The sequence below is a fragment of the Taudactylus pleione genome, unplaced genomic scaffold (assembly GCF_031769625.1).
Source record: "Taudactylus pleione unplaced genomic scaffold, aTauple2 ptg000129l, whole genome shotgun sequence".
Lineage (NCBI taxonomy): Eukaryota > Metazoa > Chordata > Amphibia > Anura > Myobatrachidae > Taudactylus > Taudactylus pleione.
Window position 1 is genome coordinate 8,676,217 of NW_028284531.1, and position 60,948 is coordinate 8,737,164.

Here is a 60,948-nt window from a genome sequence, read left to right on the forward strand (position 1 = left end):
CGTTAGTTTAAAATACCTATTTGAAATTCTGCTTGTATAAATGACTGTTCGTGTAATGTCAGAAGATTGTCATAAAACACAATAAAAGTTTTCCTGACTAGGAAACATCAGTCAGCACTTTGACAGCAGGACCACTATCGTGTGATATGGAAACAGCCTTCTACATTCACTTCTAGTATCCACTGATTGAGCTTACCATTGTTTTACAAGGTTGAAGTGAAAGATCCGGGACACGCCTTCAATTAGAGGCAACCAGTGAAATTTGCTGGGTTTTTTTTAATGTGAGGGGAACCCAAGAGCCCCTCGATATGAATTGTGAGCGTAATTATCCTATGGGCACAGCTATACTGAATTAGTACAAGTTACAACATAGACAGTAAATATCTCTCTTCGGGTAGGTTTGGATGCCAGTAAATTGTACTTTACACTTCAAATAATAATTCATTTAATTCTCCAATATTGGAGTAGAGGACAGTTTGTTAAAAGTATTGGAAAGTACAAAAGTGTTGTACAATTTACTGCCACTGCGCCTCAAGCATATCCTTTTCTCCCCCATTCTTAAAATACCTACCCTTGATCCTAACACTCTCTCCAACTAGGCCCATCTCTCTCCTCTCTTTTGCCTCCAAACTCCTTGAACGTATGGTTTACAAGATAGTTAGCCTTTTGCAGGAGTTTCTGCATAATTTTATGAAAAAACAAATTGATAAAAAAAATGATTACCTAACCATCTTAGGGGCCTATTTATCAACGAGTTTTATAATAGTGATAAAACTCGTTAAGTATAATAAAGGTGCTCCAGGCCAATCAGCTACAAACTGTCATTTTTCAAAAAGATGAGTTCTGAGAGGATTGGCTGGAGCACCATTTGTTGTGATAAAACTTGTTGACAAATGAGGCCCACAATCGGCAATACTGCAAAGTGTGTAGTTCAGCACTTCACGTGAAATGTTGTTAGCTGTAAAGGTGCATACACACAATGATATCGTTTATCGTTCACTTTGAGTTAAAACGATGAACGATTATCGTTCATGCGCGTTCACATTTGTAGTTCAGTCAGACTGACCAACTGAACGATTTTCATTAAGGGAATATGCAAAAATCGTTTGTAGTTCAAAAGAATCGTTCATTACACTTTAAAAAAATCTGACAGAAAATAGTTCATAAAATCGTTCAAAAAATCGTTGTGTGTATGCAGCTTTAGACACTACAGCCTCCATTTATCAACGAAGGCAAATACCAGCAGAATTTTTCGCTTAGTATCACTGCGATACAAACGAAAAACCCACTGGTATTTACCAATACTTACTACTCCGGCGAGGTCCAGCGAAGTCCTCCTCCTCTGCGTAGTCCTCCACTGGGCTGCGGGCAACCTAACGCCGCCAGCGCTGGTGTAATGTGCATGCACGACAGTCCATCTGTGCATGACACTGGGACCCAGCAGTGCCTGGAAGGCTTCGCTGTAGCCAGAAGGGCAGCGCCAGGTCCCCATTGTTGTCAATGGGGACCGCATGGCTCTTGCCATCTAAAGATGGTGAGAACGATGCTGTGACAAACAGTGGTAATCTTAGATTACAGCTGTTTGTTAAATCCAGAAACAAGCGAGCGCTAAAGGGGTTATGCTTTGTTGATAAATGGGGGCCTAGATTGGGCATGGGCAACTGTGCGTACCACTTTGATAAAGATGGCTGGACTTGTTGGTGAAGGCTCACCTAACAAACAGTATAAATTTTTTTTTAAAAAGTTGTAATTATCTATACACTCATGTGGGTAGTAAGCATTGCATTATGGCATAATCTCGTAGCAGTTAATGCCTGAGTGTTGCAAGTACAAACCAGTAATAACAGGTGCAATAAGTTATGATACAATTAATAGTTCTACATCAGTGATAAGTCTTCCTATGAGAGCTTCTAAACCCACTGCAAAAAGAATCTAAAAATAAATTCTACAGTGATGCTATGCAGCAGCTGAACAAAAAACAAACACACATATACAGTATATATATATATATATATATATATACACACACACACCCCCCAAGGGCGTCAGGAATCAGGATATAGAGAATGCACAACACATACACCAGAGTTTTTCTAGTACCGGCCCTCTATCCCGAAAACTCCCCTACTGCGCATGCGGGAAGCTCATCATCCCGGCGCCTCCTTACACAGGAATCCTTCCGCCACCGCGCTCTGTTTCCCCGTAACTTCTAGAATTGTGCCGGTGACTGGTTGCTGAGTAAATGCTGCGCCAGCCCGGCGTCACCTTTGGAAACAACGTATTAAATAAAGTATAAAGACACCAAATGTTTTCCCCTCACACACCAATTCCTCATGCGCGACGTGTGCGGTGGTGAGGCAGTCCCTACACAGTGATAGTGCACATCCGCGCACAACGCGGGGGACTTTACTTCGGGGATTTTCGGCGCCGATGAGACGGCATTTGAAGTAAACCGGCTCGGTTCAGTCACAGGTTCCCCAGCTGGGAGCTGAGCAGCCGGGACCTGGGCGGGCGGCACAGCCACGGCGGGCACGGTAGGCACAGTGGGAGCATTTCTGTCAGGTTACCGAATCTTTTCCAGGTCAGTGTTGGGTGTCGGGCCCTACCGGATGTGGAAGTTGATCTCTTCTGTGGTAAAAAATAATTCAACTTCCCCCGGAACCCAGATCTCATCCGAGCGATTTCCTGTTTATTGCGTTAAAGTCGGCAGGTTTCCGGGGACACGGGGCTGTGCTGGGCTCTGGGGAGCGTGTGGCGGGAAGGGCTGAGCCTTGTGATCGGTGGCGAGAATGGCGGCCTCCCCGCTCTCCCCCCGGTGCACACCCGCTCATCGGGCGGGAAACTCCCCGTCACCCAGCACAGCGGCTCCCTCCTCCTCAGCACGACATAGAAATAAAACCGGTTATTGCCCGGTAGCTGGGGGCTTGTTGGTCTCCTCTACATGTGTACATGCCTGGGGCTTTTCCCCCTACCGGCCCGGGGCACCCCAGCACCGGCTGCCGGTGCCCAACACTGTCACTGATAACGACTATTATGGTACAGAGTACGTCATCAATATAAATAAATATATATATATATATATATATATATATATGCGCCGTGTCTGTAATCCTGTCATAATTGCACATGTTGCTTGTACATAATGTATGTGTGTGTGTGTGTGTATATATATATATATATCTATAGCGCGCACATATATTCTGCATCGCTTTACAGAGCATATTCTTTCACATCAATCCCTGCCCCAGTGGAGTTTCCAATCTATATAATCTTGTCTGCGCATTAGTAATCTGTGTACATGCAGGTACTCAATCTTTTGGGGGAGATAGTTTTAATGCATTGAAATATTTGTCCAGACAAAACTCATAGGTTGACATTTTCTGGCAATTGTGGGGTGTGTAGTGTGTGATAGGGATGGGCTGTATGTGTGTGTATTATATAGGGATGGCCTGTTGTATTTCTGACTCAATTGAGGTCACAGCCCTAAAGAATGACTTTTCTGAAAATGTAAAGTAGTACACATAATTTATTTATTTATTTATTACCAGTTATTTATATAGCGCACACATTTTCCGCAGCGCTTTACAGAGAATGTTTGGCCATTCACATCAGTCCCTGCCCCAGTGGAGCTTACACTCTATATTCCCTATCACACACACACACATACACACTAGGGGTAATTTTGTTAGGAGCCAATTAACCTACTAGTATATTTTTGGAGTAATGCTAATCATTTGGCAGATCAGATAAAAGCTCTGAACCACAGAGCATTTATCCGATCCCCGTACACACTGCGCTATTTCTAACTTAAGGTGGGTACACACCTAGCAGATATATCTGCAGATCGAGTGATCTGCAGATATACTGTATCTGTAGATGATGGACATTCGTATACACTGAACGACCATCACCTTCCAGGCAGCCGTGGGGTGGGTGCGCCCCCTCCCTGCGTCACTTGCAATTGGACAGATATGTCTGCAGTTATATCTGTCCATCGGCTGTGCAGCATAGCCGTCGCGATATGTCTGTGAACTATGTCGTTCACAGACATATCGCTTGTACACACTGGCCGACGGGCACCAGATATATTGGCCGATCAATTGATTAGTCAATATATCTGTCAGTATGTACCCAGCTTTAAGCCAGCCATACACGGTGTGATAGGCACTGTGCGAAGGGGGATCCGACATATCGGGTGGTCCCCACACATGGTGCAATCAGGTGGCAGACCGCCCGATATGCCGGCTCCTCCCACATAGCGCTGCATGGGATCGCACATCGCATCCCCTGATTAACTGATCCTGCAGTAAGATTAGAGGGTGCGATGTACGACCCCCACGGGTGCGCAATCAGTCTGACATCAGGCCCATACACGGTGCGATATAGCAGCCAAATCGTACCAATCGGGGGCCATTAGTGTGTACGTTCTTATATAAGATGCGTTTCCAGGAGCGTTTTAAGCTGTTTATCTGTTAATGCTCCTACATACACACAATTATGGGGCCAATCATATCAGCCAATAGGTGTGTGCCCAGCTTTAGTGCTGCCTTTTGCTTATGCTTATATGTAATTTTACCTAATGCTTATTCTAGCTTGACTTATTAATTTCTAGGTGGTCACTAATTCTATACTATACATGTTTAAAACAAGTCTTGTGTTTAGGCCCATATTCAATTCTATGTAATGTTTGGCTGCATGCATTTTGGTACAGGGCTTGATTCAGCAATAGATGCAATGCCGATGTTTATACATTTGAGCGATTATAGTAGTCTGCACATGTGTCTGAGTTTCATTACCGATGTCGCTCTCAGTGAAGATTTATTCGTGAAGTAATTGACATGCAGGAACAGTTTGTGGCCATGGGGAGGTGGCGACTCAAAAGCAGGCATGTCGTGACTGTTTTTGGGGTGTTCCTCTGTCTGCGACTACGATCCCATGAGCAGTCAAATTTGCTCCAACGTTTCAGTTCCCACGGCCATTCTGCGCTACCATAGAGTTACTCAGGAGGACAATTATCGACTGATCTGCAAACAGTCCTGCGTGTTTGTACACTGGGCCTGATTCAGAGCCGCTTGTAAGCGGCCGCTCGTTTGCTCCGAGCGATGTTCGCACATCTGCGCATGCGTATGGGTCGTAATGCGCATGCACCAACCAGTCAGTGCGGTCGGAAATCGAGCGCTCGCAAAATAGCGAGTGCCTGCTAATTTGAGTGACAGGATGAGGCGTTTGTGGGTGGTAACAGGGGAAGGTGCTTGAAAACGGGGATTGGTGATCTGAATGCAGGCGTGCCAAACGGTCAAAACGGGCGTTTTAAGGGTGTGCATAATTAACAAAGCAACGTCATCGGCCACGTCACTTGGTTGTCTCTTAGCCTGAACTGTTCACATGATTGCGGTAGGAAAATCCAACCACAAGCAATGCGAGCAGTTCAGACGCCTTTCGATATACTCGATTAATCTAATAAATAGCGGAGATGACGTAAGATGCGAGCGGCCAGGGAGCGTCTTTACAAAATAGCGAGCGCATGTTTCATTTGCTCGCTCAGACATAGAGGCATCAACAGACCGCAAAGAGCGAGCGCTCAATTTAAATAGCCGGCCCCTTTTTCTGAACGAGCGAGCGCAAATAGCGTCCGGCTCTGAATCAGGCCCACAGTTGCTTGGATTTGTGAAGCCGCCAGTGGGCGTCTCAATGTAAATCCTTGGCGCTACATTTGCATATTTTCGTACAGCTGCTATGTGCAAATTTGCAGTGGCATTAGCGTACATCTCTCAATTAGGCCTGGAATACGGTGCCCCAACATCACCAGTTTCCTGTGCACCTCACTGGAAAATTGGCTATCACCTGCAATTAAGTACCTTAGTGTCTTCAGTGATCTTGCTGAGCGACATAATTTGTTGGTCCCAGGGACCCGCCAGAATGGGGTCCTACCTGAACATTTCTGGGTCCCATCATAATTTATGCTTTGGAGCCCCCCATATGCCCCTCAGACCTCCCCACATGCCACCACACTTCCTCACATACCCCTAGAATGCCCAACTGATACCCCCAATAGCATCAGTTTTGTCTGACTGAAGTAGAGGTCAGACTGCAGCACCCATTGACAATAATAGGACCTGCAGTCTGCTGCGGTAATTAGCCTTCTGCAGGAGATTTCTGTGAAATCTTCTGCCTTAGACTGTTACAAAGCAGTGATATATAAAATTATGCAGAAACTACAGTTTCTGCATAATTATTTGAAAAACTGCGAACCAATAAATACATTTTAAAAATATACCAAAAAGATATTCTCTGCTTCTAGCTGTGCACTTTCTATACTTTTATTCTGTTTGAGCTGCATGGTAACGGCTGCACTCATGCTGCAGGCTCCTCGTCTTCTTGATATGTGGGAGGCGGAGTTGGGGACAGGAGTAGGAGGTGGGAAGCCAGGGACAGGTGTAGGAGGCCGGAAGCCAGGGACAGGTGTAGGAGACGGGAAGCCAGGGACAGGTGTAGGAGGTAGAAAGCAGGGTACAGGAGTAGGAGATGGGGTGCAGGGTACAGGAGTAGGAGATGGGGTGCAGGGTACAGAAGTAGGAGATTGGAAGCAAGGTACAGGTGTAGGAGGTGAGAGCCAGTGACAGGAGAATTTGGGGGGGTCAGATTATAGGCGCAGGGGAGTTAGGGACAGGAGGAGTAGGCAGGGACAGGAGAGGGGGCTGGGTGCCGGGGAGCCACGTACAGGAGGAGGTGGAAGGAAGCTGGGGACAGGAGGAGTAGGCAGGGACACGAGAAGGGTCTGGGTGTCAGGTATTAGATGTGGAGGAGAGCTGGGGACAGGAGATGAGGCTGGGTGCCACGTGGTATTAGAGGTGGAGTGGTAGGCAGGGACAGAAGAAAGGGTTGATTCTATTTCCCCTTCATCCTAAGGACGTGACGTGGAGTGAGGGCGGAAGTGTGGTTCTATGCCCTCACAGAGCTGATATGTTGTCTCAGCTGGAGTATCTAGCCACCGATGGTAGAGATTTGTACCCTCGCGGGTTCTCTTCGGGCTCAGTGGCTTGCTTTGCTCGCCACATGTTACTATTCCCCCTTTATGCCCGTGAGGATAGTGACTGATGTCAGGGTTCGTTCTGTGAAGGGCATCTAGACACTACCCAGGAAAAAGGGGCTGGCTGCCACCGGTTATTAGAGGGGGAGAGGAACTACTGACAGAACGAGGTGGAGGGGTAGGCAGGGACAGGAGAGGGGGCTGGGTGCCCGGGAGCCATGTACTGGAGGAGGTGGAAGGAAGCTGGGGACAGGAGGAGTAGGCAGGGACAGGAGAAGGGTCTGGGTGTCAGGTATTAGATGTGGAGGAGAGCTGGGGACAGGAGATGAGGCTGGGTGCCACGTGGTATTAGAGGTGGAGGGGTAGGCAGGGACAGGAGAAGGGGCTGGGTGCCACCGGGTATTAGAGGGGGAGAGGAGTAGGCAGGAGAAAGGGCTGGGTGCCACTGGGTATTAGAGGGGGAGAGGATCCACTGACAGGACGAAGTGAAGGGGAGCTGGATACAAGAGGTGTAAGCAGGGACAGCAGAAGGGCTGGGTTCTACCGGGTATTAGAGTTGGAGGGGAGGTGGTGATTAGATGCAGAAAGCCGGGGACTGCTGGGGCCAGGTGCGCTGTGGTACTCTAACCCCCCTCTTTGCACCACACCAACCCCCACCCGCAGTGCTACCCGCTTTACACTTACCTGTCCCAGGGAGTGCAGCCACACGCGCAGTCTCTTGCCTGGTACGCGTGTGGCTAATTCTTCTGTCAACACGTGCCAGGAGCTATCTTCATGCCGGGGGCCAAGACGATCTGTATACAGGATGTCGGGAGCTGTCTTCATGCCGGGGGCCGGGCCGCACTCTGCACGCCTGGGCAGTCCACTCACGCAGAGTGAGCAGCTGCATCAAGCAAGAGGCGGGCTCTGTGGGCTGCAGCTGGGCCAGGGGAGACATTAATCATGTAACCAGGAGCCAGGGGATAGGCCGGCAGCGGAGTGCGTCCCCGGGGATTCACCCATTCTGCAAAAGTGAGTCCCCGGTCCTCATTTGTGGGTAAAATACATGCTATAGTGCGTATTTGCATTCACTGGTCTTGGGTATTCATGTAAAATTGGCTCTTCATAAATTTACATCTATATATGAGGTTAATTTTTTTTTATGATGTCAATAGAGCAGTGGTTTCCAAACTGCCGTGGCACACTGGGGTGCCTCGGGACACTTGCAGGGGTGCCTCAGGATGGTGGTCTAGAACCAAATCAAATTATTATAGGATGACATGTAAACACAATTTACTTCATCCTACTAGTTTACAAATTTTTTTCTGAATTTCTCAACAGCAAACTTTTGGCTTAGGGGTACCGTGAAAACAATTCTGATACTCTAGGGCGCCGTGATTCAAAAATGTTTGGGAAATACTGCAATAGAGTAATTTCCTAATATTAAAGTTACTGTTTCCAGAGTAGCACTATGGAGCATATTCAATTTGGGGCGAAAAGTCCCGTACTTTTCGCATGCCAGACTTTACGCCGACATTGCTGGTTTTCCATGTGGAAAAGTATCCCCGCTTATCCCCATATTCAATTACAAATTGGCAAAAATTGGACCGGGCGAATTCGGACCTGGCGAAAAGTGCTGTCAGATTTGGGGAAATCAGCCTGGCACCCCCCAAAAGATGTTCTGACATTGGGGATCACTATAGATACCTCTGAATAGGCCTGCTGAAGGTATTTGGGGTCCTTAAATGATCTCAATAGCTGCTATTTAGCGTCTTTGCATAAGTGATGAAGAATAGCATTTAGCAGGTTTTTTGGGGTGAAACTAAGTTGTCCCAGCAAATTAGGGGTACATGAAAATGGGTACTGGCATATTTTAAAGTTGCTAAAGTGAACTTTCAAAAATTTAAAAAATCCACTTTCCGCAACCACCTGCAAACATAAAAATACCTGGGGCATACTTGGGGGCCCCCTGGAGCCTATTTCGCTAGTTTTTAAGTTTGGACTTTTTCGCCCCCAAAATGAAAGTACTTTTTTGGGGTGATCTAAAGTATTTAACTTTTTTTGACACAGTTTAAGTTTGAGGGACTGTCCCAAGGGTGCAGGAGGGTTTTCCGAGGTTTGCACTCCAAAACCCCAATTCTGCACTTTTTTTCGACACCTATTCATAGGCGAAACATTTTCGCAGGTTCCAATGCATTGAGTTTCCACACTGGCGAAAAGTCTCCAGAATTGAATACGGAGGAAACTTTTTGCATGGCGAAATGACGTGACTCGCAATACTTTATCACAGAAAACGGCTTTTCGCACCTAATTGAATACGGCCCTATGTATCTATGTTAGTCCCAAAAAAGTCCTTGGAAAAAAAGATTTATGCTAATTGTGCTTGAGCTTTGCTGCATTTTTATGACAAGAAGGGCTAGTCTGAATATTTTGCTTTATATTTTATAATTTGAAGTGTTTTCTACTCTTCAAATATGCCTAACGCTGCACTACATCTAAAGTAAAATATTTTACTAAGGTGTCCTTCCCTCTAGCATGGAGTCTTGAGGCCCGCTTTCTGCATCACTTTCCTCTGTTCCCCTTTGTAGCCTTAGGCAAAACCCATGGGGTTGTGTCGCTTAGCAAGAGAATTAGTTGTAAGCTGCAGCTGCTCACATCTTTCCTGCACCGATTACAATTTTATTAGTTGATTTGCTTTGCTAGTGAAGTATAAAGTTGGGGTTGTGTAGCTTTTTAATGCATCCCCATTTTTCCTGTGGAAATATAAAGAACAATGAGCGATTATCGGTAATCTGCAAATGCATCTGAGTCGCAATGCACATGCTTCAAGATACATTACCGTAGTTGCTCGAAACAACTTTTTACTCTCAGTCTGATTAACAGACAGGAACCGATTGGAGGAGGTATCTCGGTGTGGCAGCAAAGCACACAGACGTGTCGCAACCATTGTATGGGCGTCACACTCTGCGACTGCGAGCCCATACACAAGGGATATGGCTCTAGCGTCTCAATTCCTATGGCCATTCTGCGGGACCATAGACTCACTCAGGACTGCAATCAAATGATTTGCGACCGATACAGATGCTGCAACATTTTATGCAGATCCTAGGATTTGCAAAGTCGCAGGTGGGTGTCTCAATACATCCCCTGGCGGCTGTAACATCTGCAAATTTTCGCCTAGCAGCTATGTATAAACAGCCGGTAAGTTGCGTCTTATAAATGCCTAAAATTAAAAGGGCGATACTTGTAATAGCAAAACACAAGGTGATTCTATTGTATTAGTAAAATATCAGAATCATGGAATATTTGTGCAATTCCATATTTATTCAAATACAATACTTGCATATTTATTTTAAAGTTATTAATATTTAATAGGTCACCCTTTGGTTTGATTATTACAGGGATCGCAAAATACGCGATATAGCGTGTTTTTATGCACTACAGGCTGATGTGCGTCCTGCAGGACGCGCTGTGTGCAGTGCCGCAGCAGCCAATCATCGCCGGCGGTGTCTCCTCATCTGTTCCCCCGGCACTCACCCAATCTCAAGGCAGCTCCGAAAGGCCAGACACTGGGACTGCCAGGCTCCGCCCACTCCCGGGAGAGGCAGCAGCAGCGCCTCCAGCCAATCGCCCGCTACCTGTTTTCCCAGCCAATCCGCAGACTGCAGTGTCTCCCCCTCCTCTCAGCCCATCAGCGCAGCACTCTGATCTGCTTAGGGCTCTTTCCTCCAGGTCAGTGACAGTCTCCAGCAGTGCCTCTGCATCCTCTACAGGGCGCACTGATCCTGGGAGCCACCGCCAGCAGCATGTACCTATGCCGCAAAGACTGGCCTGACTCACGCAGTGTAGCCACCCTCCTCCTTTGCAAAGGTAAGTGCTGCTCTCTGTCACTGCCTCATGATGTGTGCTCTGTGTATGGGCAGTGCACTACCGTGACACCCCATGCCTGCCTACACGCCCCTGCCTTGCAACTGTGCCCGGAGAGATGGTTAGACTTATGGATGTGACCCTGTATGGTAGGGAAGGGTAGAAGTGTGTCTCCCCTGCAGTAGTGTGTGTGTCCCCTGTGCCTGCAGTGTCTTAGAGCGTACCCCAAGTACTGCCTATCCCTAAGTACCTGCTTTCCCCAGCTAATATCTATCCTTACCCCCTCCCCCCCAGTACTGTCCCAGCTGCTATCTACCCTTACCCCTAATCTAACCCATCCTTGCCTCCCAGTCCTGCCCAGCTGCTATCAACCCTTGACCCCTCCCTACCCCCAGTACTGCCTGCCCCTAACTCTATCCCTGCCCCACAGTACTGTCCTAGCTGCTATTTACCTCCTCCCTACCTCCACAGCACTGTCCCAAGTAGTGCCTGCCCCTAACCCCCTCCTTGCTCCAATGCTGCCCCAGCTGATATCTACCCTTACCCCCAGCACTGTCTTCCCCTAGCACTATCCTTGCCCTCCAGCACTTTCCCAACTGCTGTCTGCACTTACCTCCTCTATTCCCCCAGCACTGCCTGCCCTTATCCACCACTTCTCCCTGCCTTTATCTCCATCTCTACCCCAACTACTGCTTACCCTTAACCCCCTCTACCCCAACTGCTACCTCCCCCCAGCATTGTACCATAATATGGGATGGGACCCAGAAAAAGTGGAATAGGACCCCCATGTTTTTTAAAGTGAGGGGTCACTGGGACCCACAATTTTTTTCACTCAGCGCGATCACTGTTATTAGCTGTGACCCCCAGTCCTTGTTCTAAATGAAAAACTCTTTAGTTTGAAACAAGGATGGGTGGACAATTCGTAACCTGGAGAATCTGCATCAAGGCAAAGGATCTAATACCACCTGCATAGGCTTCTGTTTTATGCTTCCTTTTTTTTTTTTCTTAAAATTTCTGGTATGAGTCCAACCAAATTACACTGGGTGTACAGTATTTGACACATTTTAATCTAACATGTATGTAAAGTAAATAAAAATTGCACTTACCTTGCATCCTGAGTGAGAAAAGGAGATGCAGGAGGAGCTGTGGGTCACGGAATGGGATTGAAATACCGGTGGCTCAAGAACCATCGGTTCAAATCCCGACAGTGACAGGCCAACAGGTGGTAAGTATGCTAAACCCAACCCTCCCTTAGGGGTGCCTAACCCTAACCTCCACCCCCCATGGGTGCCTAAACCTAATCCCCTCTCCGCACCCTAAACCTAACCCTCCCGGGGGGTGCCTAAACCTAACCCCCCCAACTTCCCTAGCTAACCCTATATTCCCCCAGGGGTCCCTAAGCCTAACCCCCCACACCCCCCATTCCCAGGCTAAGTGTATACCTACCCGGCAGAGAGGACAATCGGTCCGGCGTCAGGATTAACATAGGTGTCGGTATTTTGACGCCTATGTTAAATCCCTTGCCAGGATTACGTTGTCGGGATTGAGATGGACGCCGGTCTCATAACTACATCCTGTGGGTCACAGCTAGCAGTTTGCTGCACTGAAGAGTTTCACCTCAGTAGCAGGGAGATTGCAGTCCCAGGCTTTGGTTTCTAACCTCTGGAGCCCATTTTTGATCAGGAAGAGGAGAATCCTGTCCCTGGAATACGTGTTGGAAAGAGAGTACTGGAAATAGGGAATGGCTCTTGAACCAGAGACTGAATTGGAATCCACCAGAATGAGAGCCTGGAACTGATAGCAAACTCAGCCTCAGCAACTGAAGCCAGGAACTTAAGATTGGCACTAGGAACTTAGGCCCTGATTCAGAGCCGGACGCTCTCACCAGAGCGCTCGGTCTGAATCAGGGCCCTCCTCCATTAATATGGAGCGTCCTCCTGGACGCTCGTATAGCTGTGGGTCACCACCCACAGCATATACGAGCGTGCAACAAGATGGTCTTGACCATCGCGACCATCGGACTTGCGAGGGAAACCCTGTGGTCGGGTTTCTCAACCGCAAGGCAAGGAGTGATTTTGGCTCTATCAGAGCCAAAATCACTCCCACTGACATCACTAGTGATGTCAGTGGGGCCGGCTTCAGACGGTAGGCGTTCCCATGGGGACGCCTCCGTCTGGCAGGCACGCCCACCAAAGGGGGCGTGCTGTCAGTCACCATCGACAGCACGCCCCCTTTGGTGAGACACTCCGAGCGAAGGAAAGTCCTTCGCTCCCCGAGTCTCGCGCATGCGCACGATGGAGCTCCCAACGTCATGCGCAGTGGGCACCATCGACCCACTTGCGAGCGTACTGCCGCTCGCGAGTGGGTCTGAATGACCCCCTTAGGGCCTTGTCCAGATTTGGGAATAGAGTAAGAAAGAGCAAGTAACCAAAACCATGTTGCAATGCTGGTGGAGCAGATTTAGAATTTGCAGGGAGATTTAGGCCCTCATTCAGAGCCGTACGCTCTGAGCAGAGCGCATGCTCTGAATGAGGGCCGCCCTCCATAAAAATGGAGCGTCCTCCTGGACGCTCGTATAGCTGTGGGTCACCACCCACAGCCTATACGAGCGTGCAGTTTGATGGCCGCGATGGTTGTGAGCATCGCGACCATCGAAACTGCGAGCCGGAGCCTGCGGTTGAGGTTTTCAACCGCAAGCCCCGGAGTGATTTTGGCTCTATCAGAGCCAAAATCACTCCCACTGACATCACTAGTGATGTCAGTGGGCCGGCTTCTGACGGGAGGCGTTCCCATGGGAACGCCCCCGTCAGGGAGGCACGCCCACCAAAGGGGGCGTGCTGTCAATCAACATCGACAGCACGCCCCCTTTGATCAGACACAACGAACGAAGGACTTTCCTTCGCTAGTCGCGTCTGGCGCATGCGCACGACGGAGCACCCTCCGTCGTGCGCATGCTCAGTGCAGAACATCGACCCACTTGCGAGCGGACAGCCGCTCGCGAGTGGGTCTGAATCAGGGCCTTAGATTTTTGAGAGGTGTGTTCAAACTGAAATCTAAATTGCAGTGTAAAAATAAAGCTGTCCAGCATTTGTGGGCTACATGCAAAAGCAGCCAGCATTTACCCCACATGCAAATAAAAAATGTATTTGCACCCCTTGCATTGCAACATGGTTTGTCCAGGTACACAGTAAAGGCCCCAATACACTAGCCGACGGATTGCCGGATCCTGCGATGGGATCGAAAAAGGGCGGTCGGAAATGCCGACCATCGGCCATCGATGTTCAGCGATCCGTCAGGATCGGTGAAATATACATTTCATAAATTTCACCGATTTGCAAATCACGATCATAGTTTGAATTTTAGCTGTAACTTGAAACGTAAGGCAGATAAATGAATTTGTTTTGGATTCTGGAGGAAAAGTTACCTTAGGGGTCCAAATTTCGTGGCGATTCCTTCATAAACACCCATGATATTTCAAATAAACTGGATAAATAATCCGTGATTAGTAAATAGTTTAATAAATTGAAAGATCAATATTTCGGAACTAATGGTCAGACAGTCGAGATATTTGGCAGTTTTTTCTTTGGGGTCCATAGGGATCCACAGGAATACCATGGGGATATTATGGTTGGAAGACCAGGCAGCAAACAGTTAAAACTTCTGCTCCCAGAATGCCCTGGGTCCTTCCCCATATATACCCCGCCCCTAGCCATAGGACTTAGTTGTTCGTTTGGTGCGGCAGGATCAAGATGCACCTTTGTAACATGAGGACTGCTTCGAGCAGTCCTAAGCTATTTTATGTTTTTCTAAGTTGGCAGTACCAAGCGTATGAATTAAGATGCACGTACTGCGGCTTCATCTACCTCCGCCGGACCGCAACATCAGTGTGCTGGTGATTTTGTCGCGACCTCGACTGCACCAGATGTTCAGATATGTCCGGTAAGGCGATTCCTCGCTTACAAGGAAGCGTGTGGCGCAGTCCTTGCTTTTGATGTCAGACACACCAGAAGCTGCTGCTGTCAGGACCCAGGATTGACCGTGTCCTCACTACACCAGCCGGGGCCTTATCATCTGATGCTGGGGATCGGCAGCAGGCGCTATCTGCTGCCACGAGGCCAGCACTGGTTAACGCAGCTTAGGGGGAGGTTGGCGCCCCCCCCGGCAGCTCCGACCCAGACGCAGTCCCTACGATGGGTTTTGCGCCTCTGGGTTGCTCCGCCTACCTTCCACATGTCTGAGATGCTCAAGGTCCATGCTCCGTGCGCCCTGTACCTGGTTAAGGTATATGGTGCTCTATGTCCTACCATTCCTTTGCGTTTCTGTTGTTGATTTAGAGCCGATTGTAATTATATTACATGTGCCTTGTATGTGACTGTTTGCTAGCTGCTGATTGACACTGTCTTTTATTTCTAAATCTGTCAATTGTAACTATCACTGTTTTCTCTCCATTCTCTTGGGGTTGAGGTTTCTTTGTGAAGGCTGTCACATAACATTGCAATTATTGCTTTTACTTTTGAACATGTCATAAGATAAAGGGAAACGGGAGGGGGGGGGGTAGCAGCCTGTGCTGTATGTATGGGGTGTGGTGATGTACAGTATGTTTGTATGTATGTATATATACGTGTGTGTGTGTGTGTGTATATATATATAGACTCTCCTCGCGTCCATTTCTTCATTCTAAGTTACCCTCTTACTCCTGTGACACAGTCAGATTAGGGGTTCCCTCTCCTGGGTAGAAGGACTCCTTTCTTACACACACCCACAGCAGGAGGGAAGCAGCACACCAGTCTGGATGCAAGTACAAGCTGGTCGGCGCCAGTCTTTATTGTACAATGTCAGAAACAACATAAAGAAAACATAAACATAAATCCTAGCCCTGTCGGGGCACTAACTTCACAGGTAGTTCCCTCACTACCAGAACCTGGCAGGGCCTAATGCCCTCACCAGCAACCAAGGCACAGCACAACACTTACAGTTAGGTTTTCAAGTGTCTCTGAGCAAACTCCCTGTCTGCTCTCCCAGGTGAGACAATCAGCCCTCAACACACTAGGCTTATATTGGCCACTCAGGTGGAAAACCCTAACAAGCCTGTTACCAGGCTGAGAGAACCAAAACCTGGAGTGGCCGTGGGTGGAGCCCTCCCTCTCCTCTCACCCACAACCCCCAGGTCCCAAACCGGCTTTTCAAAAAGCCGAAACTCAAGCCTGCTACACTGCAGACTTTCTCCTGGGGATTTTAAACACAAAAGACAGGAATCTGGGTTAAATGTCCCTGCCACAGACCACTTTACCGGTGATCCTATCACATATCCCCCCCCTTTGTTTCGACCTATGGGGCGGAACAACTGAAGCCCCCACACAATGAACGCGTGACAACGCGTCTGCTTTAAACAACAGGCCCCCTGGCCTGTGTTCCACCGAAAATGTAAAAGTTTGTAACGCCCACTTTATGGCCAACGCCTCCTTCTCCACTGTGGCACCGGGTAGGCATCGAATTTTGAAACACTGTTCAACTTTCGGAAGTCATTGCAGAAACGCACACTCCCGTCGGGCTTTGGAATCAACACAATGGGACTTGACCATTTACTATGTGATACTTCAATAACCCCTAACTCTAGCATATTTTTAATTTCTTTCGACACCGATGCTCTTGGTGCTTCTGGTAACCTATAGGGCTTTAGATTAACTTTAACCCCTGGGTCAGTGATGATATCATGTTTAACGACCGAGGTTTTCCCAGGTACGTCAGAGAACAGCACCCTATTTCTAACCAGAAACTCCTTGACCTCTCATTGTTGAATTGCCGACAGGGTTTTTGCTACTGTCACTTCGGGAACTAAGGGCCCTGGACTTACTGGAGGGGCTCGGACGGCCGACAGTACCGTTCTATCTTTCCAGGGCTTTAACAGATTTATATGGTATATCTGTTCCGGCTTTCTTTTCCCCGGCTGGTAAACTTTGTAATTGACCTGTCCCACTCTTTCTAAGATTTCAAAGGGCACTTGCCATTTAGCCAAAAGTTTATTTTCCACAGTGGGAACCAACACTAACACTCTGTCCCCAGGAGCAAAGCTGCGTAACCGAGCATTGCGGTTGTATACCCTCTGCTGTGCTTGTTGAGCCTGTTTCAGGTGCTCTCTCACTATTGGCACCTCTACAATAGGCAATGGAACTAGTGGACCCTTAAAACGTGGTCTGGGAGCATGATACTGACACTCAGGGCAGGATGAATCCTGACACATTGCCATGTGGGGATAGGACAAAGGACTATCAGGGTCTACGGGTTTACCATCAACTACCTTTTCATTCTTCCTGGCTTTTACCAAAGTAGGGTCTTTCAACTGCTCCACGGCAAAGACCTCTCTTCTGACCTCTAAATCAGGCAGACGATCAACTGGCCCAACAACACGTCCCACCTCAATGGGAGGCACATCAGTTGGCGGGCCACCGTCACACTCCGCATTCTCTAGTTCACCAATCATAGTAGAAAAAGGGAAAAACTCTGACTCAGAAGAAACTCCCTCCTCCACTATATCGACAACCTTCTCAAGTGGACCGGGGTTGTTCACTTCTGGAACAAAACGGCTTTCCCACAATTTCCAGAAGTGAGCAAAGTCTCTCCCCAATATTGCATCGTACATCAGACCAGGCACCAAACCCACAGAAACTATAGCAGAGCCACATGGTGTCTCGATGTTCACCTCGGCAGTAACATAATATCGATTATCCCCATGTATGCAGGTCACATCAACAGTTTTCCCCTTATGCCTCAAGGGGGTTCACCAGCTCAGCTTTTCTAAGTGTCACCAAGCTACCAGAGTCTAACAGTGCCTCTACTCGGTTGCCATCTACAGTGAGTACACACATGTGCTTAGTCTCAGCCTGCCGGTCAGCCGTACAGGCTGTCTGTGCAAAGAAAGACCCCTGCGGTAGACATGAGCAGTATCACATTGCATAGGTTCAGTTGTAAGTGAACAATTAGCGGAAATATGGCCGAAGTCACCACACCGGAAACACTGAATCATATTAATGTCTAGTCGTTTACGGGGCAAGAACCTTCCTGGCCTGGCAGGCCTGTCTCCAGGTTCTACACCCTCAGTCTTAGGTACATCCCACCGCCCAGCACCCTTCTCCCCTGGAACAGTCTTACCAGTGTCTGTGGGAGTTCGCCGGGGCGCCATCGGGGATCGGTGGGGCATACTCCTCAGCTCCTCAGCCGCCACGTACCTCTCCACTAGCTCGACCAACTGGTCCGCGGACTTAGGGTCTGCATGGCTCACCCACTTGCTCAGAGTCGCGGGTAATGATCGCAGGTACCGGTCCATCACGACTCTTTCCACGATCTGTGGTCCCGTCAGCGTCTCGGGCTGTAGCCATTTTGAGGACAGATGGACGAGGTCATGCATCTGTGAACGTGGAGGCTTGTCCATATGGAACTCCCAGCGGTGGACCCGTTGGGCACGAACAAAGGTGGTGACTCCCAAGCGAGTTAGGATCTCCTGTTTTTCAGCCAGGCATAAGTCGAAATATGCTTTTTGTGGCTCCCCAGACAAAAAAGGTGCCACCAGACTTGCCCACTGCTCCTTGGGCCAACTCTCCCTTTCGGCCGTTCTTTCAAATGCGGCGAGATAGGCCTCCACATCATCGCCCGAAGTCATCTTTTGGAGGAAGTGACTGGCTCATACGGAGTGAGTGGTGGTGGGAGGACCAGTAGTAACATCTCTGGGAAGGGCGACCAGGTGCTGTACCACCTCTCTTATGGCCTGGCTGTTTTCCGCTAAGGCCTGGCGGGTTTCCTCGATGGCGACCTGTTGTTGCCTCTGGGCTGTCTCCAAGGCCAACAGTTGCACACTGGTGGATTCCTGCTGAGCCCTGGTAGATTCCTGCTGAGCTGCTGTAGCTTCCTGCTGAGCCCTGGTAGATTCCTGCTGAAGTTGGTTCGTCTCCTGCTGAAGTTTGTTCGTGTCCTGCTGAGCTCCTGTAGCTTGGAGCAAGGCCTTAATAATTTCCTCCATTTTGTTCTGGGGTGTAGGTTGGAAGCTGAACCTTGCCTCTCTGAGCATTGGCTGACGCCTCCTCTATGGGACTCCAAGGACACAGCGTTATTTCCACACTCACAAATTGGGTGTCTGTCCCTTTAATTTTTAAACGGAAAGTTTTCCTCTTGCTGCAACTTCAGTGTGTGTGGGTGCCCGCATTCTCCACCATATTGTGACACAGTCAGATTAGGGGTTCCCTCTCCTGGGTAGAAGGACTCCTTTCTTACACACACCCACAGCAGCAGGGAAGCAGCACACCAGTCTGGATGCAAGTACAAGCTGGTCGGCGCCAGTCTTTATTGTACAATGTCAGAAACAACATAAAGAAAACATAAATCCTAGCCCTGTCGGGGCACTAACTTCACAGGTAGTTCCCTCACTACCAGAACCTGGCAGGGCCTAATGCCCTCACCAGCAACCAAGGCACAGCACAACACTTACAGTTAGGTTTTCAAGTGTCTCTGAGCAAACTCCCTGTCTGCTCTCCCAGGTGAAACAATCAGCCCTCAACACACTAGGCTTATATTGGCCACTCTCAGGTGGAAAACCCTAACAAGCCTGTTACCAGGCTGAGAGAACCAAAACCTGGAGTGGCCGTGGGTGGAGCCCTCCCTCTCCTCTCACCCACAACCCCCAGGTCCCAAACCGGCTTTTCAAAAAGCCGAAACTCAAGCCTGCTACACTGCAGACTTTCTCCTGGGGATTTTAAACACATAGGACAGGAATCTGGGATAAATGTCCCTGTCACAGACCACTTTACCAGTGATCCTATCACACTCCTTATATACTCTCCTTTGTGTCTGATCACCTGCGTGTGTGTGTGTGTGTGTCTGTCTGTCTGTCTCTCTCTCTCGCTGGACATTTTTCCAACACAACCATGTTTTCCAAAGCCTCATTTTGGTCCTCTACTGTCGACTTCTCTCTCATAATCACCCCTTGAAGATACGCATGAATTGGCCTTGAAGATAGATGTGGGGGAGACCTTGTATCCTGAGGAGTAGTCATAAACTAAAGAAGTTCTGTCTCTGGGCCTGATTCATTATGGATTGCTATTGTGATTACATATGGCCGATTGTTGCATACAGCGTATGCATCGCAGTGTGTGCGTGCGAAGGCTGCACTGCGATCGCAGAGACCAGGCAGACCATTTGCAGAGTGATTGACAGGATGTGAGCATTTGGGAATGGTGACGGTGGAGTGGTGGGAGAAACGCAGACGTGCCAGTACGTTTGAATGCCGTTGCATGAACGTGCATAAGTTAACCACTGCGACGGCATACGCAGCTTGTGCACTTACTGTGTGTGATGAGATTAGCAAGGTCTGACATGTTGTAATTGTGCGTGAGGGGCCGATGTTACTCGATGTATACGCAGGATTGCAAAGTGTTACGGATGTCCGAAAGCAGTAGTGGGCGTCTCTATTCTGGGTTTGGGCATCTCTCATAGCTTTAAGATTGCAGTCATTACCATATATTCGCAGCAGACCTGCGTGCGTAATCGCAGCTGCGATCTGCAATTCCTGTAAACTCTATTACCAATGTTATTTTGTTCCCACTCTCCTTGATCCATCTTTCATACTTCTTCCAACTTATGTGGATGCCTGACACCTTTAACCACTTCCGTAAAGTTTGGAGTCCATGGACTGCGCACTGTGAGGCAGAATTACTATTGTTTGTTTGTCTAATTTTATATAAGAATATCCCTTCACCTTGGGTACAGCCCCCACTGCTCCCTTCTTTGTTAGGCACATATTTACCTTCTTATCTCTATGCCTCCAGCTTTAGCAATCTTATAGTCTCTATATGTACAAATGGACGCTCAGTTTGTTGCTTGTCCCCATTTTGCTTCTGTTTACTAATCTTGCTGCACATTTAGGGCTCGATCCAATTAGCTGCGAATTGCAAGTAGCGAGTTTGTTTCTTTAAACTCGCACACATCGCCGGAAAGCGGCTCCCAAGAATTCTCCAATCCCAATTAAAAATGCCTATTCGCACTACTCGCAGCGGAGGGGTGCGAATTGACTGCCAAATGAGATTTGGGAGAAGTGCATGAAAATGTGGGGAGACCATCCTGGAACCCCCAAAATGGATAATTTCGTTAGCAGGACTGTATAGACGGCTGTTTGTGGCCATTAGGAAGTTACTGTAGGTCTTGAAATGCTATTTATTATGTCATGCGAAGCTTCGCTAACGGAAGAAATAAGTGGATTTAATTAATGATTGACATATATATATAAAACAATATAAACCACTATTATATATATATATATATATATATATATATTTAATTTTTCATGGAAAATAGATATACAGACTTGTATTGGTCATATTAATTATTTTAATACACCATCTCTAATTCTTTGATCAAATTCTTCTTTTAATATTTCACAGACTTTAAAGAAATATGCATAATATTTTAAATATACTAATAAAAGTTACATTTTAATACTAACTGTGCATCTAAAAAGACAACTCTTTCTTTATCTGTGTGGACTTTGCTATGTGGTCCAGGGGGGCCCATCTTCCTTGTCAAGGTTACATGTGTTATATACATTTTCACCATTGGGTGGTACATAGGGATCCTTACAAACTTTTACTATGGGGCCTTCAAACACCTAGTTATGCCCCTTCCCAGTGAGACCACATCCTTTTTTTTTTTTTTTTTTTTCAACGCGCGCTCTCCCAGGTTGAAGTATTTAGGGGACACCAATGTGCTCTTTCTGTACACAGGACACCAATATGTGTAGTAACGGCTCTGCTTTGATGCGCACAGAAGTGTCCTTCTCTGTGTTCAGCACCCCTGCCATAAAAATGGTCAATTGGAAAATGCCTTTCCTTTTCTTTGTTTGTGACCTACACCAATGAAGTGCCAGCTTTACCTAACAGAAACCAACCAAATATCTGACTATGGCACATTTTTTAATCCCCTACAGGATCAGCTTAATACAGAGAATGATGTACACTTGTATGTTGTGCTAATATTAATGAAATTTGTAAGAGCATAGACTAAAGTTGGCCACACATCTAAAGATTATCTGTCCAACTTGTTGATTGGTTGGAATGAAAATCTGGTAACGTATGGGAGTAAAGGATGATCAGCAATTTGCTACTAAATGCCAGAAAACAGATGAAAATGGTCGTTCAGACAAGTTTGTTAAATGTTTGATCTAAACAATTTGTTCAAACAACAGTTTTTGTCCATTTTCCGGAGTTTGGGAGCAAATTGCTGATTGTCAGTTACTCCCATTCCTTACCAGATTTTCATTCCAACCAATCAACAAGTTGGCTGGTTGGATGTAAGTTGGTCTAGTGTGTGGCCAGCTTAAGAAGTCGGAGGAGTCAGGAATAGTGATGGGAGAAGTCTGTGCCAGGAGCCAGATGCTGAGCTGGGCCTGTGTGTTCTTTAAATGCCAGGACCTGTTTTTAGTCCCAGTCCAGCCCTGTTGGTGGATATGAAGTTACTTACATAGAAAATATGTTTTCTTGGCTATTTCCACAGCCTGGAGGGAGCTAAGCTGGGTACACATTGGGAGATATATATCGGTCATTCAATCTGTCAGCCTACCGCCCATACACTTGCTACAGGAACCACCGGTGACTGACAGCTCAGCTGGTCGGGCAAATTCAAATGCCTCCCCAGTTGTGATGTCAGGTAACACACATCGAGTGGCTGATCGGTAAGTATAGCTTGTGTTCAAGTTAGTCTCTCTAACGCACATTGGGCCTGATTCAGCTTTGGGAATAGAGTGAGATATAGCAAGTAGCTGTGCAGCTTGGTAAAACCATGCTGCACTGCAGGTGGGGGAGATTAAAAATATGCAGATAGAAATTAGATTTGGGAGGAGTGTGCCCAAACTGCAATATAAATTGCAGTGTAAAAATAAAGCTGTCAATTTACGTGCAAAAGCAGTCAGTATTTACCCTACATGCAAAAAAACTATGTATTTGCACCCCTTGCATTGCAACATGATTTGTCCAGGTTTACAGTTACTTGCTCTAGCTCTCTATTCCCAAAGCTGAATCAGGCCCTGTGTTTGTGTATAAAAGATTCAACACAAATCTATAAATATTTTGGGTTTTTTTAGGGATAAAAAATGGGAAATGTTTTTAATTTGGCCCATGTACAAACTACTGCACTGTAGGCTTTAGCAGCAGGTTATTTTTGAATAATCCATGGATGCATTCTGGAAGAGATGTCCTCTATTGCATTTTACATAAGGTATATCTGGAAAGGTTTATAATGTCATTAAAAGAATTAATACAAGACAGTGTATGACGCATTTGAGAAACTACTGTATTTTTATTTGTTTAGATGTCCTTAGTAGATTTGGGGAAAAAGCTTCTGGAGGCTGCTCGAGCTGGTCAAGATGATGAAGTCCGCATATTAATGGCAAATGGGGCACCTTTTACAACAGACTGGGTAAGTGTTATTATTGTGTGTATGTGTATTTATGACGTTATAATTGCAATATTAAAATCCCTTCATGCATACACAAACAAATCTAAACATAATTGTTTGACTTTTCAATTTCATACTGGACATTACTGGGTCACTATTACTAATTGTTCTTTAAAAAGGGCAATAATCTAGTTTATCTTCATCTACAAGATTTATTTCAGGCAAATTCTGAGTGCTTTAACAAACATATAGAGGCTAATTCAGAGTGATGCACAAGTCAGTTTTGTGGACAGATCTCGTGATCTTTACCAACTGTGCATGCCTCCGAGTTGGGCGCACTCAGTTGCATCTCTCTTGACCCTGAATATCAGTTTGTCAATACATTATAAGTAATTTTATAAATTGTTTTATGTTTGCAGCTTGGGACATCTCCACTCCATCTAGCAGCTCAGTATGGTCATTATTCCACCACTGAAGTATTACTTCGGGCAGGAGTGAGTAGAGATGCACGGACAAAAGTTGACAGAACTCCCTTGCACATGGCAGCCTCAGAGGGACATGCAAATATTGTAGAGGTTTTACTCAAGGTGAGTAGCTTGTGTGTTGTAACAAACTTTTCTGTTTTGTTTTCTGTGATTTTTATTTTAACATTTTAATTTGCAGGGGGTTGGGGATGCTTTATGGACACTAATCTAACCTCTATTTAAAATATATGTGTGTGTATATGTTATATATGTGTTCACTCTAGGATTTGTTTGGGCAGGGTGCTGAGCTCATCACTGAGGAGAGCACATTTTAATTTTGATGGGCATAATGTTGGATGCGAGGCATTGCTAAAGCTGATGTATACAGTCATCAAAATTAATATAATCAATGTTACATTATATGTACTGTAATATAACGATGCCAATTCATATTATGCTACACAGTAGCGTCCCCAATTCATATTATGAAGCACAGTAGTGCCCCCAATACATATTATCCAACAGAGTTAGGCCCCTGATTAAGATAATACCACATAGTAGTGCCTTCAGTTCATATTATGCCACACAGTAGAGCACCCAACTCATAATTTACAATATAAAATGGTCTAAGATGCATTGAAAAGTTCCCTTTTACCATACCTGATCAATTTTTTTTTTTTTTTCTTTTTAATTGAAGTGAGTTTGTCATGTCAGGAGCATAAAAAAAATATGCTTAGACCAGGTAATGTGTCAGTGCTGAGTAATAAGATAGGACATCTGATAAAGACATGGGTAAATGCACGTTCTATGTTACATTATTAAGAATATCGGGTTTCTCTGTTTGGATGTTATTACTGTGCTCGAACAGATGATACATCAGCTTACTATGTGCTACAGTACTCAACAGCTAATTTGCCATCTCTCTTCCACCTTGGTGGGATCTGGGCGGCTTGTCTCCTTTGCATGCCCCGTGGGTGGGGCTAAATGGTTTATACACAAACCAGTCATTCAGAGTCCCAGAATAGAACAGAAAACTGCTATGAAGAAGGGATGCGGAAGGACAGAGAAGCCTTAAAATGACTGAGCAGCATGTGAATACAAACACAGTCTCACTACAAAGAATTATTTATGTATAGTTAAATGACAATCGCATATAGAATTTTCATACTTATGCTCAGATATAAAGAAAAAAAATGTGAGAATAGTGGGCTGTTGTTTTTTTGTATTTATTTATAGCACATTGAAATTACAAGCAAAAGTATCAATGCACATGTTGCGATGTTTGATGCTATATTTTTTCTTATTGACTATGTAATACTGCTGCCATGTAGTGGTGTAATATACAGTACTTTTAATAGAGTACCATATAAAATGCATGATCTTTTCTATGCTTTTTGTTTTCTGTGGTAACATAGATTTGTTTCCATGTAGCATGGTGCTGACATCAATGCCAAAGACATGTTGAAGATGACTGCTCTCCACTGGGCGACTGAGCACAATCATCAAGAAGTAGTTGAACTTTTAATAAAATATGGAGCAGATGTACATACTCAAAGCAAGTTCTGTAAAACTGCATTTGATATTTCGGTAGACAACGGAAATGAGGATCTTGCAGAAACACTCCAGGTACCTTTAATTCATCAGCGCTACCACCTGTGTGTTGTAATGGTGCCTGTGAATTGCATCATCATCGCTTATTGCAAGGCAGAACAGATTTTACAATTTCCCCTTTTATTTCTTTTTCTTTTTGTCTTAGCTTGCAATGCAAAACCAAATTAATACAAATCCTGAAAGCCCAGACACTGTAACGATACATACAGCTACTCCACAATTCTTCATTGGACCTGGAGGTGTAGTAAACCTGACAGGTAAGACGGGGAAAAGATGGTTTGAACTACAAAATAAAAATGGAGGTTATAAAATGAGATTAAAATGGCGACAATGCACAATGCGGGTCACGCTTTATTTAAATACATTTGTGTTCTGAATTTGAACATAATGTATACAGTCAGAGTGGAGTGATTTTACAATATTTTATTTTATTTTTCATACATAGCCTAGTACACAATATTGTTGTCCTCTAGCTTATTGAATGACATTTAAGTGTGATGACTCTTTTCTCCAATGGATAGGTGTTTTATTTGAGATGAATTTGAAACCAAGACAGCTTGAGTTAACCCGGAATTTCTGTGACAAAAATGTGTTTTCTAGATGACAATGGGATATCTTCTACAGTGCAGTTTGGCAATTCGTCAACCTCTGTTTTAGCTACACTGGCAGCATTAGCTGAAGCCTCTGCTCCATTGTCCAATTCGTCTGAAACACCAGGTTTGTATGTCTTTTTCTGATTCCAAGGTGACCATTTTAAAACATGCAGTCATTTTATGAACAATTTGGTACAAGGTTAAACACAATTCTTCATACACATACTATAGTGTGCTTTTTTTAGTAATTAAGGACACACACTGTTCTTAGTGCTTAGTTTAACATCAAACCAACACTGTGTATCTGTTCAATATAATGTATGATGGATTTTATTTAATAGGCCTAGTATACACTAGCAGTTGCTCTGGTGACTGAGTAGGAGGTGACCAGAAGGTGATATGGCAATGTACGTGTCTATTCATCTCCTTTTTCTTCAACTTCTTTCCTATGGGACTGTCTAAAAAGATGTGTAATCTGGGACTGTTGACAAATACAGAGGAGTGTTGACAAATACAGATCAGTTGAGTCAATAACGACAATTACACAACTATTATTGCTAGTGAATAAATATATTGGAGTCAATCCTATATATTGGAGTCAATCCTATTGCAAAGGGTCAATCCTATTGCAAAGGGTGGAAGTTGACGTTGCAACGGCATTAAAACGCTGGCAACAGCACGGCACCTTTCACCCTTCGAAGCCTTCTCTGAACCCGAATTTGCTGAATTTTGCTCGGAGCCCTATGGGGCTGTGAGCAAAATTCAGCGTATTCAGACTGTCGTAAAGTGCGGCCATTGTCGCAATGACTCGCACAGGCTAGATCATTGCGGCTAATAGGATTGACCCCATTGTTCGGATCGTATAGTATGTATGCTCTATAGCAATAACAGTTGTGTAACTATGTAATTATTGACTTAACTCCTCTACAGCACAACCGATGGGAATATGCAATAAACAATGCCATGCTACTAAATACAGCATTGAACAATATATCGCGCGGTTGTACACAGGATCTTATAGTGTGTACGGCATGAGTGATATATTGTAATGTTGTCGTTGGTTACGCACATCCTATAGAGTGTATCCAGCTCTAGCATAACAGCAATAGTATAAAAACAGTGTGTTTTCTGTTCAGGGTAATTTAAAAGCAAGTGTTAACTGTCTTCAGGTTTTAGTGAATTTTTTTTTTTTTCTTGCTTCTTTATGTTGTAATTCCCTATAGTACTGCTGACTTTTTTTTTTTTACTAGTAAGGCCAAAGATAATGAGAACCTATTGCTTAAACCCATCTGGTCCAATTAAATAGAAAGCCTACATACTGTCATTAGTGTATACAACCATCAGCCATAACATTATAACCACCTGCCTAATATTGTGTAGATCCCCCCCCCCCCCTGCTGTCAAAACTGTTCTGTCCCATCGAGGCATGTGCTCAGCAAGTCCTCTGGAGGTGCCCTGTGGTATCTGGCACCAAGACATTAGCAGCATATCCCTTAAGTACTGAAGGTTATAAGGTGGGGCCTCTGTGGCTTGGACATCCCACAAATGCTCGACTGGATTGAGATCTGAAGAATTTTAAGGCCAAGCCAACATCTTGAACTCTTTGTCATGGTCCTTAAACCATTCCTGAACAATTTTTGCAGTGTGGCAGGGTGCATTATCCTGCTGAAAGAGGCCAATGCCTTTAGTGAATACCATTGCCATGAAAGGGTGTACTTGGTCTGCAACAATTTTTTATTAGGTGGTACATGTCAAAGTAACATCCACATGAATGCCAGGAACCAACGTTTCCCAGTAGAACATTGCCTAAAGCATCACACGGCCATCTACTTGTCCATCTTCTTCCATTACTAAATGGTCCAGTTCTGACACTTACGTGCCCAGTGCAGGCGCTTCCGGCAGTGGAAAGGCTCTCTGACCGGCCTGCAGTTATGGAACTCCATACACAGCAAGCTGGGATGCACTGTGTGTTCTGACACCTTTCTATCATAGCCAGCATTAACGTCTTAGTAGCTCTTTTGTGGAATCGGACCAGACTGGCTAGCCTTCGCTCCCGACATGTATCAGTGAGCCTTGGGAGCCCATGACCCTGTCGCCAGTTCACTAGTCGTCCTTCCTTGGACCACTTTTGGTAGGTATTAACCACTGCATACCACGAACACCCCATAAGACCAGCCATGTTGGAGATGCTCTGACCCAGTTGTCTAGCCATGACAATTTGGCCCTTGTCAAAGTTGCTGAGATCCTTACGCTTGCTAATTTTTTGCTAATTTTTCCTGCTTCCAACACATCGACTTGAAGAACTGACTTCTCTCTTGCTGCTTAATATTTCCCATCCCTTGATAGGTGCCATTGTAACAGTATAATCAATGTTATTCACTTCACCTGTCAGTGGTTGAGGTACTGACGCACTGAGATCAAGTTAGTAACAGTGTATTCCTTTTAGTACCCTATAGGCTCTATGGGAAAGCATAAGGTTAAAGGGCACAAGCTGCTGCTGTGTTCATGATTGATCTCACTCCTATTGAAAATAATTTCTAATGTTAATATGAGTATATGTACATTAGTACCAATGACCTTAGGTTGAGCGCTGGGCTAGAGGACACGCGGCAGCAGCACATGCTGCTGCTGTGTATATGATTGAAGCAGTATACAACAGGCTGCTTCTATCACTGTCAGTAATAATAGCCATCAAAGAACGCTGGGAAGGATTATTATTAGGCTAATCCTGATATTTACACTCTCAGCGCTGTGAAACATGATTGCACTATATTTGGCAACATTGTAAAAGGTGGCTAATGAATGATACGAAATAGATAATATACAACTTCTATGTGTCTGAATATTGGGCTGTTCACACAAAAATGATATATGTATGGCCCAGGACTAAGGGCCTCAGTCAGAGGCGGTCGTTAGATGCAAGCAGTCGCTCTGAATCAGGGCGGCTGCTTGCATCCTGAACGGCCGCCTCCTTGTCGATCGTTAAGCTGTGGGTTAACACACACAGCTCTAACGACCGACATGGGTGATGGTCGCGATGGTCAAGACCACAGGGTCTGGGCACTCGTAAGCCCCAGGGAGCTTCCTGCTCTGTTCGAGCAGGAAGTTCCCCACTGACATCAGCAATGATGTCAGTGGGGCCGCCCCCAAACGGCAAGCGTTCCGACTGGAACGCCTCCGTTTGGCCGGGCACGCCCCCGGCCCGCCCAGCAAACGGGGCCAGCTGTCACTCAACATCGACAGCTCGTCCCGTCTGCTACGAGACCCCTAACGACGGTGCGCCCATCGTTAGCCGGGTCTCGCGCATGCGCACGACGTGCATGAGCCGGCTCCGTCGTGCGCATGCGCTGTGGGACAACATCAAGTCGGTTGTGAGCGCTCAGCGCTCACGACCGAATCTGAATGAGCTCCTAAGTACTGATGTGAGTGGTGTATTTAAGAGCATAAATGCCAGCATTATAAATCACAAGCAAATATATATGCTGTGAAGAAAAACGATATGACCACTAAGCCTATCCTAATGATTACACTGATAATGTTGTAAGACACTAATACATTACATTTGCAAGTTTTTATAATGAGTGAATAGCCAATTATATATAGTGTTGCGATTTGAACTTTAACACTATGAACCTCTGATATTTATAGAGGGGAAGCCTTTATATAAAGGAGAAATAGCCCAGACATTGGACTGGGACAAAAAAGACATAGTGGAGTATAAATTGTTATACTGATTGTGGTGGGCAAATAATTAAATCAAATTAGTATTACTATTGTTCTATATTGTGTCAATCTATCCCCAGTTTATGCCAACCGCATATATTTACATGGTCATTTATACATAAACCAATATATGATATCAATGGTACACATTTCTTATCTATAATAGTTGGCCTGAATAAAGGACCCTTTATGAGGTTTATTATATATAGTGGTAATATATAATTGTATATCATATTTGGAATCATATACACACCATTGAGGTGAGAATAGTGATAACATTGGAGTTTTGAGATCATCAGAGAATATTTTATTTCACTTTTTCCATTTTTATGTAACTATATTTCGCTGGCAATATTTTAAGATTTGTCTTTCAAAGTTATATTTTAATTTTATTACATTCCAAGATCGCTGTGAACATTATTTTTGATTATTTATACTGCGATCCATGTAGGAATACTTTTCTTCTTCTTGTTTGATTATATTCATTATTCCTGGGTGTACCTCCCTAATGTGAGAATTGGAATTATACCAACATATTGGGGAAGGACTAATCTGAAAAAAATCAGTGCGAGTATTTTGTTCTGCTTAAAGCATAAGGATAGCAAGTCATCAAAACATAAAATATATTCAGCTTATGATAGAAGTTTTTCTGCTGAAAATCATTATCATTTTTTTTATACTGCCTGGAATCCACCAGAACAATTTAAAGAACGTTTTGCAAGGATGAGAGAGTTCTTTGTCACAAAGAAAGATCTCTGTTAGGCATAGAGTTAAAAGAACAAGATATCTTCAGGAACCACATTGAATATAGTATAGGTTGAGTCTCCCATATCCAAAATGCTTGCGACCAGGAGTGTTTTGGATATCGGACTATTCCGTATTTTGGAATATTTGCACATCATAATGAAATATATTGGGAATGGGACCCAAATCTAAACACAGAATGCATTTATGTATTATATATACCTTATACACACAGCCTGCAGGTAATTTTATACAATATTATCAATAATTTTGTGACTCAAACAAAGTTTGTGCACATACATGAAATTTGTTTGTTTCATATAGACCTTATACACACATCCAGAAGGTGATTTTATACAATATTTTTAATAATTTTGTGCTTTAAACAAAGTTTGTGTACATTAAACCATCAAAAAACAAAGGTTTTACTATCTCAGTCATGGTAAAAAAAATTATGCATTTCGAAATATTCCGTATTTCGGAATATTTGGATATGGGAGACTCAACCTGTATCAGTATTACCATAACCTCAGTAGCTAGTATTCTAAAATTAAGGGGCGATGCACACTGCACTGGTGCAGAGACCTTAAAAAGACAACAACTAAGGGAGTTATACAAAGAGGATAATATATAATTTGTATGTAAATCCTCATTAGACACAATTGCTTCTTCAGCAAGATCTATGGCATCAACAGTAGTGCCCAAAGTAGTCCTCTGGTTATACTCCTGAGAAGAAGATGTACAGTACTAAAATAAGTAGGCTAACTTCTCATTTTGAAGGTCCTATTTTATTTGGAGAAAATCTAGTCTCTAGGATACTGAAATCCTCTGTAGGTAAATCCAGAAGAACAAAGATTTTGCACCTAGAACAAAGGTCTAAGCCTGATCCAGAGATGTACATTCATCATTGCTCCAATGTTTCCAGGTCTGCGCAGTTGCCTTTCACACTATTCTGGGCCTGAGGAGACTCAATACATCGTTTACTGTAAATGTTTCAAATGGAACAGTAGAATTCTATGATCACGGCCATAAGCAAAGCATATAAGTCTCATCTGATGGTAGAAACCAAGATTAAGGCTACAGGGAATGTCACTTTCTTCTTCAGGGTCCATAGGGCTCCACAGGGGAGACATTGGGGTATAGGTGGTGGTTAGAAGGACTGGACACCAACAGTTAAAGCTTTTCTGTCCCAGGATGCTCTGGTCCTTCCCCCCCCCCTATACCCCGCCCACAGCCTGAGGCAATTCAGTTTTTCGTTGGTGTCCAGCAGGAGCTGGATCACCGTTTACATGGGCTTCTTTAAGCAGCCCAAGCTTTATTTTATGTTTTTTCTTTTATTTTGTTTTTTCCTGATGAGCAGGCAGCGCTAGGCAGTCCTCTGGGCACCAGCGTTGCTGCTCCATCACCCCTCCGTGGTGCCGCAACTCCAGCCCCAGGCTTGGTACTTACGGCGGGGCATCGGGGGGGCCTGGCTAGCGTTGCTCCATGGAAGGACTCCAGACTGCAGTCGGCACACTGGACAGGTAAGGCGGGTTCCAACTCGTGGGAATCCGCATCTATGCGCAGTCTTACCTCCGATCTCAGGAGACAGACCGGAGGTGCTGATGTGAAAACCGTTTCGTCCGGGACTCCACTAGACCACCAGGGCATAAAATTATACTGGTGCAGGGTATAACAAGGGCCAGGGGACCCGGTGGTTGATGGCAGCATAGGGGGAGGTCAGCCCTCCCCCAGCTGAGGTCGCCATTCCACTGCAGTCTTGCTGCTCCTTCTTCGCCCTCCGCACCCTCAGAGACTAAGAACCTCATTCAGAGTCGGTCGAAGCGGCCGCACGGTCGTACGCGAAAAGGGGCCGGATATGCAAATGATTCCCTCGCAAGTTGCGTCCCTAAGTTCGGATCGGTAGCTGGCCGACCAAGGGGAGGAAGCGGTCGGAAGACAAAAAAATATGCCCCCTTCTCGTACGCATTGCACGTCATCTCCGGGCATATAAGGATTAATCGAGACCATCGGCAACCATCGAAACTGGTCGTAGAGCTTAAGGTTGACCATACCCTCTCTTAAGCTCTACGATCATGTCAGTGTAAAAACCTCCCATGTCACATGTGCTATGACGCTACTTTGTTAATTATGCACTCCCATAAACGGTATGCACTCCCACAAAACGCTGTTCGCATAATTAGGCACGCCTGCGTTCGGATCTCCCCTCCCCCGTTTTCAAGCACCTTCCCCTGTTACCACCCACAAACGCCTCATTCTGTCACTCAAACTACCGACCTGGCTGTGTTCAAGGAGAGAGAAATTTCTGATCGTAGCGGCTAGTTTGCGCACGCGCATTGCGAACTTTACGCATGCGCAGTATAGCGAACATCGGTGGCGTACGACTGTGCGGCCGCTTCGACCGACTCTGAATGAGGTCCTAACTGTGGCCATTTTCTTCAGAGCAGCCACAGATCTCCGGGAACGCTGAGTCCAGTCTCCCTGTATACCTCTCCTAGGAGCCAGGTTATACAGCGCTATTTCTTACCAGCCACTGCGGTCTGTGTAGTTGAATTTAGTGCCCATTGCAGTTATATTTTACACTCAGCAGCACTAGCACAAGTCATATACAATGCAGTCTGTTTTTTCTCATGTCAGCTTATACCTTTCCCTTTCTTTCACTATAACCCTGGGATACTTGTGTATAAGGGGTTCACTGTACTTCACATCTACTTGTGTCACATGCTGTGTGTGTTGCACGCTGCTCAGTGCCATTTGTGTTATACTCTCCTTGCAACTATGTCTAGCAAAGGCAAGGGTAACAAGCAGGCTGCTGCTCCTATACTGGTCTCTTGCAGGTCCTGTTCAGCAAGATTAACCCAGGAGGATTTAATTCAAGATGTTCTATGTGCATCTTGTTACACTGCCCCAGGCCAGTCATCCCCTCTAGCCCCTGCTTAGGAAGCCCCCTGTGCTTCCTTTTCAAAGGTGTTGGCAAATATTGTGGACCACCTAGCAGACCCTGCGGTTATCCCCTATGGGATTGCCACAACAGGTACACCCATTGACGCCAGTAACTCATTAGCCTCCTCCATTGGTAGACATGCTCTCTACCTCAGTGCAGAATCTAGTGGCTACTTCTACAGCTTTTCAACAAATGTTGCAAAGTGAGAGGTCCTTACCCAGTAAAACTACTAAACGTGCTGTGTTAGTCTCACAGTCCACAGATTCTGAGGTATCGTCTGGGGAGGCAGGAGATGCAGATCTCTCTCTCACTGAGTTCCGCTCGGGGGAGGAGGAGCTTCAGTCTAAATTGAATGTACCTTCACTAGTGAGGACTGTTAAATCAATTCTTCAAGTACCAGATGCAGAGCCCATTCATAACGCAAAAGAGCCACTCTTTAAGAAACAAAGTAGTTTTGGCAGAATTTCCTCATTCTGATCAGCTTTCTGAACTCATGAGCGAGACATGGAATACACCAATTAAAAAGTTCCAGCTGCCAAAACGCCTGGTTTCTTTTTATCCTATTCCAGCAGCTGATTGCACTAAATTGGAAATTTCCCCAGCGGTGAATTCCACGTGACACGTCTAGTTAAAAGCTCTGCTTTACCTATACCTACAGCATCCTCCTTAAAGGAGTTGACGGGTAGAAGGATTGAAGCTTGCCTCAAATCTGTGTATTCTCTTATAGGAGCTATTACTTGTCCAGCCATGGCTACTGCCTGGGTGGCCAAAGCCATTGAGAGCTGGGTAGATACTCCAGAGAACTAATTTCCCTCTCATGATTCTCGGGAACAACTGTCCTACATCTTGCTCATCAGGGATGCAGCCTCCGATTTAGGAGAAGCGGCTCTGGATACTGGTCTCCTAGCTTCCAAGGCATCTGCTACTTCGGTAGTAGCCCGCTGTATCATTTGGCTTTGTTCATGGAAGGCTGATACGGACCTTGAATCACTGCCTTACACTGGGGAGATCCTGTTTGGCCCGGAGTTGGACAAGATTGTGGCTACCTAGGCAGCTTCTGACTGCTTTCCTGCCCTCAGCATCTACGCCAAGGCCTTGGATGTCATCCTTTAGGTCCTTTCGTCCCCAGGGAAAAGCTAAAGGTCAGTCCTTTCCATGGCAGTCTGCTTCCATAAAGGCCTCCAAGCCCGGTCCTGGCGGTCCAGGCAGGCCAGTTCTGTCGTCAGACCACAACAGACGCCTGGGTGCAAGAAGTAGTCTCACACGGGTACGCCCTCTCATTCCTGAGACAGCCCCCTCAGCAGTTCTTTTACACAGGCCCCCCATCAGACCCGAGCAAAGCTCTGCTCCTCCAGATGGCCATTCAGTCCTTGTTGCACTCGGGGGTGATAATTCCGGTCCCGATGTCACAGCAAGGGACCGGTTATTACTCTACCCTTTTCTTGGTTCAAGAACCCAATGGATCTCATCGGCCTATCCTCAATCTCAAGTGTCTGAACAAGTTTATCAGAGTGCCCAGGTTTTGTATGGAAACCCTCTGCTCTATTGTCCTAACTATGAAACCTGGGGACTGTCACGCTTTGGCTAAGATGATTTTTCGCCACGAGATTAGAAGACGTGGGCCCAAGTTGAGGAGGGAACAGGAGACGAGGGGCCTGGATTAGTGTCTTCCTCATCCACCAGTACCGGATGTTGGCGAGACCTGACCAAAGGCGCGGAGTCTAACCTACTAGGAGGTGTTCACCAGTGACCCCTCCAAGCGGGATTTGGGCTTAAGCGGCACCCAGTAGGCAGGTTGCAGCTCTTTGGTCAGGTATACGGCACAAGTGGAAAAAAATGGAAGAACACTACCACAGGGCAAGCACAGGAGAAAGATATTGGAGGACCGTACTGAAGTGATGTACAGAGAACACACTTAGTGGTTTCAGTCACAATGCTGGTATAGGAGATGGTATAATGAGCGGGTACTTGGAAGATGTACTAAGTACACACAGTGTGGCTTTAGATGCAGCACTAACACAGGAGAATGGTATCACGAGATGGTACTTGAATGATGTACTAAGTACACACACTGTGGCCTCAGACACAGCACAGAAGAATGGTATCACGAGATGGTACTTGATTGATGAACTCAGTACACACGCTGAGGATTCAGCCGCGGAGCTAGCACAGAAGATGACTCTTAACAAATTGTACTCAGAAGAAGTTCTGAGCACACACACCGTGGAAAACACTAGGAACAAGTCACTAGAAGGATGGAGCTTGGAACCTGGAACGCTGCAACAGCAGTTTACACTGGAAGTAACAACGTTGTACAGGTAACTTCCTGTCATCCAGAACCCGGTAATATATACCCTAAGGTAGCAGTCCACTGGAGGACACTGTCAGCTGACCGCAACCAACACTACCATTGGGAAAAGGGTTAGTTAGGTGAAAACAGACTGTCATGGCTGCGTCCATGATGGTAACCGCAGAACCCACATCACGGAGCGAGCACATGAATGTCCTAGCAGACCACAGGTATAATCCTCAGCACGTAACTCGCTGCACACCTAGCGTCTGACCGCTCTATACAACAGGGACAGCCGGCATTGAGGTGAGTAACGGGCGATCCTAGGCCACAACCTGACAGGGTGTATCTGGACATTCAGGATGCTTACCTACATGTGCCTATAGCGCCCTCTCATCAGCGATATCTTCAGTTCGTTGTCCTACAGCAATATTTCCAGCTTCAAGCACTGCCTTTTCGGCTTTCTACAGCTCTGCGGGTCTTTACCAAGATCATGGCAGTTATAGCGGCCCAACTTCGTCAGTTTTGTCAGTATTGTGTGAGAGTGTGATTCTTAAGTGTACCAGTCTTCCTTCTCTCCTATGTTGCTCCTGCCTTGGGCTTGTTGGCAAAACTGAATTGCCCTAGGCTGTGGGCGGGGTATAGGCGGGAAGGACCGGAACATCCTGGGACAGAAAAGCTTTAACTGTTGGTGTCCAGTCCTCCTAACCGTCTCCCCTGTGGAACCTATGGACTTTGAAGAAAGAGAATTAACAAATGTAAGTCTACCATGACTCTCTGTTCGGCTGTCAGCTGGAGTCCCCCTAGGGATGGTAGCCTGGAGTATTACTGCTGTCTCACAGATATCTGACGAGGATGACTGGAGCCTGGAGCGAGCAGGGTCTGAGGCTGACAGCTAGGAACAGGTAACAGCAAGGGAGCACAGAGAACTAGTACCCAGCTTGCACTGGGATAAACGTTGTACATGCAATGAAAGGACTGCTCAGCAGCCCTTAAATAACAAAGGCGGCGCCCATGTCGCGCTGCCTAAAGTGACCCAAACTTATACCTGCATTCAGGACTCTGGGCCTGATTCAGACCCGCTCGCGAGCGGGTCGATGGTGTGGTCTGCGCACGCGCAGCGGCCGCACTGCGCGTGCGCAAGCCCCGGAGCGAGAGACAAATTCTTCCGCTCCGTGGCTCACTACAAAAGGGGCGGCTGTCGATGTTGATCGACAGCTCGCCCCATTTTGTAGGCGTGGCAGGGGGGTGGCTTCACAAATGGAGGCGTTCCCATGCGAAACGCCTGCCGTTTGTGGGCGGCCCCACTGACATCACCAGTGATGTCAGTGGGAGAGCTTCTGGCTCTATTAGAACCAGAAGCTCTCTGGGGCTTGTGGTCACGAGACCCTACCACAAGGGTCTCGTCTCAAGCCCCGATGGTTGCGATGGTCTTGACCATCGTGACCATCATCCTGGCCGCTCGCAATAGCTATGCGAGCGGCCAGGAGGCCGCACACAAAAAAAAAAAGACGCCCTGATTCAGAGCGAGTGTTCTTTCAGAGCGTCCGTCTCTGAATCAGGCCCTCTGTGCCTGCGTGACCCTGAGGTATGCAGCGCTGATCTCCAGATGCCCCCACCACAGTGTCCGAACAGGTAAGGCTCGCTGGCCCCGGACATACACAGCCCTGGTCGTGACACCGGTAAAGTGGCGACATTCGATCCAGGAGTCACAGGAAAGGTAATTATAATCACAGTCATGGTGTTCACAGAACGGGGGGGTGCAGGCTGATGCGTTTCGCCCCACAATCGAGGGGCTTTTTCAAAGAGTAGCTCCTTGCTCCACCGTTTGTGTTTAAATAGCACACAGTCTGACCCAGTTGGTTCATCTAGATTAGATCGTTATTGCATACAGGTGTAAAGTCAATTCACCTGTTTTTTCAATCACAGAGTAGGTTTAATTCTGTTTAAGACATTGTTTTAAAAAGTTCATATAAAAGTATAGAACAAGTATTTTTATATAACAACTTATATTTGTCAATCAACTGACCAAATACTGACTAATATAAAAGCGCTTATATAGGTACACAGGATAACTAATACAGTGCTACATAAAAAATGGAAAGCTTATGCAGATATATTAACATCCTCTTTCTGTATTACAACATTTAAAGCAAATAAAATAAAAATGGATTGAATCCAATAAATCCTGTGAAAAAAAAATTATAAAATTTATATGTTACTATCTGGGGATCATTCTCCAGACCTTTCCTTCATTGAAACTTTAATTCTAACCCCTACACTACAGGACCTTCTTTTTTGACACAAGTAATTTAACAGACATCTGAAACATCAAGAATACAACATATTGTTACCCAGCGCCTATTCCAAAAATGACAACTTTATTTGAGATGCTACTGCTAATTTCAGGGTACCTGTTAAAAATGTACTCAAATATCAAATGATAAAAGTTATATTAATATTTTTAAAAAGCGCTGGAGGAGGATTAAAAGTCTGTAACTCCAGGCAAGTGGAGGATCTGGAACAGCTATTATATCATATAATCCACTGTGGCAAGCAAACAATGTAAGGTATCCAAAGGAGCATACTTAATTAAGTGTTGGACTGACATACTCCTTAATCAAGTATGCTCCTTTGGGATACTTTACATCAGTGGTCTCCAATGTTAATTGAGGTGTGAGCAACTTTAGAAAAATGAAACCTCCTGAAGAGCTACTAAAATTGTAGAAAAAAAAATCTGGCTAATAACCGAACAATTTAAGGTAATTTAATGAAAAAAAAAAAATGTTTCATAGAAAATAAAAATGCATTTAATTATTAGTGATATTGTTGTAGTTTGTAAATAAAATGTAAGCACAGGCACATTTCACTGTTAATTACCGGTTCCAAGGAGGTATGTGCAGTAGAGGAGCAAAAGATATTAGCAAGGCTGCTGTGTGATTTTCCGGCATGGCTGGGTGGGAGTCACTCGCTCCGCCGTAGCATAGATGCCGTGGGTGGAACTACGGGTAAGCACGTCAGGGGATTGCTGTAGAGGCTGCGGTAATCACCTGACATGCTTCCCTGTGGCTCCACCCATGGCGTTGATGCCACGGGGGAGCACACGTCAGAGGTCACTTCTTCCATGTTGACTCAGCAGTACTGCAGCTAGGTGAGCTACCAAAATAAAGACCACAAGCTACCGGTAGCTCGCGAACTACAGGTTGGAGACTACTGCCTTACATTGTTTGCCAGCTGGGTGTGCAAAGCTCCTATATCATTTGCCTATAAATAGCTGGATTTGCATTACTAACAAGGTGCTATACTAACAAGAATTTTTTGTACATTATATTAGAGAAACAAGAATCGTTTTCTCAATTCATAATAATTTACTAAAAAACTCTTATAGCAGCTTTTCTATTGAAATTCAGTCTTTTTTTCCCATATGCAAAAATGTTTTGAAATATTAATTGTTGATTTTATGTCCTATATCTGTCTATTAAAATAAACTATTTGTTCTAAAAATATTTACATTTGAGCAGCGCTTCATAAAAATATTAATCTAACTTTTATCTGAAACATTAAACTGACTGCTCTTGAATCATTCATTATTTCTCAGATTCCATACTAGAGTAGCATAACAATGTGTATGTTCTCTCTAATTAAATCCAAAGTGACCTTATTCTATTGAGATTAGATATTCCAATCCCTATCACATAATTATTGGTTCAATTAAAGACATACTACATAAACGAGAATCCCTATTATGATTCTACTTTCAAGATGAAAAATAAGACAAACTTCAAAATGACAATAACAATACAGAAATTGACAGGACAAAACTCTCAGAAGTCACTTTTTAGGCACCTATATGAAATCGCACCACTCTCACTGCTAAACCTTTTTCATGAGTTTCTGTGGCTTACAGTGCATGTGGTATGTTTTGGCCAATAGGAGTAAATGAGGAAGTATTTATTGATTTTTAGTAGGTGATTTTTGAAGTGCACATTCCAAACTGACCATACTAATTTCACAATCAAATGTTAGTTAATTAGAAATTTGTCCAGTGATGTATACAGTCGATTTTGAGTCGATTAGAATCAACTCAAAAATCGACCTTTAGTAAATTTACTCCTTTATGTTCAAAATGGAACAGCCAATTCGGTCTAGTATCCGGACAAAGAAAAGATTTGAGTAAAATCGCCATTATTCTCTTCTGGGACTTGAATTACTACACCTCTGAAGATTAAGTACTGAGGGCCTGATTCAGACCCGCTCGCATCCAAGAGGCCGCTCCAAGTTTAGGTAGGAGGGCCCTGATTCAGAGCGAGCGTTCTGATCAGAGCGTCCGGCTCTGAATCAGGCCTTGAATGGCTTCCTGCAGAGCAAATCGTTTTGGGATAACCAATGTCGAGAAACAAACTGAGTTGAGGATTTCAGGCGATCGAAGATTAATCTGTGATCTCCTAATCATCTCATCCATGCATCTGAGGTACCACTGATCTTGGAAGACATGCAGATGGGCTCCAGTTATAGGAGTCCCTGGATGTTCAAATTACCTCTCATGCTGATTGTTTGAGGGCTTGAAGGTGGTTGCTTAGTTTACTAAATCTGTTTGCCTTAACAAGGGTAGATAAATGACCTAAGTTCCTGACAGCACGAAATGAGCAAATCCTGGGACCTTTAATTCTAGCACAGTGGTTCCCAAACTGGGTGCCATGGCACCCTGGACAAAAGTCCAGGAATGATGATGTTTGTCCATGCAAGATGACGTTTAGCCTCTTTCTGAGTTCCGTTTTTTTGGAGGGAAAAATCCGAACTCGGCGTGCAAACTCGAACCTATCCGAGCCTGCACATCCCTACTTATTTGTGAATGACTTGCTCTACTTAACTGCGCCTCCAAATGTACTGGTGTTTTTTATTTTTTTAGAAGATTGCAGACTTGTTTAATTCAAATATTAGTGCATTGTTGTATCTTTGTGGGACCTTCATATACTTTACTATATAATTTATAATTTTGTATATTTGGAATTGTGGTATATTGAACATCAGATTGGAGAGACTGTATAATAGCCCCATATTATAATTAAGATGTCCAGGTATTGGTAGGTTCTCTGCCTATCCTGGCTCAAAAGACTCAGGGGTACCCACAATTAAAAGAGGGTACCCCACTTAATTATTCTTTGTCTTAACATGTGCACTTAAAAATAACCTTTACGTTACAGAAAACATTAAGGAGCCCAGGATGTATGAAGGGTTTTGTAACATTCATCCTGGTTTAGAGAAACTCAGGGGCTCCCTCTAAAGAGGAGAGTCCCATCTTTCAAACCTTGTACCCTTTTAGTAGTAATTTCCTGCTGATCACCAGACAGTAACACCATAAACAACCACAGAACATGTTAAGACATGAGATGCAGGGTTCTAATGACCGTATATGTTATATTCTGACATCAGCAAACACTTTTGGCTGTTTCAATAGATTTGTTTGTTTTTAATATGGGAGGAGGTATTAGCAAATTAATGCTATTTTCTGAAGAGAACAAAAGGTATAAATTGTTTGGGCACTGCAGAAACAAATGTTTGATATTTATGGTGAGGGATGTAGTCAGCATCCTGGCGTGCGGGTTGCCGAGGGTCTAAATACCAGTGCCGGAATCCCGACTGCATCGGAATTCCAGCTCCAATATTCCGACCGCCAGCAACACAAAGATAAATATCAGGGGTTAGGGGAGGGTTAAGGTTAGGAGGGTTAGTTTTAGGGTGCGGGGAGGGGGAGGTTAGGTTTAGGCACCAGGCAGGGGCAGGGATAAGGGTTAGTGTTCGGGAGCTTACCTTCTAGTGTGGGTATTCTGACTGTCGGGATGCCGCTGTCTGTATTCTGACCAGCGGCGCCCCGACTGCTGGGATCCCGTACCCAACCCTTAAGGTGAAATACGTCTTGTGCTAAAATATGCTCAGCAAAGGGGTGAGAAAAGCCTCAGCAGCGAAGGGGTTAAAGTGGCCACACTCCTGAAGCTGAGCCTCTCTACCTCAAGGTTTCCAGTGTCCCTTAATTGGATGAAAGAGAAATATCGTTAGTACTTTGGCCTGATTCACTACCGATCGCAACTGCGATTACGCACGCTGCGTTCTATGTATGCATCGCAGTGCGCGAACTGACCACTGCCATCGCAGTGACCACGCAGACCCATCGCAGAGTGATTTGACAGGAAGTGGAGAATGTGGGTGGTGACGGGTGGTCGGAGAAATGCAGGCATGTCAGTGCCTTTGAACGCCGTTGCAGGGGCGTGCATACATTAGCCACTGCGATGCCCTAGGCAGCCTTTGGACTCATAGCGTGCAATGAGGTTAGCAATTTCTAAGGTCAGAGCTTGTGCAAGTGTGTGTGACGCTACAATGGTACTCGATCGTACCAATGGTTTCGCAGTATTGCTAAATATTACAGATGTGTGTAAGGTAAAGTAGGCATCCTTATGTTGTGCTGTGTCAGCATAGTGATCGCAATGGATTAGCATACTATCGCAGTGAGACTGCGTGCGTAATCGCTATTGCAATTGCAGTTGTGATCGGTAGTGAATCAGGCACTTCGATTGCAAACGTTGAATATTTGCAAATCCTAGGCAAAATATTTTTCGTTTTCATTGATCTTTGACAACTCCTTTCAAACTTAACCACTGCTAAAACTGAATTGAGAAAGTGAGATCAAACAGTGTATTGGATAGCAAGGTAAAATCGAAAACGAAACTGTCAGGTTTCGGCCTAGGATCGGGTGTTACTCACCTCTGCCTCGACTTTTCCCTGACTTCTCGTGCAGTCAGACGTCAGTTTCGGCGGCAAGTGACGCGCTGAGGGTTATGTCTTAGATGCATTTTGACATGCATGTGCTGCTCCATGACCTGGTTGCCGTCATGGGCGCAGTCATGACGGTCTTCATCACCTGACTAACCTTTCGTCCAATGGTAGCATGGTTGTTGTCAGCTGACGGTGTCCTCCAATGGACTGCTACCTTGGGGTATATTATTGGGCTCTGGACAACAGGAAGTTGTGTGTACAACATCGTTTCTACTAGTGTTTGCTTGCCGTCACTTTATTTCAGGTTCCCTTGCTATTCTACTCTCGAGTCATTTCTAGTTACTCTCCGGTGCCAGTGGTGCGTCTGATACCTTGCCTGCACACTCAGTACAATATCCAAGATCAGAATCCTCGCTAGTGCTTCTTTAAGAAGTACATTCTCCTGGGCCTCATCAGTGTTATCTCTCTCCATTTCCCACCTGTATCGGATACCTGACCAAAGGCCTGCGACCTGCTTGCTGAGTGTGACTTAAAACCCATATCCCCCTTGGATGGGTCACTGGTGTACAACTTCCAAGTGGTTAGACTCCGCGTCTTTGGTCAGGTCTCCCCAACATCCGATACTTGCGGATGAGGAGGACATACATCCAGGCCCCTCACCTCCAATTCCTTCCACAACCCGGGAACTCAGCTTTCAGCCCCTCAGTAGTAGATCCTCCTGAGCCAGCCGTGACAGAAAGTAAGATTTTTTCACGAAGACTGAAAACCATTATCTCGTGAATGCGCCTTATAGCTCACGGCTAATTGGATATACCTTAGTGTCTCCGTCATCATACACCCTTTTACTATCCTTATATCGGGTGCGGTATGAAATGTAGACATTCAGAAAGTGTACATGGACGTTATGTTGACATGGTCTTAATGTCGATATTGTGCATGTCAACAGTTGGCATGTTCAGATATGTTTTTACAGTGTTGGAGCCCGAACCTTAGCCGCAGCTTAACCCTAAGCCTAACAGTCACATGTACTCTCGATATTTTGACTGTCGACATTGACAATTTCAACATAATGACCATGTTGACATTGTCCATTTTGACCATGTCGATATTCAGATCATAACGATATTCTGGTGTTGGCATTCTGAATGTTGGCATAATGGCTACATACACCTTAAACTATAGTAAAAGCATGTATTTTGATACCAGTTTGATTTGTGTGGCTGGGCCTACAACTAAAGTTTTATTATTATTATTATTTTGTTTCATTCATTCCAAAATCTGCTTAGAATTTGGCGCTGTATATAATTTTATAGATATATGTATAATGCCACAATCTAGTTACTCCAATCTCAGAGATTGAAAGTACCTTAATTATGAAGATGATTGTCTTTGAAAATAATGGAGTAATTTAATTGTAGAGATGAAAGCTTGAATCATAGTAGAAATATGTCTGATCTCCAGCTCTAGGCAGTCATGACGTAAAAGCAGTGGTTTTAGATTTAGTCTATAGCTAAAAAATCTTCCACTATGCTAGGAAAATGGCAGAAATCAAAGAACACACTGGTGATGTTGAGTAGCTTGTCTTTGTGACAGATAATTGCAGTACAAATTGACTGTTGGCTTTCAGTTACACTTAAAAATGACTACCCATGTTTCATTCTAAAATTGATTTACGTATATCAGAAGACTCAGCAACCAGAGTTTGGTTAAAATATATCTGCTCTTTGTATAGCTATTTAAGCACATAATCTTCCGTTTTTTTCCAAACTCACATGTTGTACATGAACAACAAGTAATATATATCTATTTTTTTTTTTGTTATTTATTTTAAATAAAGCGCAGAACTTGTTTAGAGGTAGAATATACGATATGGTAGGATGGTAATGATCTGTATGTAGTAAGCTTTCTTACAATATGTGAAAGACCTAAAATTATCACAAAGTTTTAAATATTTTAGTATTAACATACTTTGTTATTGTACATAATATACATCAAGGGTTTGTTATATATTAAAAGTAATGAACAGGCCTAGATAGTTCTCATTTTCATTATTTTAACAAACAGTCCAAAATGAAACCTCTTGTAGCAGATGATCCCATCATGATCCCAAACTAAAATTTTGGGGATTTATTAGCAGTATGAACAATTTTTGAGAAGTTTTTTTTGGGGTTTTTTTTTTTGTTAAATTAAAAAAATTGTCTCTTTGAGAAAATCTGAATTTTGATTTTGAAAATTATTTTTTTTTCCATTTAAACAGACCTTGTCCAACTCTGTAGCTGTAAGTACAATTTAAAAAACTGTTAGTAGCAATTTTTTTCGATAAAAATTGCAGCTTTAAAGGTATATAACTTCAAAACCAGTGTACTTATCAGCCTAAGATTTGGGAGTTTTCTTTACACCCATGGCGAGATTTATTATACCAATTTGAATTGAAATTGGATAAAGTAAGGTAGAATTTTTTCATAAATTGTTTTGATTTAATGCGGAATGACCTATATGTAACTTGTTTAGAGGTAGAATATGTAACTTGTTTAGAGGTAGACTATGTAAGCTTTTAGATTTTGTACCAGAAGCGAGAAAGCAAATAGATATTTTGTAGAAGGCAGCTGAGTGTATTTGTGTATTTATCCTAAATGTTTTTTTATTTTCTGCAGCCTCACAAATTGTATTAGGCAAAGTGTTCTTTAATAAAGTTAAAGTGGTTATGTACCCTAAACATTTTGCTTTAGATAACATGTATCTAGCAGATATTTGCATAAAACATAGATTAATAATACCCTATATTTCAGTGTACATAAGAACATCCCAGAGCTACTGTATTTTTGTGTTTGTGAATGTTCTCACTGTTCCTAACAAACACTTGTGACTGTGTAGTAGCAGTATGAAAGCCAGTTGCAAAGGTGGATAAGTTAATAAAATTTTAAACTGACCCACATTTGTCAAACGCTTTCCAAGCATTAGTATGCATAGTTAGAATTTTCCTTTAATGATATTGTTGCAAAGGGTAATATATATTGTTTTGAAAATAGTATTTTGTTGGTTTCCATCATGTAAACAAAAAATACCTGTGTGTCCATTTGTTATTTGGAAAGCAAAATACAATGTATAAATGGTGTAATAAACTGAGATTTAATTATTATTATTTTAAAACAAAAACAATAAACACTGTTTGGCAAGTATTATTGCTTTTAGTAGCCAAACAGTGATAAGTTACGTATAACTTGCTATTTAAGTCACACCCACAAATTTTGTACATAAATGCTCACCTTTTGAATTTGTATTGTATTATTTAGTGGTGGCTACAGAAGAAGTGGTAACTGCTGAGTCGGTGGATGGCGCAATTCAACAAGTTGTTAGCTCTGGTGGACAACAGGTCATCACAATAGTGACAGATGGCATCCATCTTGGCAATCTTCAGTCTGCTATCCCATCAAGTGGAATAGGTCAGCCAATTATTGTCACTATGCCAGATGGTCAGCAAGGTAAGTGAACAATCTATAGTACTGCCATTCAGTTTCTTTCCACCGAGAGTGTCCCTTTTAGATATAAAGTCCTCAATGGAGAAGACCTATAGGTGGTGATTGAGCTCTGCACGATGGTCCTGTAGAGGTCTGCAAGAAATTTGAAGATGTTGGGCTACTGTACCATAATATACTGTATTTTGCGCATTCGCACATTGCGATCCAACTCTGGTTCTCACCTATCTTAAGGCAACCTGAGCACCTTATCTAAGGCAGTGCCTTGAGGGGTGATGAAGGAGGAGGCAGATACAGGCTCTTACATGCTTGTTTGGCCAACTATCTTCACCTATTAGGTTACTGTTTGAGATCAGTCATAATGCACAACTCTTTGGGTTCCTATAATACAATGAGCTCCGATTTGCTGCTGCAATTCAGTGCAGGATAGGAAAATCAGCATAACCTCCATATAAGACTCATATCGCTATGAGCAGGTCACTGAGAAGGAGACTCAGCCAATAGTCTGCAAGTATTTTAATTTGGCACCAGAAAGACTGTATAATATTAGACACTCTATAAGGCATATTAGATTGTCCACTAGCCATAGCTATGCATACAGTATTTGACTTGGTGTTCAATATAGAACAACTTTGTATGCTTGGAAGCATTGCTTATTGATGTACCTGGCTCCAAATAAAGCTCATTGTATTAAAACTGCCACTAGATTTGGGTCATTAATTATACGCAAGTTTGTAGATTTTGGAAATATTGCACATGCAGTCAGCTCACCTGTTCACCAAACATATGGCATGGCAAACATAGCAAGGCAAACTCTGTGAGGCATTGAGGGTATGCCACTGCTAATATATAGTATTATTATTATTAATAATGATAATAGTATAATAATAATTAATTATTATTACTATTATAACTGCTAGTATATTACAAGGTATTCCTGCACACATTTTACTGGGCAGCTGCTACTGGTATAGAACTACTACTGCATGTATATTCTTGTACATTTATGCTCCCATACCACTGGGCAACGGCTAATGGCATATTACTGAGTGACATATTGATACTACTGCTGTAGTGCAGGTTACTGGTATTGAGTACCATTAGCAGTTTTACACAATTAGTGTAAAACACAAATTGTGTATGTTTTCACTATTCTATTATCAGAGTCCCCACCACAGAGAATTGAGTGTGGGAAGAGCTTCCCTGCTGCACTCTTGCCTTTGAGTTACCAAGATAAGCACTTTTAATTTACTGCTGTTTTTAGAACCTAATTCTCCGCTTATTTGCTTTTAGTATATATTATTGGGCCTGTGCAATATATACTATTGTCTATCTGCACTTTATTCAAATATCATGGTGCTGAGACTTGTTGATCTGCATTTTTAATATAGCATATGATTAAATAGTTTTATCTTTGCTCCTTTATCTTATACCTACTAGCTTGACACTTTTAAAGGATCAATTTGTATGTGTTTACTATTCTGTGCGTTTTATTTGTTTATTTATGTTATTATGTCCTTATGAATTTTGAATAAATTGTTTTTATTTTTATATATTTATTGCACTGTGCACTTTTATTATTAGAGACGCATGTCGCTGTATCTTTCACCATTTCCATATTTCTGTTTGGGATTCATGCCCCAATCCTTATCACTGGTATCCAGCTGACACCTTTAGGAAGAGCGTCCTGTTATATTCTCCACTATAGTAAAACATTCATATATGTTTAATTTTTATATAATTTATTTACATTCTGTTATTGGTTGGCGCCATAGCCATTACATTGGTTTATATATATATAATGGCAAAAGTCATGGGATAGAGGTCTAATATCATGTAGGACCCCTCTTCCCCGGCAAAGTGCAGCAATTCAATGTGGCATCGATTCCATAAGTGGATGAAAGATCTATGGAGAGATGTTGACCCATGCCATCTGGATAGCTTCCCACAGCTCCCTGATATTTGTAGGTGCAGGATCTTGGGTGCGACTGGACCTCTCTACCACGTCCCATAAATGCTTGATTGGGTTCATTTCGGGCAAACGTGGTGGCCACACCATTCGTCGGAAAATCTCCAAAATGCTCCTCGAACCAATTCTGGACAACTTGGGAAGGATGACACAATGCATTACCCTGCTGGAATGTTTCATCGTTGTGGGAGTACATGAATTTTATGAATGACTGCAAATGGTCATCAAGCAATGTAACTTAGCTGTTACCGGTCAACGACGTGTTCAGATGACCAGCGGACCCAACCCATGGCACGTGAACACACCACACACCATTATGGAACCACCACCAGCCTGTATGGTGCCTTATTGACAACTAGGGTCCCTGGCCTAATGGGGTCTGTGCCACACCCGAACCCTACCATCAGCCCGAAATGACTACGCCACATGTTGCCAGTCCTCCAGTCCAATTAGTGTCACAAGCCCTGGTGAGGCGCTGTGTCTGGTGCTGTAGTGTTAAAATGGGCACTCTGGTGGGTCTTTGCTCCCATATCCCATGGAAGCTATAGAACGCTGCACTGACCTGCTGGATATGCATCTGGTACCTCCTGTATTGAAAGTGGATGTAATTTGTGCCAGTGTCACATGTCTGTTACCACAGACAATTCTGGCCAGGCGCCGCTGGTCACGATCATTAAGCACCCGTGGTCCACCACCATGCTGTCCACAGTGGGTAATGGTAGTGGTAATGCTTTCTATGTGGTATTCCCGGTACACACGTGACACCGTAGATCGAGGACTGTTGAATGGCCGCAGAAATTCAGAAATGTAATTTCCCTTCCGTCAGGCGACTACAATCATGCGCCGTTCAAACTCTGATAATTCACATTGCCCTGCCATGAGCAGCCTAGTCTGTGTTCAAACTGATTCACGAGATGTCAGATTACAACTGATGCGGTTCTGGGCATTTCCAAGACGTCACAGTACGATGACGTCACCTACCATTACCTTTACATTCTGCTATCCCACTTCATTGTACATACATGCATACACACAGCAGCTCCTCCTTGGCCATCTTCTTGTATGCACTGACTGTGCAATAAACCGTTATGGTTCCTGCCAATGATTCAGAGGTGGAAGCAAGTGGTATCAGATCTGCATCTTCGGCTGCAGTGGAGCAGAGAAGTTATGGCAATGCTGAAGGTGGTATCTTGTGTAATGAGACTCCCCTCTCCAGCTTCTCTAATTCACTGCCTACGTCTGAAAATGCAGCATCGGATCACCATCGGCAACATCGCTGTGAATATCGCACACCTGGGCAACCCATAGGTTGCTCAGAATTTCCACCACAAGTATGCTGCCAAGGTCCGTGAATCTGTGTTTGAAGACCCAGTTGCTTACTTTGTCACGCCTCTAAAACATTGGCAACATATCTTAGTTTTAGATGCTCCTGCCGTTCTCCACCCCCAAATGAGAGCAGCCTGTCAATCAGGCTGCGGCTTTCCCCACCCTGCAAACTGGACAGCTGTAGCACCCCAGGCACATGTGCACTGCGGCACTGTAAAGAAACAATCTGACATCTGCAACCAATTCGGCACAGTCTGAGTCTGAAACAGGCCCTAAGACAAAATTGTCTCCATCGAAAAAGAAAATTGCCCAGGGGTTGAGTGTGCCACTGTTACTTTTGCAATTTTCACACCAGTAACAAGCTCCTGGGACTCGGTGGGTTGCACACAACTGTGAATTTTATTGTTCAACAACTAAGTACTGTTTGGGGTTTATTTTTTGTTTTATTGTCTCTCTCTTAAATATGTGTTTTAACATTTGGGCTTCACCCTTATATTGTAAAATCTCGGTCTTGAAGTTTTGCCAATTACTATGACATTTGATTACGAAACATATTTTATAATGCAGCATTTACACTTATGGGTCATTCCATGTCACGTACGGGACATAAAGGAAACTTCTACTTGATAATTTAGCTCAACTCTTTGTATTAAGAGCCTGTGTTATTTTTTTTTTTAAGAAACCCTATGACAAAAAAATTTACTTGTCAACCTATGTTGAAAACTCAAAAGATACACAGCTACAGATTTTTCTTTTACAGTGTCATGTATGGGACATTTCAAAAGTACTGGGGTCTGATTCAGATTTGGGAATAGAGTAAAGCTGGGTACACACGTAAAGATTTTCTGTCCAAACATCCAACTAGTTGATTGGTTGGAATGAAAATCTGGTAAGGTATGAAAGCTAATGGCAATCAACTATTTGCTCCCAAACGCCGGAATATGGTCAAAAACTGTTGTTTGAACAAATTGTTTAGATCAAACATTTAACAAACTTGTCTGAACGACCATTTTCATCTGTTTTCTGGCATTTAGGAGCAAATTGCTGATCATCAGTTACTCCCATACCTTACCAGATTTTCATTCCAAACAAACAACTAGTTGGATGGTTGGACAGAAAATCTTTACGTGTGTACCCAGCTTAAGAAAGAGCAAGTAATTGTGCATCTTGGGAAAACCATGCTGCACTGCAGGTGGGGCAAGTTTAAAATGTGCAGAGAAATTTAGATTTGGGAAGTGATAAGTTCAAACTGAAATCTAAATTGTGTATTGCACCCCTTGCATTGCAACAAGGTTTGCCCAGGTACAGTTACTTGCTCTATTTTACTCTATTCCCAAATCTGAATTTTTATAAAGCCAGAGCATGATACATCATTTTTTTAATATTTTTTTTTCTTGCAGTATTGACTGTACCTGCAACCGACATTGCAGAAGAAACTGTGATCAGTGAAGAGCCTCCCCATAAAAGACAATGCATTGAGATAATCGAAAATCGCATGGACTCTGCAGAAATCGAGGTAATGTTTACCAAATTGGCTGAGTGTTAACCTTTTACCTTTGTAGCCATGCTTGAGCACGTGACTTAATTAATACATCAGTCATTGCTCAAAATGGTTAAATCAAAATGACTGAGGTAATTATTAAGTCACCTGTGCTCAAAAACAGATATCCTTAAACCCTGGAATGTTAGTGTGCCTTAAGGACCAGGTTTGAGAAGCACTAACCTAGAAAGTCTACACTCCCCTGTCCGCTCTTATTACTAATGTAGGAAAAGTTAGGCTCCGTGGATATTTTGTTTATGTTTAACATATTGTTTTGTAGCTATGTTAAATTATTGCATTTTAAACTTTGTCACAGAGATGACCTCTAACTTATTTATGCAGTTATTTTTATTTTCTGTGTATTCCTTTCATGCTTGAAATACATTGTATTTCATAGCATTGTATTTAACAAAGTTATTTTCAGTAGTTATCTTTTGGTTATCCACTTTTATGGTTTTGATGCTTGACAATTTGTTCCTCTCTATTGTGCAGTATGTGGAAGGAAGATACCTTATGAATATACAATATCTATGATTTACTTCATCTCTGATTTTACCATTTACATGATGTGAAAGTGACTTCAACTATCACAGGTGTGCGGTTCTTACAAATTAACAGCACTTTTGGGTGTCACTTTCCAGTGCTTCCACCATCTCTTTATTGGAGTCTTCTGTTACACCTGTCTTCAGCCTTGTTACCATTTTGTTGCCATAGTGGCCTCAGATGTATTTGTGTTTATTCCAGTACAAACAACCTGGTGACACTGATGATTTGAAATGAGGACACTTGTTTGTCACATTGGTAACAAAAGGTGTCATTTTACCAGTGCTGAATAGAATTTTAGTTTTTTCAATTCAAGAGTCTTATATAGAGCCAACAATCTAAAGGTACTTTAAGCAATGTGCACTTTTTTGTAAAAGCCTTTAGAGTATGTCATAACCTGTTCCTGTCTATCTGGTAATTAGTGTAGACACATGCTCCTTCAATAACTTGGGTAGTTGTAAAATTTGGACCACAAAAGGTGGTTTCTCCAATAAGCTAAGCATGACAGCACCCCAAGCTTGATAAGGATTCCTAGAGCACTGAATATTGTCTGTGCCGATGGATAATTAAACCTTTAGTTTGCCTTTTTGTTTTGTTTTGTTTTTTTCCCCTTCATACAGAATATAACTGTCCAAACACCAATTTTTCAATCATAGTGATATACAAACCCTCTCTTTCTTTACTATCATTCGTATGTTATATAACATATGCCTCGTAACACCATGCAAAATAGAATTACATTAGAATAATTAGATATCTAGCCCTACAATGTCAGACCAGCAATATGGTAATGTTATGCTGGCTGGTGGTCCCGCTAATACTTGCACATGTGAGGCAGACATATTTTAACCACTTAACTGGCTAATATCAGCACAGACGGTGTAATGGTTAGTGTTACTGTCTCACAGCACTGAGGTCGTGGGTTCGATTCCCACAACTGCCCTAACTGTGTGGAGTTTGTATATTCTCCCTGTGCTTGCGTGGGTTTCCTCAGGGTACTCCGGTTTCCTCCCACACTCCAAAAATATACTGGTAGGTTAATTGGCTCCCAACAAAAATTAACCCTAGTGTGTCAGTGATCACGCTAAGTGAAAAAAATTGTGGGTCCCAGGGACCCCTCTCTTGGGGTCCTACTTCACAGTTTCTGGGTCCCATCACATTTTATGGTGGGTGAGGGCAGGTATCAGTTTGGGTAGAGCTGGGAGTATAGGCAGGGAGAAGTTAGAGTAAAGCTTGGGGGTAGAAGGGAGTAAGGGCAGGAGTAGGTGCAGACAGCAGTTATGGGACTTGGGGCAGGCAGTGCTAGGGGTAGGGAGGGAGCAATGATAGAAAGCAGCTGGCGCTGTACTGGGGGGTATGGAGTGGGCAAAGGTAGCTAGGGCAGTACTGGGGGCAAGGAGGGTGCTTGACTGAGGCAGAAAGAGGAGTGCTGTGCAGACAGGTGTACTGAGCTTCCTACCTTAGGTCTGTTCAACAATCTTGTCAGCGTGGGGAATGGAGTGGTGCCGCTGTTGTGGGATCAGGGCTGTGTTACCCGGACTTCCCCTGGACTTCCGTGCTGTGCTCCGCTCCAGGCTCTCACCTGCTCTGAGTCCGCTGCTGTGGGCCCGGGAGTGTGTGACCCGTACTTCCTGTGGTCCCCATGCTGTGCTCTGCTCCCGCTCTGACCTGCTCTGAGTTCAGTTCAGCCTGAGAGCGGGGGTGGGGTTGCAGAGCTACAAACGCTGCCTTGCTGCTGCTGTGCAGAGGGCGAGGCTTGGCGTTCCACCGACGTTGCCGCTGCTCCCGGGGAGTGGGTGGAGCCGGGATGTGAGCCCGGGACATGCTGAGCTGAGTGCTCTGCTCCCGGCTCTGACCTGCTCTGAGTCCGCTGCTGTGAGCCCGGGACATGCTGCGCTGAGTGCTCTGCTCCCGGCTCTGACCTGCTCAGAGTTCAGCCTGGGAGCAGGAGCGGGGTTGCAGGGCTACAGACGCTGCCTTGCTGCTGCTCCTGTGCAGCAGGCGGGGCTTGGCATTCCACAGACTTTGCACCTGCTCCCGGGGAGTGGGCGGGGACGGGGTGGTGGGGCGGCCGATGTCTGTGGTTAGCGACTGTGAGGGCTGGAGGGGAGGGAACTAGTTGAGACGCCGGCGGCTATAGGGTGAGGAGACGCCGCCGATAGCAATTGACTGCTGCGGCGCTGCACATAGCGGGTCCTGCAGGACCCGTTTAGTTTTTAAAATCGGGTCCCCAAGTACCTGCAGCGCGTAAAAATGCGCTATAGCGTGTATTTTGCGAACCCTGTGTGTATGTGTGTGCTCATGTGCTTAGGAACATAGGGCCTGATTCAGAGCCGTTCGCTATTTGTGGTCGTTCGTTCAAAAACAAGGGGTGGCTATTCAAATGATCCGTTCGCAAATTGCAGTCTGTTCACACCTCTAAGTCTGAACGAGTGAGCAAAACATACGCTCGTTTATTTGATAAAAACGCCCCCTGACCGCACGCACCATACGTCATGTCCACTATTTATTAGATTAATCGAGTACATCGTACAGCGTATGAACTGCTCGCTATTCTTGTGGTTGGTGTTTTCAACCGCTATTTTGCGAGCAGTTCTGAGTTAAAAAAAACCAAGTGACGTGGTCAATGACGCTGCTGTATTAATTATGCACTCCCTTAAAACGCCCGTTTTGACCTTTAAGCACGCCTGCGTTCGGATCTCCACTCCCCGTTTTCAAGCACCTTCCCCTGTTACCACCCACATACGCCTCATTCTGTCACTCAAAATAGCAGGCCCTCGCTATATTGCGTACCAACGATTTTCGGCCGCACTGACTGGTTCGCGCATGCGTACTAAAAACCGTACGCATGCGCAGATGTGCGAACATCGCTCGGAACGAGCGTACTGCCGCTAGCGAGTGGCTCTGAATGAGGGCCATAGATTGTAAACTCCACTGGGGCAGGGACTGATGTGAATGGACAGATATTCTCTGCATAGTGCTGTGGAATTTGTGTGCGCTATATAAATAACTGATAATAATAATATTATTTCCACAAACCGCTCAGAAATTGTCTGGTTTTTTTTTTTTTTGTGATTGAATTAGGTCCGAAACACCTAACTAAAACTTATTCAACACTATTTTATTAAAAACAATAAAACCCTTTTTAAATCTTTTTTTTAGCAAATTTTTATAGTCACTAGTATCGATATTTTCAAACATCGATTTCCATTGATACACCAATATATCGATATATCACATGTCTGGTAAGGATGGCCATTAGTTAACCATCGATGGTCGCCATCAGTGGTTAACCTAGATGGTGTGCAACCATTGGCAGGAAACTACTGATGGTGTCGCCCACCGAAGATGAGCCCTGCTCTATTAGTCAGTGGGCAGCGGACCAATCAGATTTGGCAGCGGAGCTTCTGGGGTAGCAGAGCTATGCTCTTTGTTTTTTTTTATAATTCTTTATTTGAAATGGTCAATCAAAATACAAATTAGTACAGAAAACAAAGTGGCCACAAAAGCCCTAGACAGACCAAATTTTTAAAACGATAATAAACCTAGTGAAAAAACTAATCTCAATATTTGATAAGAAAGAAAGGAGCACACCGAGGGTAGAAGGAGAGGAAGTAAAGGGGAGAACATGACACATCAGCATAAGGATCGATACATAACAAGCATCTAAAAATGAAAAGATACAGCAACCTAGGTGGTAAAACAAAAAAGTTGGAGGGAAAACATCAGACTGGTCCATGCACGGCATTAGTGGAAGGGGGAGGTGGGACTGTGTTCAGCAATCAACCAGGGAACCCAAGCTTGAGAGAAAACATGTCCTCGGTCATGGAGATAATAAGTTATCTTCTCCATGGTCGCAGTTTGCCAAATCTGACTCTTAAGTAAAGAGAGGAGTGGTCTTTTTCCAATTTAGAGCTATAAGGGATTTCGCCGTTGCCAGGATGTGTGCAGCCAATATCTTAGAAAATTTGCCAATATCCAGGGGTGGATAGCACAATAAGAATGTCCAGGGATCTTTTGGGATCGGTGCTTCCAGAAGGGAATTCAGGAGGCCATGAACAGAGGGCCTGATTCAGAGCCAGACGCTCTTTCAGAGCGCTCGCTCTGAATCAGTGCCCTCCCTCTCTTTTTTTAGAGCGGCCTCCTGGCCGCTCACATAGCTGTGGGTGACCACCCACAGCTATAGCGAGGGGCCAAAAAGATGGTCGCGATGGTCAAGACCATCGCGACCATCGGGCTTACGACGAGACCCTTGTGGTAGGGTCTCGTTGCCGCAAGCCCTGGAGTGCTTTTGGCTCTATCAGAGTCAAAAGCACTCCCACTGACATCACTTGTGATGTCAGTGGGGCCAGCCCCAGACGGTAGGCGTTCCCATGGGAACGCCTCCGTCTGGGCAGCCACGCCCCCGGCACGTCCACCGAAGGGGGCATGCTGTCGCTGAACATCGACAGCACGACCCCTTTGTAGCGAGACCCATAGCGACGGCTTGCCCGTCGCTATGCGGGTCTCGCGCATGCGCACGACGGAGCCGGCTCCCTCGTGCGCATGCACACTTGGCTAACATCGACCCGCTTTCGAGCGGGTCTGAATTAGGCCCAGAGTCCCAGAAGGGAACAATAATCGGACAGGTCCACCAAATATGGATCATAGTAAATCTGCAGCCACAACCCCGCCAACAATCGGGTGAAGAAGACGGGAACATTTTATGAAGTCATTCAGGGGTATAATACCACCTATAATAATTTTGGTTGCAATAGAACTTTTGGCTATCCCCAGTCTCATGTCGTCCCAAGCCTCATCATCTGGAGGAGGTCCAAGATCTCGTTCCCAAGCAATTTCGTTAGGTCTAAGAGAGGGAAGGGTAGCATCTACAAGAAGAGCAAAAATCTGGGAAATTAAACCCATAGATGATGGGTAATACTTACAAAGATTATCAAAAGGGGTAAGGGTTCGGAGGACAGAAAGTGGTGGTAGTGATTGTAAAAAACTGTCGAATTTGAAAAAATTCAAAAGGGTTAAGCGCCTGGGATGGGACTTTTTGTTGTAATATTGACAGGGATAACCTTTGGCCTTGGTTAGAGAAATTAGTGGGGAATCTAAGCCCTACATTAATCCAATTATGGAACCTCAAAGTGGAGGACCCAGGAGAGAATGGGGGATTATGCCAGATAGGAGTTAAAGAGGATGCTGGGGAAGTAAGATTCATTTTGTGTGAATAGAGGTCCCAGAGTTTCAAATTAAATTTAATAGTAGGGAGTAATTTGGAAGCAGAAGGTCGGTGTGCGGGTGATAATCCCATAAGGAAGTTAAATCTGGGAGAGTAATATAGGTAGATTCAATGTCCAGCCATGAAGTAGAGCCTGAGGGAGAGTATGAAGCAACAATATGAGTAAATATAGAGTTTGATGTTAGGGAGACCTCTCCCACCTACAGCTGACCTTTCCAAAGCTTTAACCGCAGTTCTCGGGGGTCTGTGATTCCAAATAAAGTGAACAAGAGCTTTTTGAATATTGCTTAGAAAAACAGCGGGAACAGTGTCTGTCAGAGTCTGAAAAAGATAGAGCCATTTTGCTATAATGTTCATTTTGACAGCTATGATCCTACCCACCCACGAGATAATAAGGTGATTCCAGGATGTTAAGTCGGCCTGCATTCTGGAAAGCAGAGGTGGAAAACTTACACGAAAAAGAGTCAAAGTGGGGAGTCAAGTAAATCCCCAGATACTTGATCTTTTTGGGTTGCCACTTAAAATGAAAATTAGTTTGGAGGTTTTCAGCATCTCGCGGGGGAACTTGGAGCAGCACGGCCTCTGATTTGGAATCATTCATTTTATAGCCTGAGACAGTGCTATAGGACCGAAGAACAGAAAAGAGGTTGGGGAGAGAAATTATTGGTTGGGTCAGGGATAGAAGAATATCGTCTGTGAAAAGAGAAATCTTGGGCTCTAAAATACCCACTCGGACTCCCCAAATATCAGGATGGGATCTAATGTGAGAGGCAAGTGGTTCGATTATAAGGGCAAACACCATTGGGGTAAAGGGCAGCCCTGCCTTGTGCCACTACTAATATTGACTGGGCTTAAAGGGACACCATTAATCAGGACTCTAGCAGAGGGGGTAACGTATAGCGCCAGGAGACCAGTGAGAAAGTCACCAGATATGCCATAGGCTTCAAGAGCGGCTTTCATAAAACTCCAGGAGTTCGAAATATGAATGAGATCAATAGCACGTCTGGTGTTATCTCTCGCCTGGCGACCTTGTATAAATCCTACTTGGTCATAATGAATCAAGGAGGAGAGAAATGGATTCAGGCAGTTCGCCAAACTTTTAACAAATATTTTCAAATCTAAATTAAGGAGGGAGATAGGCATGTAGCTAGCACAGTTAAGTGGGTCTTTGCCTTCTTTGGGGATCACCACAATTCTAGCTTCTAGCATCTCAGAAGGGAAGGGAAATGGTCACCTTGAAGAACCTTATTAAAGACAGTATGAAGATGAGGTTCAAGCAGATCTAAGAATTTTTTGTAATACGCAGCCGTAAATCCATCAGGACCCGGGGATTTGCAGTTATTTTTACATTTTATAGTCTGTGCAATCTCCTCAACCGATATCTCAGAGCATCTGATGCGACCACGCCAGGCAAGTGGTTAAATGTTCAGTGATTTGGCCACAGACTTTCACTCTCTAAACACACCAAGGGAGCGATTTGATTGTTTTTTTGGCCAGTGATAGTTAATGGCTGCCTGACAGAGCAATTGTTTTGGGCGCCCGTTAACACGCTTGTCACGTTCCAAAAGCATTGGAGTTACTCTCTTAAAGTGGCTAAACCCATCTAGAGTCCTGATTAGGGTGCCCAAACGAACACCCGGCTTACTGATCGAAGGTAAGCAGGGCGACGGGCGCGGACAGCCGTGGGGGGGGGGTAGGTTTAGGGTTCCCGGGGGGGACAGGGTTAGGCACCCCCCCCCCCCCCCACAGGTTAGGTTTAGGCTAGGGGAAGGGGGGGTTAGGGTTAGGCTCCCCCCTGGGGCACTTAGGTTTAGGCGACGAGGAGGGGGGGTTAGGTTTAGGCACTTAGAGGGGGGATTAGGGTTAGGCACTTTAGGGGTAGGTTAGAGTTAGGCACCCCTAAGGGAGGGTTAGGGGGTAGAATAGATGCCACTGTCGGTAAATCATACTGAATCCCTTACTAGTGGTAGATCAAAATAAATGTGTATTGGTACAGGAACTGAGATTGCTGCTACTTGGAGAACCAATTACATGTTTTGAACCGGTGTTAGAGGGATACTGGACCACACTGCAAGAAGTCTTTTGAAAGTTTAAGTAATCAGAAATCTACTCTGCACGCTGTGTTCTAGATATGTGTCTACCAGTCTGTATGCTTCTGTCTCAGCATACAGTATAATGCCTTGGTGATCTTTCAAATTAAGGATGTAAGACTTAGCAGTTTTACATGCACTCAGCCTGAGACCACTACCCCTTATTAAATTCAGTTTTTAATATAAACATACAGTAGCATCCTACTATTTTAGTTGCATAGATTTTAAAACTGTTTTTCTTTTTAACTTTTGTTTGATCTACTAGATTCCAGAAACTTCTGGATCAGAAATCTATATTGTGAATGCTCAGGAGTTCTCTCAGGTACTTTTATCTATTATAAATAATTTTTTTGTATGTTTCTGAGAGAAACTCTACATAAGTCTTATCCTAATTTTGTTTATAGCGTTTGTATGATTTTTGTTTTTCAGTTTTTAAATCCATTAAACGTCATTTCATGCATGATGCCCTCTGCCACTTTTATATGTGGGACATTTTTCTTTTTCATTTTTGCCAGCTTCTGTGTATTCAAACAAATTAATTTTCTTTTTTAATGTATGTGGAAGGAGCCCCTGACGATTATGGATGTATCTGCAATCTAGTAAACCATTTATCTTATTTAGTTTAAAAACCATCTAAAAGCCAAGTCTCCAGTCACTAAAATTGGCTAAATGCTTACCTAATTGTGTAAGAAAGCTCTTCATAGCAATGTCCATATGATGGCCCACTCTGGAAATCTTGTAACAGGCAATTAATGCCTCTACTCACCTATTGGTCTTAGAAACCTTTAAAAGATGGAAATAAATATATATAAAATAAACAAATGCAGATACTTTCAATAGGCATCGTGATGGGATTTTATAGCACTGCGGCATTTACTTTCATCCTATTCTTGGTTTTATGTATTTAAGTTTTTCTCCTGGGGAACCTGCTGTTAAGTACACAACTTCTCTGTATCTTTCTAGTAAAATGTACCTGCTGCCATAAATGTCCAAATTTCATAGCTAGTAACAAAACTTGTTATTGTTCCAGAAATACTTAGGGGTATATTTACTAAAGTGCAGTATTTTCGAAGTGGGGATGTTGCCCATAGCAATCAATCGATTCTAGCTATAATCTTCTAGAAGGTGCTAGATAAATGTTTACTAGAAATTGAATGGTTGCTATGGGCAACATCTCCACTTCTAAAAACCCACACTTTAGTAAATATACCCCTTACTGTTTTAGTAGTAGATATTTGTGTCTGCCATCTCCTTCCTCTTTGCCATTGGCATTCCATGTAAACGACAGGCACTACTTTCACAGGCAGTCTGGTGGTTTATAAAAATGGCATCTGCCATTGTAGCTTCTGGTAAAGTAATGGAAATATCATTTTAAAAAGTTGCCTTTTTAACACACTCAATTAAATGAAAGTTATTTTTATTATCAAGACCAAATTTTGTGGATGAACAACCGGTCCACTTTAAAAGTAGGTCCATTCATAACTCACATGTTTAGTGCTACCACTGTGCCCAGCCACTGTAATACTCTCCTATTTCTTTTCAGGAAAGAGAATCCCTTCAGAAGCAACTTGACGAGGCCAACCGAGAAGCCCAGAAGTACCGACAGCAACTTATGAAAAAAGAACAAGAGGCAGAGGCATACCGACAGAAGTTAGAAGCAATGACCAGGCTGCATACTAATAAAGAAGTGGTTTAAACCACTAGCTGGAGTGGACATAGTTTTTTTTATATTTTTATTCAAGAAGATGGCTCAGGTTCTGTTCTGTGCACTGCTAAATGCCACAGGTGGAACATGCAGAAACTGTGACGATTGCCAGAGAACAGATCTACAGAAAGAACATGTACTGTATCATACAAGTGCTGGTCTTACAAAGGTCAATCCTTGTGAAAAAGTATTTAAGATTAAATACTGTACATATGTTGGTTTTTTTTCTTATTATTTTTTATTTTCTTTTTACAGTTAGCAAATAAGTTGATACTGATTTTTGGAAAGATGCAGAGATCATTGTCAACAATTTTGATGAAATTAGATGTGTAAGAAAGGGGCGCAGGAAAGTACCTCACCATTGTGCACAGTCTGCAAAAACTTCTCATATCTGCAAAGCTTTTCTTTAAACGGATCAACGAGGCCTTTGAGGTTACCATTTCCTAGTGGAAATCTTTTGTACAGCTTTTCATTTGTCTCTTATTAGTTGAAACTTCCTTTTTTTTCTACTAAGCAAAAAGTTTTATATGTTTAACTTCTGAAACATCCAGGTAGATTTACATGTATATGAAGCTAATATTTTTTAAAAAGAGACTTTTGTACATATGCTGCATGCAATTG

The 60,948-nt window shown here is 44.2% G+C and overlaps 1 protein-coding gene across 3 annotated transcripts; it reads left to right on the forward strand.

Annotated features, from left to right (window-relative positions):
* Nucleotides 1-2,312: 2,312 nt before the first annotated feature.
* GABPB1 (GA binding protein transcription factor subunit beta 1) lies at nucleotides 2,313-60,545 on the forward strand. 3 transcript variants are annotated; one of them, XM_088472827.1, is made up of 10 exons: nucleotides 2,314-2,534; nucleotides 23,225-23,332; nucleotides 23,731-23,898; nucleotides 25,207-25,401; nucleotides 25,532-25,643; nucleotides 25,987-26,103; nucleotides 45,745-45,933; nucleotides 50,623-50,738; nucleotides 58,888-58,944; nucleotides 60,166-60,545. In XM_088472827.1, exons 2-10 carry the CDS (start codon nucleotides 23,225-23,227, stop codon nucleotides 60,316-60,318), a joined length of 1,215 nt encoding a protein of 404 aa, XP_088328953.1. In that variant the 5' UTR covers nucleotides 2,314-2,534; the 3' UTR covers nucleotides 60,319-60,545. The 3 variants fall into 3 exon arrangements, with proteins under 3 accessions (XP_088328954.1, XP_088328953.1, XP_088328955.1); XM_088472828.1 differs by lacking the exon at nucleotides 58,888-58,944 and having other exon boundaries at nucleotides 2,313-2,534; XM_088472829.1 differs by lacking the exon at nucleotides 25,987-26,103.
* Nucleotides 60,546-60,948: the final 403 nt, after the last annotated feature.

Coding starts and splice junctions, on each gene's coding strand:
- GABPB1 (XM_088472827.1), top strand. CDS start 23,225: ATGTCCTTAGTAGATTTGGGGAAAAAGCTTCTGGAGGCTGCTCGAGCT. Junction 25,644..25,986: donor AGGTGTAGTAAACCTGACAG/GTAAGACGGGGA, acceptor TGTGTTTTCTAG/ATGACAATGGGATATCTTCT. Junction 26,104..45,744: donor CAATTCGTCTGAAACACCAG/GTTTGTATGTCT, acceptor TGTATTATTTAG/TGGTGGCTACAGAAGAAGTG.